Source organism: Pan troglodytes, chromosome 5, assembly GCF_028858775.2.
Source record: "Pan troglodytes isolate AG18354 chromosome 5, NHGRI_mPanTro3-v2.0_pri, whole genome shotgun sequence".
NCBI classification, from domain to species: domain Eukaryota; kingdom Metazoa; phylum Chordata; class Mammalia; order Primates; family Hominidae; genus Pan; species Pan troglodytes.
Window position 1 is genome coordinate 145,792,869 of NC_072403.2, and position 60,948 is coordinate 145,853,816.

At 38.6% G+C, this 60,948-nt stretch overlaps 1 protein-coding gene across 4 annotated transcripts; it reads left to right on the forward strand.

Annotated features, from left to right (window-relative positions):
• Positions 1 to 24,188: 24,188 nt before the first annotated feature.
• On the forward strand, positions 24,189 to 60,676 carry TBPL1 (TATA-box binding protein like 1). 4 transcript variants are annotated; one of them, XM_054685490.1, is made up of 8 exons: positions 24,189 to 25,937; positions 48,271 to 48,450; positions 53,300 to 53,478; positions 55,779 to 55,861; positions 56,028 to 56,091; positions 57,586 to 57,689; positions 57,787 to 57,881; positions 60,147 to 60,676. In XM_054685490.1, the coding sequence occupies exons 3-8, from the start codon at positions 53,344 to 53,346 to the stop codon at positions 60,224 to 60,226; spliced, it is 561 nt and encodes a 186-aa protein (XP_054541465.1). In that variant the 5' UTR covers positions 24,189 to 25,937; positions 48,271 to 48,450; positions 53,300 to 53,343; the 3' UTR covers positions 60,227 to 60,676.
• The last annotated feature ends 272 nt before the right edge of the window (positions 60,677 to 60,948 follow it).

Here is a 60,948-nt window from a genome sequence, read left to right on the forward strand (position 1 = left end):
CAACCTTGATCTTCTTCAGGAGTGTTTGTCAAGTTCCTCTAAATATCTTGTTGGGATCTAGACTGGAATTTGTACTGAATGTATAGATCAATTTGAGAAGAAATTACTTTTCTTTAAATATTGAGTTTTCCTATCTATTGAAATAGTATATCTCTGAATTTATCTAAATCTCCTTTAACGTAACATAATTATCTTAGTACATGTATTCCTAAGTACTTTGTTTGTTTTGTGGATTCTGTCAATATCATCCATTTTTGTAGTATATTCTCTCAACTATTTGTTGCTAGTTGAAGTAGACATAGTGAATTGACCCTCAGTTTTATTACCAGCCTTTTCCAGAGTCACCACCTGATTGCCATTGTCATTCCCAGAAGAGGATGGACAGCTAAAATCTACATCTTGCAGATTCTCAAGTTAGTTTTATCTTTATGAATAGTTTCCACCAATTATATACATTTATGGGAGATTCGGAAGGCAAAAGTAAGACAGAAATTGGCTGGGCACAATGGCTCACGCTTGTAATCCCAGCACTTTGGGAGGCAGAGGTGGGCAGATCACTGGAGGCCAGGAGTTCTAGACCAGCCTGGCCAACATAGTGAAACCTGTCTCTACTAAAAATAGAAAAAAATTAGCTAGGCATGGTGGTGCACACCGGTAACCCCAGCTACTCAGGAGACTGAGGCATGAGAATCGCTTGAACCCAGGAAGTGGAGGTTGCAGTGAGCCGAGGTTGCAGTGAGCCAAAATTGCCACTGCACTCCAGCCTAGACAACAGAGTGAGACTCTGTTTAAAAAAAAAAAAAAAAAAAAGTAAGGCAGACATCACCTTTCTGTTGCTTCGGTGGTTTTTGGCAAATAGGCAAGGTCACTGAGGTATGAAATTTGTCTGCAGCTCTGTTCTAGGATCCAGTCATATTTCACAGGTGCTGAGTTTGAAAGGCAACTGAAGAAGTGGTTTTCTGATTTCAGAGTCCTGAACTGCAGCTTTAGAGATTGCTAGGGTCTGAACGTTTGTGTCCTCCCTACATTAGTAAGTTGAAACCTAATCGGCAATGCGGTGGTATTAGGAGATGCGGTCTTTGGGAGATGATTAGTTCATGAGGGTGGAGCCCTCAAGAGTTGGATTAATGTCATTATAAAAGGGCTACCAGAGAGCTTCCCTGCCTTTTCCACCACATGAGGATGCAGGGCCCTCACCAGGCACCGGATCTGCTGGAGCCTTGATCTTGGACTTCCCAGCCTGTGAGACAGACATTTCTGTTGTTTATAAGCAGTTTGTAGTATTTTGTTATGGCAGCCTGAGCAGACTAAAACAGTGCTATATTCCTAAATGACAGTGGCAGTCTTCTGATTCTCTAAGTTACTTACTGTTGTCTTCTTTGAAGGGTAATTTCTGTTTTTCTGAGATTCACGCTGAAAAGCCCAGATCTTCTAATGATTTCATAAGCATCTAATCTCCTCTATTAAATCTGTTTCTATTTAAATAACTTAGAGTGGTTTCTATTTCCTGGTTGTTAACTAATATATAGGAATACAACTGATTTTTATATTTATATATTCATTTTTTAAAATGTAACAACCTTGCTGGACTCCTTTTTTTTTTAAGTGCTAGAATTACAGGCATGAGTTACCACAACCAGCCCTCTTTTTAAAAATTTTAATTGTTTACCTATAATTCTTTTGAATTTTCTATGTACATGACCACAGCATCTGCTAGCATTGACTATTTTTTAAAATTTTTGTGTCTTTAATCTATTTTTCTTGCCATGCTGAACTGGCTAGTACTCCAGCAGAGAGCTGGTTGAAATAAAATAGAAGTTTATTTGCAAGTGTCTATTTTAATCTCATTCTTAAAAGGAAAGTTTTTGGCATTTCACCATTAGGTGTGATATTTGCAGTAAAGTTGTTATTATTATTTGAGAATAATCTTTATCAGTTTATGAAAGTTTGGTTTTATTTCTGATTTTGTAAGAGTTATGTTTTAAATTATAGATGCATATTAAAATTCATTAAATGCTTTCTGTGTATCCATTGAAATATTCATCTAATTTTCTTCTTTAATCTATTCATTTAGTAGATTACAATTATTTATTTCTCATATGAAAGCAACCTTACATTCCTGGGATAAACTCACTCGATCATGGTGTATTAACTTGTTTATATATTGGCTAATATGTTAGGAGCTTTTCTGAGGTATAATTAGCATAATAAACTGCACATTTATTATTTAAATGTGCAATTTGATAAATTTTGATGTGTGTATACACTCATGAAACCATCATCACAAGCAAGATAATGGACATATTCATCACTCCAAAAAGTTTCCTTATGCCCCTTTATAATCTCTTTCTCCCACCCTTCTTTTTTATCCCTAAGGATACACTGATCTGCTTTCTGTCACTATATATGGGTTTGAATTTCCTGGAATTTCACATAAATGAAATGATACAATATGTGCTCAGTTTTGCGTGACTTCTTTCCCTCAGCATAATTATAATTATTTACAGATTCGTCTATGTTTTATTGCCTGTATCAATAGTACATTCCTTCTTATTTTTGAATAGTATTCCATTTCATGGTGATACCACCATTTGTTTAACCATTCACCTGTTGATGGATATTTGGATTGTTTCTTCATTTTGGCTGTTACAAATAAAGCTTCTTGAATATTTGTGTACAGTCTTTGAATAAACATGTTTTCTTGTGTTTTCTTTTTTATGGGATATCCAGATAAACATATGTATTCATTTCTAGAAGTAGAATGACTGAATCATATGGTTGGTATAGATTTCACTATTTAACATACTGCCAAACAGATTTCTTTTTATTTTATTTTATTTTATTTATTTATTTTTTGAGACAGAGTTTCAGTCTTGTTGCCCAGGCTGGAGTGCAATGGCCCGATATTGGCTCACGGCAACCTCGCCTCCCGGGTTCAAGCGATTCTCCTGCCTCAACCTCCCGAGTAGCTGGGATTACAGGCGTGAGCCATCACGCCCGGCTAATTTTGTATTTTTAGTAGAGACGGGGTTTCTCCATGTTGGTCAGGCTGGTCTCGAACTCCTGACCTCAGGTGATCCGCCCACCTCGGCCTCCCAAAGTGCTGGGATTACAGGCGTGAGCCACCTCACCTGGCCTGCCAAACAGATTTCTAAACTGATTTTCCTATTACGTATTCCCAACATCATTGTATAAAAGATCCAGTTCTTTCTCATCTTTGTTAACACTTGATATGATCAGTTTTTTAAAAACTTTATCTATTTGAATAGCTATGTAGCAATATCTCATTGTTGTTGTATTTGCATTTCTCTAATGACTAATGACAGTTATCTTTTCATGTGCTTATTTGCTTTCTGTATATCTTCTTTGGCAAAATGTCTATTAAAATCTTTTGCTCCTTATATTATTGAATTTTTCTTTATATTTGAGTTTTTAGAATTCTTTATAAGACATATGATTTGCAAATATTTTCTCCCAGTCTGTGACTTATCTTTTCATTCTCTTCACAATGTCTTCTGAAGAATAGAACATTTTAATTTTGAATAAGCTCAGTGTATTAGTCTATTCTTTAATGGACAGACTTTTGATGTCATATATAAGAAATAGTTGTCTAACCAGAGGCCATAAAGGGTTTTCCCTATCCTTCCTTCTAGAAATTTCATAGTTTTAGGTGTAGGATCCATTTTGAATTAATTTTACATATGATACAAGGTACGGATTGGATTGAAGTTTTGTTTGTGTTTTTGCATGTGGCTACCAAATGATTCCGGTGCTATTGTTGAGAAGATTATCATTGTTCCACTGTTTTATTCAAGAATTTTGCATTATGATTAAAACTGGCTGGTGGCCGGGCTCGGTGGCTCATGCTTGTAATCCCCGCACTCTGGCCCAGATACTACGCTTTTCCCATGGTCTTCACAACCTACAGACCAGGAGATTCCCTCCAGGTCTACCCCACCAGGGCCCTGGGTTTCAAGCACAAAACTTGGCAGCCATTTGGGCAGACACCAAGCTAGCTGCAGGAGTTTTTTTTCATACCCCAGTGGCGCCTAGAATGCCAGTGAGACAGAACCGTTCACTCCCCTGGAAAGGGGGCTGAAGCCAGGGAGCCAAGTGGTCTAGCTCAGCAGAACCCACCTCCACGGAGCCCAGCAAGCTAAGATCCACTGGCTTGAAATTCTTGCTGCCAGCACAGCAGTCTGAATTCGACCTGGGATGCTAGAGCTTGATGTGGGGAGGGGTGTCTGCCATTACTGAGGCTGCAAGAGGCGGTTTTCCCCTCACAGTGTAAACAAAACTGCTGGGAAGTTCAAACTGGGCAGAGCCCATCACAGCTCAGCAAAGCCGCTGTAACCAGACTGCCTCTCTAGATTCCTCCTCTCTGGGCAGGGCATCTCTGAAGGAAAGGCAGCAGCCCCAGTCAGGGGCTTATAGATCAACCTCCCATCTCCCTGAGACAGAGCACCTGGGGGAAGGGATGACTGTGGGCACAGCTTCGGCAGACTTAAACATTCCTGCCTGCCAGCTCTAAGGAGAGCAGCGGGTCTCCCAGCACAGCACTCGAGCTCTGCTAAGGGACAGACTGCCTCCTCAAGTGGGTCCCTGACCCCCGTGCCTCCTGACTGGAAGACACTTCCCAGCAGGGGTCGACAGACACCTCACATAGGAGAGCTCCGGCTGGCATCTGACTGGTGCCCCTCTGGGACGAAGTTTCCAGAGGAAGGAACAGGCAGCAATCTTTGCTGTTCTGCAGCCTCAGCTGGTGAAACAGGCAAACAGAGTCTGGAGTGGACCTCCAGCAAACTCCAGCAGACCTGCAGCAGAGGGGCCTGACTGTTAGAAGGAAAACTAACAAACAGAAAGGAATAGCATCAACATCAGCCAAAAGGACGTCCATACAGAAACTCCATCTGAAACTCACCATCATCAAAGACCAAAGGTAGATAAATCCACGAAGATGAGGAGAAACCAGTGCAAAAAGGCTGAAAATTCCTAAAACCAGAAAGCCTCTTCTCCTCCAAAGGAACACAACTCCTGGAGAGCAAGGGAACAAAACTGGACAGAGAATGAGTTTGACAAATTGACGGAAGTAGGCTTCAGAAGGTGGGTAATAACAAACTCCTCTGAGCTAAAGGAGCATATTCTAACCCAATGCAAGGAAGCTAAGAACCTTGAAAAAACATTAGAGGAATTGCTAACTAGAATAACCAGTTTAGAGAAGAACATAAATGACCTGATGAAGCTGAAAAACACAGCATGAGAACTTCACGAAGCATACACAAGTATCAATCAATAGCCAAATCAATCAAGTGGCAGAAAGGATGTCAGAGATTGAAGATCAACTTAATGAAATAAAACGAGAAGAAAAGATTAGAGAAAAAAGATGAAAACGAACAAACAAAGCCTCCAAGAAATATAGGATTACGTAAAAAGACCAAACCTATGTTTGATTGGTGTACCTGAAAGTGATGAGGAGAATGGAACCAAGTTGGAAAACACACTTCAGGCTATTATCCAAGAGAACTTCCCCAACCTAGCAGGACAGACCAACATTCAAATTCAGGAAATACAGAGAACACCACAAAGATACTCCTTGAGAAAAGCAATCCCAAGACACATAATCATCAGATTCACCAAAGTTGAAATGAAGGAAAAAATGTTAAGGGCAGCCAGAGAGAAAGGCAGGGTTACCCACAAAGGGAAGCCCATCAGACTAACAGCTGATCTCGCTGGAGAAGCTCTACAAGCCAGAAGAGAGTGGGAGCCAAAATTCAACATTCTTAAAGAAAATAATTTTCAATCCAGAATTTCATATCCAGGCAAACTAAGCTTCATAAGTGAAGGAGAAATAAAATCCTTCACAGACAAGCAAATGCTGAGAGACATTGTCACCACCAGGCCTGCCTTACAAGAGCTCCTGAAGGAAGCACTAAACATGGAAAGGAACAACCGGTACCAGCCACTGCAAAAACTTACCAAATTGTAAAGACCATCGACACTGTGAACAAACTGCATCAACTAACAGGCAAAATAACCAGCTAGCATCATAATGACAGGATCAAATTCACAGATAACAATATTAACCTTAAATGTAAATGGGCTAAATGCCCCTAATTAAAAGACACAGACAGGCAAATTGGATAAAGATTCAAGAGCCATCGCTGTGCTGTATTCAGGAGATCCATCTCATCTGCAAAGACACACATAGGCTCAAAATAAGCAGAGGGAGGAATATTTACCAAGCAAATGGAAAGCAAGAAAAAGCAGGGTTTGCAATCCTAGTCTCTGATAAAACAGACTTTAAACCAACAACGATCAAAAAAGACAAGGAAGGGCATTACATAATGGTAAAGGGATCAATGCAACAAGAAGAGCTAACTATCCTAAATATATATGCACCCAATACAGGAGCACCCAGATTCATAAAGCAAGTTCTTAGAGACCTACAAAGAGACTTAGACCCCCAAACAATAATAGTAGGAAACTTTAATACCCCATTGTCAATATTAGATCCACAAGAAAAAAAATTAACAAGGATATTCAGGACTTGATCTCAGCTCTGGACCTAGCAGACCTAATAGATATCTACAGAACTCTCCACCCCAAATAAACAGAATATACATTCTTCTCAGCACAACATGACACCTATTCTAAAATTGACCACATAATTAGAAGTAAAACACTCCTCAGCAAATGCAAAAGAACGGAAATCATAACAGTTTCTCAGTCCACAGTGCAATCAAATTAGAACTCAGGATTAAGAAACTCACTCAAAACTGCACAACTACGTGGAAACTGAACAACCTGCTCCTGAATGACTACTGGGTAAATAATGAAATTAAGGCAGAAACAAATAAGTTCTTTGAAACCAATGAGAACAAAGACATAATGTACGAGAATCTCTGGGACACAGCCAAAGCAGTGTTTAGAGGGAAATTTATAGCACTAAAATCCCCACAGGAGAAAGCAGTAAAGATCTAAAATCAACACCCTAACATCACAATTATAAGAACTAGAGAAAAAAGAGCAAACAAATTCAAAAGCTAGCAGAAGACAAGAAATAACTAAGGTAAGAGCAGAAGTGAAGGAGATAGAGACATGAAAGACCCTTTAAAAAATCAATGAATCCAGGAGCTGGTTTTTTGAAAAGATCAACAAAATAGACTACTAGGCAGACTAATAAAGAATAAAAGAGAGAGGAATCAAATAGACACAGTAAAAAATGGTAAAGGGGATATCACCACTGATCCCACAGATATACAAAGTACCATCTGAGAATACTATAAACACCTCTATGCAAATAAACTAGAAAATCTAGAAGAAATGGGTAAATCCCTGGACACATATATCCTCCCAAGACTAAATCAGGAGAAGTTGAATCCCTGAATAGACCAATAACAAGTTCTGAAATTGAGGCAGTAATTAATAGCCTACCAACCAAAAAAAGCCCAAGTCCAGATGGAGTCACAGCTGAATTCTACCAGAGGTATAAGGAGGTGCTGGTACCATTCCGTCTGAAACTATACCAAACAATAGAAAAAGAGGAACTCCTCCCTAACTCATTTTATGAGGCCGGCATCATCCTGATACCAAAACCTGGCAGAGACACAACAAGAAAAGAAAATTTCAGGCCAATATTCCTGATGAACATCGATGTGAAAATCTTCAATAAAATACTGGAAAACCGAATCCAGCAGCACATCAAAAAGCTTATCAACCACGATCAAGTCAGCTTCATCCCTCGGATGCAAGGCTGGTTCAACATATGCAAATCAATAAATGTAATTCACATAAACAGAACCAATGACAAAAACCACATGATTATCTCAATAGATGCAGAAAAGGCCTTCGATAAAATTCAACACCCCTTCATGATAAAAACTCTCAATAAACTAGGTACTGATGGAACATATCTCAAAATAATAAGAGCTATTTATGACAAACTGGAGGCCAATATCATACTAAATGGGCAAAACCTGGAAGCATTCCCTTTGAAAACCAGCACAAGACAAGGATGCCATCTCTCACCACTCCTATTCAACATAATATTGGAAGTTCTGGCCAGGGCAATCAGGAAAGAAAAAGAAATAAAGGGTATTCAAATAGGAGGAGAGGAAGTCAAATTGTCTCTGTTTGCAGATGACATGATTGTCTATTTAGAAATCCCCATCATCTCAACCCCAAATCTCCTTAACCTGATAAGCAACTTCAGCAAAGTCTCAGGATACAAAAATCAATGTGCACAAATCACAAGCATTCCTATACACCAATAATAGACAAACAGAAAGCCAAATCATGAGTGAACTCCTATTCACAATTGCTACAAAGAGAATAAAATACCTAGGAATACAACTTACAAGGAATGTGAAGGACCTCTTCAAGGAGAACTACAAACCACTGCTCAAGGAAATAAGAGAGGACACAAATGAATGGATAAACATGCCATCCTCATGGATAGGAAGAATGAATATCGTGAAAATGGCCATACTGCCCAAAGTAATTTATAGATTCAATGTTATCCCCACCAAGCTACCATTGACTTTCTTCACAGAATTAGAAAAAACTACTTTAAATTTGGAACCAAAAAAGAGCCCATATAGCCAAGACAATCCTAAGCAAAAAGAACAAAGCTGGAGGCATCACACTACCTGACTTCAAACTATACTACAAGGCTACAGTAACCAAAACAGCATGGTACTGGTACCAAAACAGATATATAGACCAATGAAACAGAACAGAGGCCTCAGAAATAACACCACACATCTGCAACCATCTGATCTTTGACAAACCTGACAAAAACAAGCAATGGGGAAAGGATTCCCTATTTAATAAATGGTGTTGGGAAGACTGGCAAGCCATATGCAGAAAACTGAAAGTGGACCCCTTCCTTACACCTTATACAAAAATTAACTCAAGATGGATTAAAGACTTAAACATAAAACTTAAGCCATAAAAACCCTAGAAGAAAACCTAAGCAATACCATTCAGGATGTAGGCATGAGCAAAGACTTCATGACTAAAATGCCAAAAGCAATGGCAACAAAAGCCAAAATTGACCTAATTGAACTAAATGGACCTAAAATGGAACTAAAATGGGACCTAATTGAACTAAACAGCCTCTGCACAGCAAAAGAAACCATCATCTGCATGAACAGGCAACCTACAGAATGGGAGAAAATCTATCCATCTGACAAGTGGCTAATATCAAGAATCTGCAAAGAACTTAAACAAATCTACAAGAAAAAAACAACCCCATCAAAAAGTGGGCAAAGGATATGAACAGACATGTCTCAAAAGAAGACATTTATGTGGCTAACACACACATGAAAAAAAACTCATCAGCACTGGTCATTAGAGAAATGCAAATCAAAACCACAATGAGATACCATCTCATGCCAGTTAGAATGGCCATCATTAAAAAGTCAGGAAACAACAGATGTTGGAGAGGATGTAGAGAAATAGGAACGCTTTTGCACTGTTGGTGAGAGTGTAAATTAGTTCAACCATTGTAGAAGACAGTGTGGCAACTCCTTAAGGATCTAGAACCAGAAATACCATTTGACCCAGCAATCCCATTACTGGGTATATACCCAAAGGGTTATAAATCATTCTGCTATAAAGACACGTGCACACGTATGTTTATTGCAGCACTGTTCACAATAGCAAAGACTTGGAACCCATCCAAATGCCCAACAATGTTAGACTGGATAAAGAAAATGTGGCACATATACACCATGGAATACTATGCAGCCACAAAAAAGGATGAGTTCATGTCCTTTGCACAGACATGGATGAAGCTGGAAACCATCATTCTCAGCAAACTAACACAGGAATAGAAAACCAAGCACTGCATGTTCTCACTCATAAGTGGGAGCTGAACAATGAGAACACATGGACACAGGGAGGGGATCATCACACACTGGGGCCTGTCAGGGAGTGTGGGGCTAGGGGAAGGATAGCATTAGGAGAAATACCTAATGTAGATGATGGGTTGATGGGTGCAGCAAACCACCAAGGCACGTGTATACCTACGTAACAAACCTGCATGCTCTGCACATGTATCTCAGAACTAAAAGTATAATAATAATTTTTTTTTAAAGGAAACAAAGGGCTTTAGTTCTTTCCCCACCTGTGAAATCTACAAGCCGAATTCTTGCTCTCTCTGAGTTCTGGCCAGGAGGCTTCTCACCTAGTTCAAATTGTTACAAAGTTCAGCTAGAGAATTCCTTTTCCCCCTGGAGTTTTACCCCCTGCTCCTCTGGCCACCCTCCTGATGGATCCCTGTGGTGCCAGGCAGGAATGGGCTGCTTGGGGACCCAGAGAGCTCCCAGGGCCTTTCTGCTGCTACCTCTACCCCTGTATTTCACTCCACTCAGCTCTATAACTTGCATCAGCTCCAGGTAAAGTTGGAAACTTCTCCCGCAAACAGACTGTCAGCTTCTCCAGTAGGGGTGTGTGTTTAGGAGAAGAGGGTCTCCCTTTCCCACTTCTGCAGTTGAGGCACTCACAGTATTTGGGGTATCTCCTGGGTCCTGCAGGAGCAGTCTGCTTCTTTCAGATGGTCTGTGGGTCCTCTCAGGATTGCTGGTTTGTTCTTGCAGTCAGTCTGGAGCTAAAATTCATAATGCAAGCCTCCGCATGCTGCCCTGACCAGAGCTGCAATCTAGTCCTGCCTTGTGTCCACCATGATCCCAAAATGCCCTAGATGGGTCTCTCTTGTAAGCTGCATATAGTTAGATTTTGTTTTTGTTTTGTTTTGTTTTTCTTTTTCTTTTTTTGAAATGGAATCTCACTCTGTCACCCAAGCTGGAGTGCTGTGGCTCCACTGCAACCTGGGTTCACTGCAACGTCCACCTCCCAGGTTCAAGTGATTCTGCTGCCTCAGCCTCCCAAGTAGCTGGGATTACAGATATGCGCCATCAAGCTCTGCTAATTTTTGTATTTCTAGTAGAGATGTGGTTTCACCATGTTGGCCAAGCTGGTCTTGAACTCCTGACCTCAAGTGATCCACCCACCTCAGCCTCCCAAAGTGCTAGGATTACAGGCCTGAGCCACTGTGCCTGTCCTGTTTTGTTTTTCTTAATCAGTTTTGATAAGCTTGACTTTTAACTGGAGTATTTAGTTCATATACATTTAATGTAATTGTCTACATATTTGGGTTTTAATTTACCATCTTATGGTGTGCTATTTGTTCTACCTATTCAGTATATACTTTTCTCTTTTTTCTTGCTTCCTTCAACAAATTGTTTCTTATCATCCAATTTTTTCCCTTTACTGCTGGGAGATTGTGTAATTTGTTTCTATTCTTTTAGTAATTATCCTAGAATTACAACATGCATACTTAACCTTTACCCTTCATACAAGCTGCTTAGGATATTTGATTCCATTTGACCCTCTTCAACATACGTGATACTTGTAATTGCATTTTTTTTCTATTTTTTAGATGCTATATTGTTGTTCTTTTACTCTCTCAGTGTATATTAACTTATTTATTCACCACTTTCTTTGCTCTTTATACCTTTTTATAGTTTACATTTTTTTTATCTGCCTAACGCACTTTTTTTATAACTTTCTTTAGTATGATTCTGCTTAGGAAAAACTACTAGTCTTCATTAGCCTGAAAATGTCTTTATTTCAGCCTCACTATTAAAATATTTTTCACTAGACATTAAGACTAGATAGTAATTTTCTCTCAGTAAGTGGAAGATCCCCCTCCATTGTCTTCTGATGTCTCTTGCCGCTGCTGAGCAGTCATGTCAGTTTCATATTTACTCCTTTGAAAGCAATTCATCACTTTTCTCTGATTGTTTTCACTATTTTCTTTTCTTTTTCTATTTTTTTTAGCTTTGCTCTTCAGCTGTTTCATTATGACAATTTTAGATATAGGTTTCTTCTTGTTTATTTTGCTTGAGACTCACTGGGTTGTCTTAACCTGTACATTAGTGTCTTTCATGTACATTAGTGTCTTTCATCACTTCCGTAAAATTCTCAGCCATTATCTCTTCAGATATTACCTTTGCCCCATTTCTCTCTCCTCTCCTTCCTAGATTCTGATGAGATGTATATTAATCCATTCTCCTCTGTTGTTTATTTCTCTTAATTCTTATTCTGTGTTTTCTTTTTGTCTCTCTGTTTCACTTTTAAATTATTGTTTTTCTGACCTAGCTCCTAGTTCACCAATTCTCTTTTCAACTGTATTTAGTCTGCCGTTAAAGTCATCAACTGGCTTTCAAGGTGGCCTAAAATGCATATTTACCTCCTTGCCCTTTCAAAATGCAATTAAATTGAAGAAATGTAAAAATAAAAATTATGTAAAAACATAAACATAAAAATTAATTCAGGCCAGGCATGGTGGCTTACACCTGGAGTCCCAGCACTTTGGGGGGGCTGAGGTGGGTGGATCACCTGAGGTCAGGAGTTTGAGACCAGCCTAGCCAACATGGTGAAACCTCATCTCTACTAAAAAAAAAAAAAAAAAAAAAAAAAAATTAGCCAGGTGTGGTTGCGCATGCCTGTAATCCCAGTTACTTGGGAGACTGAGGCAGGAGAATCGCTTGAACCCAGGAGGTGGAGGTTGCAGTGAGCCAAGATTGTGCTATTGCACTCCAGCCTGGTGACAGAGTGAGACTCCGTCTCAAAGAAAAAAAAATTAATTCGTAGCAGCACTAAAAACCAGTATGGAGTGCCACCAGAAGACTAAAACACTGGAGAATTTCTGAACCATATAAATTTATTTTATTCTTTGGTCCTTTTTTAAATATCTGCAATGTAATTTTTCCCGAAGATATTTCAAATTTATCTTTTATTTCATTAAATAATAAGTATAGTTTTATTACCTGTTTTATAACCTGCTAAATCCAAATATTAAGTATTTGTGGTTCTATGGCCTTTGTTATTTCTGTCTGTTCTTGCTTATGTTGTCTTCTTTCCTCATGTGTCTGTTTAAACTTGACTACACATGTTCTGGTAATAGTACTTTAAAATGTATTTGTGGGAACTATCCTAGCCTAACAGGAATCCACCTTCCTATAGAGAGATATCTTTGTTTCTGCTAGGCACCTAAGGACACCATCAGTCTGAGACTACCTTAATCTAAGTTCAAAGCTTGAAATTCCCGGGACCGTCACCATGATGGAAACAACCAAAAGAGGATTTGTTTATTTCAGGTATATTCTTGCCCTAAGGACACAGCCCTTTCATTTCCTACCTCACTGTCAGGAGGATCTCCTTCCTGTTCAGCTTCCTGCTTTGTGCAATCCCTGGGCAATAGCCATAGCTTTCACTCAGTGGGGACATCAAAACGAAAGTTCAAGTTGTCATTACCCCTACAAAGCATAAACACCTTCTACTGCTTATTTATCTCTCTTGGTTCTTTTTCGTTCCTAATTTTGGTCTTACAGTATCTTATTCTCTGTTCAGTATTTGCTTTTAAAAAGGATTTTAGATTTTTTCCCCAGCATTTTTAATAGTTTTCTTCAGAATGTTTGGTCAATTACCAAAATCCAGAGGTTCATTTCTTTCTTCCTGTGTTATATTTGCTATACGTTTTTTTTTATTTTTAAGAAGTTATCCATTTCTTCAAAATGTTCAATTTATTGGTACAAAGTTGTTTATGGTGTTCTCCCTTTTATTGTTTTAGGCTTCACTATATCTGAAGTTAGGACTCCCTTTTTCATTCTTAGTTGTTTTTATTTGGGCTTTATCTCATTCTTCTTGGCCAGACTCACCCAATCGTTATTTTACGTTTTTTTTTTTTTTAATCAATAGAATCATCTCTGTTTTCTGTTTTTCTATTTCATAAGTTTCTGTCTTTATCTTCGTCGTTAATTTTTTCTTTCTTGCAGTTTCTTCTGCCTTTCTTTCTAGACTCTCAAGTGGATAACTTTCAGGCTTTCTTCCTTAAAGCAAATAACAAGCTTATATCTCTACTTTTATCTGCCTTATTCAGAAAGGCTTATTATTGGCATATTCATTGCAATATAAATTTGTCAATTTCTCATTGTGAAATCAACCCAATAGTCACATAGATAGATTTTTTGTTTTTGTGTTTATATAAACATAGAAATTAATCCTCCTGATCTTCTTAAAGCTTGAAACTTAAATTTGTTTTATCTGAGTTCCTTCCTCTAGAAAGGACCCTCAGGCCTCTCAAAAAGTATCAAAGAACTGAAACTCAGCAATTGTTTGCATCCAGACAATGACACAACAGTCCCCTCAATCATCATGTTTGATTCCTTAGGCTTCCTAAGTTCCTGTTTTTCTATGCATTGTTACATTTCTTCCCTGCTATATTAATCCCTAATTTTAGTCTGTCAGGGAGATGGATTTGAGATGGAGCTCCCATCTTCTTGGCTGCACCACCCAATTAAAGCCTTCTTCCTTGGCAATACTTGCCCTCTCAGTGATTGGCTTTCCATGCAGTAAGCAGCAGGACCTAGATGAACCCTTTGGCATTTTGGCAACAATTGTGTATCTATTAATTTTTGCTTATCTCCTGGGTAGATGTGATTTTTGTGTAAGCAAAATATCAGCAAAACATTTGTCTGATATTAACATGGCTACTAGATTTTCTGGTTAGTATTTTTCTGGAATTCTTTTTAGTTTCTAGCTTTCCATTCTTTAAATATAATCTTGTGGAGACAATAGAGGGGTTTTTTTGTTTACTTTTTTAGTCCACCAGAACAATCTCTGTTTTTATTTTAGCTCAATATATTTGTACAAAAAAATTCTTGAATTATTTTCATCCATTACTATGTTGTTCCATTGTTATTATATTTCTGTATTTTTAAGGGTAAATTTAATCTATTTACACATATTATGGTTACTACATTTAGAACTTGCTTGCTTCTACTCTGTTTCTTTGTGCTTTCTATTTGTTCTACTTTTTCTGTTTCTTTTTTTCTCTCTTGATTTTCTTTATACAGTATTTGTTTAATCACTTGTTTTCTTATTTCATTTTTGCCTTTTATTAGATGAAAACTTATATACTCTAGTTTTATGCTCTAGTTTGATTCTCTTGTGATAGTAATAGTCTTAGTACTCTACTTAACACCAAGATCTGAAATTTAATCATATCTTAACTCCTCTTTCAAACAATACAAGTTTTAAGGACATTCCTCTTGCATTGACCTCCGCTTTCTTCCCCCAACTTAATAAAGTATGCATGATAAAGTTTCCAGAGTGGAAATAAAGTGGGTAACTTTCTCACCACTACATAGTGGAATGCATTTTATTTTGTTTTATTTTATTTTTTGAGACAGGGTCTCACTCTGTCCCCCAGGTTGGGCAGTGCAGTGGCACAATCACAGCTCACTGCAGCCTGAACCTCCTGGGTGCTCAAGTGATTCTCCCACCTCACCCTCCTGGGTAGATGTGATTTACAGGCAAGTGCCACCACACCCAGCTAATTTTTTTTGTAATTTTTTTGTAGAGATGGGGTTTCACTATGTTGCTTAGGCTGGTCTCGAACTTCTGGGCTTAAGCGATCTTCCCACCTCAGTCTGCCAAAGTGCTGTGGTTACAGGTATGAGCCACTGGACCCAGCTGAAATGCACTTCCTTTTCTTTCCCTTTCTTTTTTTTTTTGAGATGGAGTTTCGCCTTTGTTGCCCAGGCTGGAGTGCAGTGGCACAATCTCAGCTCACTGCAACCTCCGCCTCCAGGGTTCAAGTGATTCTCCTGCCTCAGCCTCCAGAATAGCTAGGATTACAGGCATATGCCACCACACCTGTCTAACTTTTTGTATTTTTAGTAGAGATAGGGTTTTGCCATGTTGTCCAGGCTGGTCTCGAACTCCTGACCTCAGGTGATCCACCCACCTCAGCCTCCTAAAGTCCTGGGATTACAGGCGTGAGCCACTGCGCCTGGCCTGAAATGCATTTTCAAAATAACTTTTGATTTTATATACTTCAAAATAGTGTTAATATTTATTAGTTTTATATTAGTTGCAAAATGAATTAGTTTTGAAATAACCAACTGAACTTTTGTTTCAAGAAGGTTACTTAAATGATAAATGATGATAGATTTGCTAAGTGCCCTGATTTAATTACTATACAATGTAATTTGATACATACAATGTATCAAAACATGACTATGTACTCCATATGTACAATTATTGTCAATTTTAAAAGTACATATTTATCTCCATACTTTCAAAACTCCATATTTTACTTTCAAAACTAGAAATACATATTTATCTCCATACTCTTTCAAAATTTAATTAAATTAACAAGAAATAGAAACATAAAAATTAATTCATAGCAGCACTAAAAACCAGAAGACTGGCACAATGGATAATTTCTAGATTATTTAAAGTAGATATCATATCAAGTGTTAATTTTGAGGAGGAAAGTAGAATGGCAGGAGTAAGAAGACTAAAGGAATCTGTGTGTGTGTGTGTGTGTGTGTGTGTGTGTGTGTGTGTGTACTGAATTTCTACAAAGAAAATGTATTTATGTATAATCACTTATAAATAAACTGTATGGATACTGGATCCGGATTTGGCAATAAAACCTAACAGAGCTGAGGATTTTTAAAACCTATACATTTGGCACATCTCATTAAAAACACCTCCAAAAGTGGCCTAAGATCAGAGATAGTGGGAACCCATGTGGAATTTATTTTTGTTATAAAATAAAGATCTTATCATATATATTTTTTAAAATAACCAATTGACATAATAACATTTATTAGTAGTTTATCCTTTTCCAACAGAGTTGAAATGCCACCTTTATTATTTACTAGATTCCTTAAATACATGGATCTGTATTTTCTATTACTTTCCACTCATATTTTTGTCCATCCCTGTCCCAATACTACACTATATTAATTATTATTGCTTTTCAGTGTGTTTTTGTATCTAGAGGGCCTTTTTTTTTTTTTTTTTTAAGACAGGGTCTCATGCAGGCTGGAGTGCAGTGGCACCATCACGGCTCACTGCAGCCTCAACCTCTTGGGTTCAATCGATCTTCCCACCTCAGCCTCCCCAGTAGCTAGGATTACAGGTGCATACCACCATGCCTGGCTAATTTTTGTATTTTTTGTAGAGACGGGGTTTTGCCATGTTTCCTAGGCTTGTCTCAAACTTCTAGGTTCAAGTGATCCACCCACCTCGGCCTCCCAAAGTGCTACGATTACAGGTATGAGCCACCACATCTGGCTGGCAGCTTTAAAAAAAAAAAATTTTTTTTTTCTTTTTTTTTTTTTTTGCGACAAGGTCTTACTCTGTCACCCAGGCTGCAGTGCAGTGGCATGAACAGAGTTCACTGCAGCCTTGAATTCCTGGGGTCAAGGAATCTTCCTGCCTCAGTCTCCAAGTAGCTAGGACTACTCATATTTTATAGAGGCGAGGTCTTTCTATGTTGCCCAGGCTGATCTCAAACTTCTGGCCTCAAGTGATTCTACCATCTTGACCTCCCAAAGTGCTGGGATTACAGGCATGAGCCACTGTGCCTGGTCCCTGGCAGTCTTAATGTATTTTTTTTCCCAAAATTTTCTGTTGTGCTCTTGCATTTTCTTTTCCAGATGAAATTTAGAATCTGATTAATTTTATAAAAATTATCATTGGCTGTGGACTGGGAAAACATTAAATTTGTAGCACATTTGAGGAGAATTGATATCTTCATACTACTGAGCTTTTCATTAAGTCAGGAGGTGTCCAATCTTTTGGCTTTCCTGGGCCACATTGGAAGAATTGTTTTGGGCCACATGTGAAATACACTACCACTAATGATAGCTAATGAGAAAAAAAAAAAAAAAATTCACAAAAAACTCTCATAGTGTTTTAAGAAAGTTTACAAATTATTGTTGGGCCACATTCAAAGCTGTCCTGGGCCACATGTGAACTGCAGGCCTCAAGTTGGACAAGCTTGGTGCAAGTAGTATTACACTTGCTTTTCTTTTCTCTCCACCTTTTGTCTCTGCTGCTCTCTGCATGTCAGCTTTGTTATCTGCTAGTGCATATCATCTTCCTATTCACAGAAGATATGTCAGCCTATTGCTTTCAGTTCACATCCTCCCAGTTTTACTACCAGAAAAGGAAATTGCTCTTTTTCCTAGATGCACTTCAGTTAATCCTGGGTAGGATACTCTTTGGTCTGGATTGGTCATATACCTTCTTCCCACCAATCACAGTGGTGAGGAAGGTGGGGTAATGAGTCCAGTCAGGGGAGATAAACCATACAGTAATTTGAATAGAGACAATAATATAAAGAATTTTAAACTATAGCAGGGGATTGGAGTATTGAGCAAATATCTAGGAAGAAGGCAAGAAAACTCTAAATACATAAATAGTATGTATAAGGTGCAGGTACTACTCCTAGGGCTGAGATGGGGCACCCAAAGAGCTTCCCTTCATGTCCTCCTAGCCCCTCAACCTCCCCTCAACCCCCGCTCCCCCTCATCATGGCTGAGCTCCAGCCCTTATTGGAGAGGGCATGGCCAGGGCTCACTGAATGCCTTGGAATCTATGATGCTTCACAGACTGGAAATCCACCCTCTAGGTGCTGGGGAAGCAGTTCACTGGAGGCACCTGACAGGGCAGAGGTGGGGGTGTTGTTGCAGGAACTGGGCACTGGAGGAGCTGCATGTGTTGCAAGAGTCAGATGCCAGAGAAGCTGCTCACATTGCAGCAGCCACATGCACTTCAGAAACCCGCCTGACTACTCAGCTTCCATATGCACCTTTCTGCAACAAACAATGCTATCTTTCTATGTAATAAGATACAGCTATCTTCTTACCAGTGAAGTTTATGCTTTCCCCAAAATGAGGAAAGGCAGTCCTGGGAGTAATTGTATCCATCACTGGCTATATTATTAATCCTCATAATCAATTCCACCAAATATTGTTACCTAAAGACAAATTGTGAAGTTAACTTCTGTGGAAAGTTGCATTGTGGCCTCAAAAAGATCTAAGTCCTAAACCCCAATACCTGGGACTGGAACTTTATTTGGAAACAGTCTTGGAAGATGTTATTAAATCTTGAGATTGGCCAGGCACAGTGGCTCATGTCTGTAATCCCAGAACTTTGGAAGGCTGAGGCAATGCGTGGCTCACTTGAGCTCACTAGTTCGAGACCAGCCTGGGCAATATAGTGAGACTCCCATCTCTTCAAAAAATACAAAAATTAGCCAGGCATGGTGGTGTGCACCTGTGGTCTCAGCTACTCTGGAGGCTGAGATGGGAAGATAGCTTGAGCTCTGGAGGCAGATGTTGTCGTGAGCCAAGATCGTGCCACTGCACTCCAGCCTGGGCAATAGAGCCAGACTTTGTCTTAAAAAAAAAAAAATCTTGAGATTATCCTGGATTTAGGGTGGGTTGTGAATTCAAATATTGGTATCCTTATTAAAGAAAGAAGAGAGGAATATGAGACACAGAGACACTCAGAGGAGAAAACAATGTGAAAATAAGGCAGAGATGAGAGTGATGCATGAAAATCCCAAGGATGCCAAAGATTGCCAGGCAGCCACCAGGAACTAGGAAAAAGGCCTGGAACGTATTCTCCCTCGGAGCTTCTGAAAGAAACCAACCCTGCTAACACCTTGATTTCAGATGTCTAGCCTCTAGAACTGTAAGAAAATAGATTTCTGTTTTAAGCTACCGAGTTTTTGGTAACTCTATTGTAGCAGCCCTAGGAAAATAACACAAGTGCCAAGAGTTTGAATAAAAAATTAAAATGGGGAAGGAGTGAAAAGAAAATGGTTAGTAAATACAAATCAACACATATATATATAATAAGCCAACAGAAAATATGTAAAGTTACTGCATTTCTATAATTCCTCGTTTCTATAATTGTTCACAAGACTATAAGTCCTCATTTCTATAATTGTTCACAAGGCTATAATTGATATCTACAGCTTTCCCCCCACCTCTACCCATTCTGTATTTCCTCTGCCCTCAGCCAGAAACTCAGCTGGTCAGGATTCTTGATGGAGTAATCTAAACCTTCATTTCCAAAAGGTCTAAGTCCTCAAACACCCTACCTTTTATTTTCAGTTGCTGTGTTTTTTATTTATCTTAATATTGGACACGGAAGTACTGAGAGGATCCCTAGAGGATCCCCTGGGTTCTAGACTGTACTCCTTGCTCCCATTGTCTAGAAGCTAGCCAATTTCCTCTTAGTTATCAGGATCCATCGCTCCAGCCAGTGGACTACCTCCTGTTTTTGCCTTTTGCTTCAGTGGTGTAAGGAAATGGCCAAGTGGTAGTCTCATAGTCTATTATGGCAAAACCATTGTTGCATCTCCTGATGGAAGCACTCTTCCCTTGGAGGCTGAGGTCTCTAACCCAGCAGAAGACAGAGTTTCCAGGTAAGGAAGAAAAAATTCTGAGAGTAGGTGATACTATAAGAAGAGCTACTCTTACTGTCATAACTAGATTCAAATGTATCTTGGCTATGAGAAAGACAGCAACATATAATGGTCTCTGACTCAAAACATATCATTTAAGACAGAAACTCATTTTCCAGGGTATTGTCTTCCAGCTAAGATCATAATTGAGTCTTCAGTAAGCCATTTCACCATTCAGTTATGCCAGCTGCTTCCAAATGATGGTATATATGGTAAGCCTCGTTAATTCTATTGGCATGATCCATTGCTGCACTTCCTTTGCTGTAAAATGAGTTCCCTAATCAAATGCAATGTTGAGTAGAAAGCACTGATGGTAGATAGGGCATTTTGTGAGTTCATAGATAGTAGTGCTGGCAGAAGCATTATAAGCAGTAAAGGCAAATCCATTTCCAAAATATGTGATTATTCCAATTAAGATGAATCTTTGCTCCCTCTATGATGGAAGAAGTCCAATGTAATCAACCTGCCACCAGATGGCTGGTTCATTACCCCTGGGAATGGTGCCATATCAGGTACTGAATGTTGTTCTCTGCTCTTGAAAGATTAACCAGTTGGCAGTAGTGCTGGCAAGGTAAACTTTGGAAAGGGGAATTCCATGTTGTTGAGCACATGCATAGTCTCCATCCCTACCACTGTGGCCACTTTGTTCATAAGCCCACTGAGCAAGCACTGGCTGGTTGGGCAAAGATGCTGACTGATATCCACAGAGTGCCCACCTGATTATTAGGAGTCTCCTCAGCAATGGATACATTTAATGTAGCAGATATACTTCATAGTTTGTAAACATTCAGGTAAGTCCTTCCAGATATCTCTTTCCCACACTTCCTTGTTGCCTATTTTTCAATGTCATTCTTTCCAAGTCACAGACTATCTATACAAATCATTAGCCACTGCCCATTCTGGTCATCTCTCGCTCCAGACATGCTGGGTAAACAAATGTACTGTTTGAATTATGCCCACCTGGAGGAGCTGCCTTCACCACTGCCCTTCCGGCGCCTGACTAGGGCTGGGATAGCCACCTGTGCTGCAGAAGATGGATTCTAGAGAGGCTTTCCATGCTGCAGGAGCCTGTCAGGGAAGCACACTGGAACCAGAAAGTAAACCTTTCCTATTTCAATGCGTCTCTAGCATTCTCTATGGACAGAACTTACCATTGTGGTAGGTAGACCTACCTACCACATAGAGAATGCTGAGAGAAGTAGTAGAAGCCTATTTTAAGGGGTCAGATCCATCTATATAGAACAAGCATGAAAAGTGAATTTGGAACTGAGAGGCAACAAATAAATTACAGCACAGGTACTATAGAGCTGGCTAGCTTAGGTCGAAAAACTACCTCTCTGTCAATCACCGTGGCTATTGCAGCTCCCATTTGGTCTATCATTAGACTGGGGATAGGCAGAGAAGAAAAGTAGTTCTCCCAAAATAAGAGGGTGAAGCACTTTTCCCAAAAGAAGAGAGGAGTTCTGGGCTAACAAAACAAAAATGTTCCCTACACTTCACCCTTTGACTGCTCAGTGCATGCATGAACACACACACACACACACACACACACACACACCCTGGTTTCTCCATACCCAGTCCCTCCCTAGTGAGAGGAGAAAACTCAGTCACATCCCGATATTGAATCCAGCCTCAAATTCAGGATCTTTGAGTACTGTCAATCTTGATGAGGTCCAGATGTAGCTAAATAATGAATAATGAATTTATCCCTAGAGTACAAATGTATGTTAAAGGTGTAGGGGGTGGGGGGCACTAGATAACAAAAACTAATGAGAAAACAGAAAAAGGAAAAGCAACATACAATGGTTGTGAGCATATACCATATCCTGCTGGAAAAGAGTAAGAAGAGTAAGACAGACTTCGCTTCTACGGCAAAGAATCAAGATCTCTGTCAGCCAAGCAACGTGTCAAGATTTTCCTTGTCTCAAAGATCCTGCCTTAGAGATGTAGTGAAAGGAATCCTGGCAGCCATTAGGTAGCCATCTTTCTATCAGGAATGGAGACTGGGACGTTGCCTTTAAGACAGCACAACAGTAGGTACCTTTTGCCAGGCTGAGGAGGAATTTCTAGCGATACCTTAAAACTTGACTTGGCTGCCAGTCAGTGTCATTTGGGGAAATCCATTAGCTTGTTATCAGAAATCTCACTAAGACTTCAGGTTCAAATATGGACACTACCCTTCCTGTTTTGATCTCTTGAAAACTAGCCTGGCAGCTCCATGAAATCTCCCTGGATATCTTAGTTCAATGGCTTTTGTCATAGGCTCTCCAAGGGTGAGGAAGAGAACAGGCTGGGATTATGAAGCTAGGTTATCGTATTGGATGCCAGCCCTTAAGTTGTATACCACTCAACTGGTATAATAGGAGGACTTACCTTTTTCCATTGATAAGGAAGCATAGCAGAAGATATTTGGGAAGAGTTCTGAGGAATGAAGCATCCATGACTCCACTGCTAATTCCTACTTAGTGTATTAACTTATGGACGGCAGAAATTTTTGTTATTTCACTTGGCAGAGTAGATATTATCTGATCCTTAGGAATATAGGATAACTAAACCACTAGAAAAAGAGCTCCTCAACAATGCTTTGTAATTTACATCTCACTATTGCTGGTTTCTTTCAGAAAGGCCATGCTGAGCTAGTTTGTCTCTCTCATGGCACTGAAGCAAGAAGTAGCCAACATATTCCAATAGCCCGTTTGTTTGTTTGTTTTGTTTTGTTTTTGCCAATTTCCCTAAAGTTAGAGCCTTACTGGGCATAACAAATAATCTACCAGTGTTTTTCAAAGTCTCTAGGGTGAAGAATCAATTTTTGGATTATTTTTAATTACCAGCCCATTGCAGACAAATATTTTCATAAATACAAAACTGCATGCTTAGATAGCCCTGTGATGTCAAATTATTAAACGTTTCCAAATCCTCCTCTCACTTTCTATATCTCTTTCATTGTTGACTAGTAGAGCTTGCAGACTGGCTTTGGTCTGTACATCACATTTTTAGTAGCACTGATAAAACCAATAAAACTTGCTACTTTCCAAGCCTGGGATGGATGACTCCTCACTGTCCCCACTTCCTTTACTAGGCCAGTTCTACATTTTAGGGTTGTGATGGTTAATACTGAGTGTCAACTTGATTGGATTGAAGGATGCAAAGTATTGATTCCGGGTGTGTCTGTGAGGGTGTTGCCAAAGGAGATTAACATTTGAGTCAGTGGGATGGGAAAGGTAGACCCACCTTTAATTTGAGTGGGCACCATCTAATCAGCTGGCAGTATGGCCAGGATATAAAAAGCAGGCAGAAAAACCTGAAAAGGCTAGACTGTCTTACAGTCTACATCTCCCAGCCTACATCTTTCTCTCATGCTGGATGCTTCCTTGAACATCGAACTCCAAGTTCTTCAGCTTTGGGTCTCAGACTGGCTTCCTTGCTCCTCAGCTTGCAGACAGCCTATTGTGGGACCTTGTGATCATGTGAGTTAACTACTACTTAATAAACTCCCATATATATATTTTATTAAGTAGTAGTTATATACATATATAACAGGATATATATCTATCCTAATAGGATGGACATATATATCCTATTAGTTCTGTCCTTCTAGAAAACCCTAATACAAGGGTCAGCAATCACAATTCCTATTTCTAGGTTATCAATTTCTGTACTGATCAATAGTCTTGGATGAGAACATATACTGCATATTCTAACTTTACAATGCATTGTCTCCTGGCTGGCACCTGAATAATGGGTCACATTATAAGAGCAGTGAAGCCCATGGCCTTTGGTTAGAGGAATGGTGTATGGGATAATGTGATAGGTCTATTATTATTATTATTATTATTTTGTATAAATTTGGAAGTACAAGTACAGTTTTGATGCATTGATATGTTGCATAGTGGTTGAAATCTGGGCTTTTAGTGTTAACCATCACCGGAATAGTAATAATAGGTCTATAATTAATAGGGAGTAGTGCTTGCAGCAAAACCAAATCCCATTCCAGAATGTGGAACTAATGTAGGGAAGCAAACTATTGGCTGATCCATGACAAAAGGGAGTCTAAAGTAATTGACATTCCTGCTTCTAGGTATTTGGCTGGTCCCCTTGAAGGAGAATGCCTCGTAAGGACCTTAGAACTTGTCGCCATTGCTGTAACGTTGACTTTTCAGGAGTGGCCGTAGCCACTGGAATAGAGAGTCTCCCCTGCCGTTTCCTTGGCAAATCATGTTATTTTCCAGGCTAAAACTCCACTTTCCCTAACACTTGGAAGAAAGTCCAAACTCCTTCTATGGTCTACAAGGCACTGAAAGTTCAAGACCTTAATTTCCCTCCAATTTCAATGACTGTCATTCTTCCTTTGCACTGTTTCCTGATGCCCTAGCCACACTAATACCCCAGCACAGCAAGTACTCAGCATATCTTGTTCCCTCTGACTGGAACACTCTACATACATTTTTCCCACTCCCATCCCTTTTAGAAATTGGCTGAGATGTTACCTCCTAAAAGTCCTCTCCCCACCACCACACAGACATTACTTTCTAACCCAGCTTCTTGTTCATTTTCTTTATTAAACCTGACCCAACTATAATCACTATCCCTTGAAAAATAAATTAGTACAGAAATGAAAACAAACTCCATCATTCTACAGAGCTTTCAAATGCTCGAAAATGTTTCTGAACACTCAGAGGGGAAAGCAAAAAATCAAGATGCATCCTTGGAGATCTCGTAAATAATAAAATACCTAAATGGTTGCCTACTGTCAAAACCCCAAGAATTCAGCCCACGTCTTCTCTTTTAAAAAGGCAGTGGCATTTTCATTTTTTCATCTGATTCCCACCAATCAGAGGCCAGGTACCCATGAACCCGGCTCGGCGTGGTCTTTTAATAATTAAATCAGGGCTGCCATTGACCTCAACTAACGCCAGAGGCTTCTGACTGCAGCCGAGCTCTGGTGGAAAGGCCGATGCCGGCCTGAGAGTGGGAAACGTGGGGCCGGGAGCCGGGGGCTTCCGCGCGGCGTGGCGTGGCGTGGCGCCCTCAGGGCCGTTACGCGATTTTTGCTCCCGCGGGCAGCGCCTCTCAGGCCACCCCCGAGGGACCCCGAGGACGCACTCGGACCCCAGGGCGACGGTTCAAACGGGCCATTGTGCGCCCCCGGGGTCCCCCGGCCCCTGCAGGGCTACTTGGGCGCAGAGCCGCGGAGGGTCTCAGTTCCTAGACGTCCTCCTATCCCGGGCTGCCTGAGTCCTCGCCAGCATCCGCCCTCTCCCACTCCCATCCTTCCTGGATCCGCCTCTCGGTTCCCGAGGGACAGTCCCGACCGCAAACCCACGTAGAGTAAGGAATGTGGGACAGGCGACAGAAGTGGCATACGGTCCTGCGTTATCCCTCCGTCTCGCCACACCTTGTGTCTCCATCTCTCCCCACTTCCTTCCCTCCGTCTGTCATCTGTCATCCCCGGTCGCTCTAAGACCAGGATTCCAATTCGCCTAGTGAGGAATCTCACTAGGGGAATTTATCGCGACATCATAAATTAACGGGTTCATTTTGACTGAAAACGCGAAGGACTTTTTTCAGGCAGAAAACAAGTCTCGTCTGGACGGTAAGGACTAGCTTTAGGAATTATATAATGGGGGGTGGGGAGGACCTTTTGTATAAATTTAATGAGCTGATGAGAAAGTTCTACGGTTTTGACAAAAAAGTCCACCTAAATATTCGACTGTATGCCAGAAATTACTACACGTTTAGATATCAACTAAAAATATACAAGGGATACACGGTGTTTTCAGAACCCTTTCAAGCGGTTCTTAAACAAAAAAGTCTAGTCCGATGCCCATTAGCGCCGCCCCCATCCCACCTCTTACCTCCCACCGAGTCCAGCGGGTGGGCAGGAGGGGCCTGATTTGGGGACCAGGAAGGAGGAAGGAAGGGTGGGGGCGGGGGACGGGGAAAGTGACGGGAGCAGTGAGAGCCGGAAATGAGTGGCTAGCGAGGCACCCAGGAGCGCCCTGTCCGGCGGCGCTCTAGCCCACGCGCACTGTCTCTATGCTCCCCAGCGTCTAGTCTATTTATTGTCGCGGGGAAGCTGCGGCCGCCTCGCACCCGGAACAACAAAGCAAGGAAGACGGAGTCCGAGCCTCGGGGGCTCCTAGCAACGGGCCGGGGCGGGAGTTCCATGGAGACTGGGGAGCGCGCCCGTCTCATCCTCATCCTTGTCCTCCAGCTTCTCCTTCGCATCCGACGCAACCGGCAGCAGCGCTGCCGCCGCGTCCTCAGCCACCGCTCCCTCTTCCCACGGTAACCCCCTAGGCGACCCTGGGCACAGGGAGCGCGGGCGGCTGAGCGGCCTGAGCACCGGGTGCGGGGCGTCTGGGCGCGGGGTGGGCATGTGCGGAGCCCGGGCCAGACTTGGGGTGGGATGTGTGGGGGCGGGCGACTGGAGGGCAGCCGCTGAGGTGGGGGAAACCGGTCCGGTGGCCGAGGGAGGGCTCAGTTCTGAAGAGGACCGGGCGATATTTGGGGATCTCGTTAGGGATAACGGGTTGGGGGTGGGGCGTCCGTACCTGGGAGCGTTATCGAGCCTGGTGTAGGATAAGAAAAGAAGGGTTATCTTTCGTTTAAGCCACCACTGGGAAAGACGGGGAAAAGAGATTCCTCATCTGTCTCGGAGCCATCACCCAGGGGAAGAGGGACCGTGCAAAGATGCTAGGGGTCCGTTGCTTCTCAGAAAACTTACAGCGGCTTCTCTAATAGCTCCCAAAAAGCGGCTTCGTCGGTTTCTGATTCTGGCAATGCCGGCAGCCTCGCTTTATTTTATTATTATTTTTGACCAAAATTAGGATTGATGGAGAAGGATCTAGAACTGAAGAAGAGAAAATGAATTGTGGGTAGGGCTAAGCAGGGATGAGAGTCGGGATAAGTGATAAAAATAGCCAATAAAAGCCCTAAAAGTAAATCTAATAGGGCATGAGGGCTTAAAAAGAAAATCTCTCCTGCCGAGATGTGCATCTGCAGGCTCTGTCAATGTGCTCATTGCAATAAGACTCAAACTGCAGTCAATCCACATCTGTGAGCTCTCTGACTGCATCTGTCACCTGCAGTTCCAAAGCGACACTGGCAGTAAGTGCATGAGCTTCTGTATTTAGGGTTTAGAACAGTGCCTTAAAACTGTGACTCAAGAAAAGGGAGCAGGTTTGCGTGTGTGTGTGTAAGCAATGTGGATTCTCTGGGAAAATATAAAAAGAGACATAAGAAGGTTCAGCCATCCTGGCATAATTTCGCAGTCTCTTTGAGAAAATGGCAGTTCCTTCCTATTGAGAAGTGACTGTTAGCACTATCTGGTTGAAAGGATTATTCACAGTTTGGTATGCCCAGTGAAATATCAGTTTATGTTACCTCTTTAGTCTTACATCACAAGCTGCTTAATGGTTTTATACTTTACAAAATCATTTTAGGTGAGTAAATGAGGTTTTCCTGTAGCACAATGAAAAGGCCACATACACATACAAAGTTCTTTATGTAAAGTTGAAGATTAAAGATGAAAATAAAATTGATAAATCATAGGAGCAATTAGGTCAACCACAGCTTCTGTTTGTTCCCCACCCCTTTTGTTAAACCTGACTTCTCCTAAGCAAAAAGGTGTCATCCTTTCCCCAGCCTCCTCTTTACGTACCCTCTGCCCTCAAAATCAGTATCAGAAACTCTAGTGACCTACTACTATGTGCCCTTGATTGGGCTGGCTTGTTCCTGAATGAGGGCTAGCCAGAATATAGCTTCAACTCAGGCGTTTTCATCTTAAGCTTTTAATATGGAATTGAGGTCCAGTGTCTGTTAAAGGAATTTCATTCATGTGTAAAGAAGTGGACAGGATGCAAAGTGTGAACATTGGGAAACTTAAGTTGCATTTTAAGACATTAAGAAGAAAAAGATAGATTAATGAATCAAAGACTGTTGCTTAATCTTTGTAGCAGTTCTGTGAAGGATATACTGGGATAGCCATACTTGAGGCTGTGGATGTTGAGTCCTGGGGTTATCTTTGTGCATATGAGACTTGACGAAGTGTCCCTCAACCTCAGGGCTGCCATCAGACTCACTTGACCCAGACCTAGTTTGCCGTTGTCTGTCTCTTCATTGTTTGAGTGAGGGTCAAGCCCTAGCTTCCACCTTTATTAACAATGCAGTGTCTGCTTTCCCTGCTCTCCTCCGCCCCAATACTCCCAACTTTGGTGGTAGTTTAGTTACTGTCTTTTCTTAATCATGTCCCAATCAAAAATTATTTTTATGCTGTATCATTTCCGTTTCTTACAGCATTTTCAACATGTGTCCTTCGCCTGCATGTGCATTTCATTAATGTGATTTTATCTGTTGCATTTTCCTTCTGTACCCTCCTCTTTATTTGGAAAATTGGAGTGGTCATGTTAGATGTTCTGTATTCATTCTGAGTAACTGTTGGTTGTGAATACAACAGGTTAAGAGCCTCTGCTGAAACTCAAGAGCTTCTATTAAAATAAGGTATATTAAAATTTTTGAACTTAGCAGAATGAAAGACGTTAGAAGTCCAAATGGTAATACTGTAATTGTAGACGGTCACTTTTTAAAAAAGTATTGTAGAGCCTGTTCTGTGTTTTAAATTGAACCTTAGATTTTCATGATTCTTATTCTAAAAAAATTATTCTTAAAATCAATCTTGACTGAAATTATATTCTGCCAAATTTGAGGGAACTACTTATAGTAATTTCCCCAAGTTATTCTTAACATAGAAAATTGTCACGTCAGCATTTGTGTGGATGAACACATATAAAATGCAGAATTTGCTATGAAGTAGAACAAATATTTATGAAACATAGCTGAATGTTTTTGGAGAGAGTTATTTCTTCTCATGGACATGGCACATTATTTAAAAAATCAGAAAATACTGTATAATCTAGTTGAGTGAACATGAGGACTGTTTTTAGATGAAGGATACCAGTAATAACCTAGGTGATTGATTTCCTTCTGTTTCATCATAGACCATGTGATGAAATTATTGCTATAAAATATGAACGTTGCAGTTGATTTTTAGAAGAATTTATAGTAGAATGTTTCCACATTGTCTCTGAGTTAAAATCTCTGGTGTTTTCAAATTTTAGCTGTATTGTGACATTCGAACTAATAAAGATTCCCTGAAACTTACATCCATTTTGTTGTGCCTTCTGTATGCCTGGTGCTGTGTCAGGTGTGCAAAGCTGGATGAGAGAGGTATTTCCCTTCAGGTGCTTTTTGTGCACTTGTAGGTAGCAGAGAAATGACGTGTGTAATAAAACATGACAGACACAAATATGAATTTTAAATTCTTTATTACATACTGCCTGGTACTGTCACTATTGGTGAATGGACTTCATCATGCCTGCTAAACTAGAAGTTTCTTGAGGATCAGGAGTATGAGAAGCCATCATATTGTATGTCCCTGCCCTGTGTGTGTATTTTGAAGATTACGTTGTTAATAGAAGGAGATACATGTTTGTTTATTTCACTTCAAGAGCTTAGCTAGTGGATGAAGGAAACCTTTTTGAAATCTGATTCTTGATGCCTAAAATTTCAACTTTGTATTCTGGCTGTGGGCATGCAAATTACAAGCAGTGACACTTTCTCAAGCATGATTACAGCTTCTAACCAATTCAAACAATAAAGATAATGGTGGACTGCCTTCACTTGAGTAGACACGATATTTGCTCTTGTCACATGACTACCACTTCGGGAAATTTCAAAAGGATGAGAGACTGTATACGTATCTGAGGTTTTTCCAGGCTACATAGACAAATTTGATTTTTGTATTATTAACCAGTCAATCTTTTCTTTAGAAGATAGATGGAGTTTGTGTATTTGTGTACTTGTGAAAAAGCAAGATTCCGGAAGTATGTCTTTAGTGGAAAGGAATCAGGTCACATCAGAAATTCTACTCGTCTGTGACTAAAGGGTGATAAAATAGAGAATTTGGTTTAAATGGCTGGTTTTGTGGGTTGAAGCATGCTGCTATGGATCCCATTAAATGTTTAAAAAAAAAAACTCAATAGGGTGATTTCTGGGGTAGTGGAGATGTGCCTTTGTGTGGGAGTCAATAATGAAAATGTTTAAAATTTCACCAAAAAGTACAGCACAGAAGTTTGGCTGTTGGTTACTTTCACCATCCATTAATAAAAAATACTGAAAACCAGATGGTGTGTTAAGGACAGAGTTTTCTTAGGACATATGTGGATGATTTCAGCATTGAATTGTGCTTAGCACAAGATAGACATGTGTGTGTAGACATTGGCCCATGGTATGTTTTTGTTTTTTAACTCACTAGGTGAGAACTTAAGTCTTACTTAAAAGCAGTAAAAAAATTTGTTTCCATTAATAAAATGGTTCCAAAGAATCAGGTGTTAACGTTCCCGCTCCTGATAAATTACAAGTATTTTCACTGTGAGACAGAAGAGTTTTGATCAGAATCAGTTACGTTTTCTTGAGATTGGGATTGGTACAACACTTAAAGAGTACGGACTCTGGATGCAGGCAGCCTGTGTTCAGCATCATGGCTGTGCTTTTAATTAATGGCATGGCCTTAAATATTAAATAGCTTTCTCACTGCCCTGAGCCCCAGTTTCCTCATCTGTACTAGGGAGTTAATACTACTACTACGTTACAGGGTTGCTGTGAAAATTAGCATAAAGCACTTAGAACTTTAGTTAAAAGCTTTAAAAAGTATTAGCAGGTGCTAGTAGCAGTGGCACTGGATATTATTTTAAAGGTGAACTGTTGGACCACTTGGATGCTTTGTTTTTTTGGTTGGGAGGCTTTCTACTAGAGCATTGAAATTCTTTCTTTCTTTCTGTTCACTGACTATTGGACTCATCTCTGCTGTTAGGCTTTAGGAGGGGGAAGTACTTTTTTTAAGTTTTGAATTGTCACACAGGCATCTGGTTATCACTGATGGCAGATGGACTAAGTAAAGAGAGACATCTCTGTTTCTTGGAAAAGGAAGGCCAACAAAGCCTGGGCTGGCACCATGTTGCAGCTATTGAAATACTATTTCCCTGTGGACTTGACTTGTTTAGCTGTATGATACTTCTGAATAAAAGGAATAAACCCCAATGGTTTCATTTAACAGAATTAGGCTTTCGTTAGAAGGCACTATTTTTTACTTGTATAACCTTAGTTGATGGTAAACTTGAAGCTTGTTAGTATCAGTGTAAAGCCATGTGTTGTGAGCTTTCTGTGCCACTATAAATGTTCTAATAGTAGCTTTTTTTTGTAATTTTAGAAGTAGCTAAAATTGCTGCTCTGCCCCAGTAATTCAAGTGGCTCAAGAATGACTTCGTAGGATAGCAAAATTATTTGTTTATGGTAAAGCTAAAAACAAATACTGAAGCTACCTAATCAGGAAAATAATTTGATAATTATAGTTTTGTTTAGGCTGCTGCTGAAATAATAGCTAACTTTAAAAAGTTAAGTCTAAATGTTTTAGTTTAGTTGTGTGGACATTGGAAACTGCTGACTAAAAATAAATTTTTCTGCCTAAACAAAGTGAATTGCAGACTGTTCTTTCCTATTCTGGCTAATAACCAGGTCTTCGTTTTTAGTTGAAATCCATTTTTATAAAATATATACTATAGAGGTTTATATAAAATATATTATTAAAAGCATATTTTGCTTTAAATGTGCAGGGTAAAGTGTTATAATTCCTTCTTCCATGTTGTGCTGGTTTTGTTTATTTGTTTCAGCTGGTTTTTATAAGCTTCCACACACTAAGGAGGTTGGCAAATATGCTTGTATTTAGAGGTGTGACTTTTGTTTTCCTGTTTAAGAGAGGAAATGATCATGACTGTTGCACCAAATAGATAGAGATATATATATTTCCTTTAGTTTTAGATACCCTGAGGACTGTGCTGGGAAATTTTTTTTTTTTGCTTGAGACAGAGTCTCACTCTGTCACCCAGACTGGAGTGCGGTGGTGGCATCTCAGCTCGTTGCAACTTCGGCTTCCCAGGTTCAAGTGATTCTTGTGCCTCAGACACCCAAGTAGTTGGGATTACAGGCATGCGCCACCACGCCTCGCTAATTTTTATATTTTTAGTAGATGCAGGGTTTCCCCATGTTGGCCAGGCTAGCCTCGAACTTCTGGCCTCAAGTGATCTGCCTGTCTCAGCCTCCCGGAGTGCTGGGATTATGGGCAATGGGCACGAGCCACCATGCCTGGCCTGTGTTAGGAAATCTTTAGAAAAACAGGTTGCCATGGTATCAGTACTATAGTCCACAATAAAACTTGCCTGTTTTGAGACAAAGTTCTAACACATTGTTAATTTTTCTCTAGTGTTCTTTCTTTCTTTCTTTTTGTTTTGTTTTGGAGATGGAGTCTCACTCTGTCGCCCAGGCTGGAGTGCAGTGGCGCGATCTCGGCTCACTGCAACCTCCATCTTCTGGGTTCAAGCAATTCTCCTGCCTCAGCCTCCCGAGTAACTGGGATTACAGGCACCCACCACCACACCTGGCCTTTTTTTTGTATTTTTAGTAGAGATGGGGTTTTACCACATTGACCAGGCTGGTCTTGAACTTCTGACCTCAGGTGGTCCCTCTGCCTCAGCCTCCCAAAGTGTTGGAATTACAGGCGTGAGCCATTGCACCTGGCCACCTAGTGTTCTTTCTATCACACTCTTTTTCAGGGACAGATGTTGCTGTCTTTCAGATATGAACATAATAAAGTCAATGTGTAACCCAAAAGTGCAAATATGAAGATGGAGATTTGATTTATGACTGTGGACAACATTTATAGGGCCTGTTACTGTTTGAAACTCAGTTAATGAACTTGAAGCTTTTGTGGAACAAGAACCACCCCATCCTTTTTAATTTGTCAGATGCTTCTGGTGAGCCGCAAGCGTTTTTCCTCTCACCTACTTATGGCTGCAGTGTGTTCCTTGGGCATTTCCAGTGACTTGTGTACATGTACAACCTAGGAAAGTTGTAATGAGCATACCTTAATTGCTTGTGGGTTGACCACATTCCAGGATCTTTGCTCGTTACAAATTAGGGTGGTTGCAGGGATCACAGACAACCATATTGAAGGCACAATGACTAATTCATTAGACCTTCCTCAACAGAAATTAGTGTGCTAATCTTAAAGGTACTCTGTTCTTTACTCTTCTTTTGTACTGAGGGGGGAGGCCCTCAGTAAGGGATGCTGAGTGGCTCAACAGATTAAAAAGCTATATTGCTAATGGAAATCTGTAGGTCTCAGTATAGCAGAGAAAGCCTTTGGCTGACCAGCCTTTTTTTTTTTTTTTTTTTTAATTTTAAGAAATTCAACACTACTCCTTGGCTGTGGCCAGTAATCTTGAAACTTCCACTTCAGTGCGCAGTACAAAACAACTTGGATAATTATTTAATTTGTCTGTACATTTAGAATGCATGCCTCTTGATTTACTCTTTCTAGGCTTTTGGTTTTGGCCTATTAAAATTAGAAGAGTTTCAAATGCCTGAAACAATACTCTGAATTTGTTTGTCTTGGTTATATATTTTTGCTGTCTCTTTGGGTATAGAGGAAAAATGGCTTTATCATCACACCCTGTTTAACTTTAACTGAATGGTTGATATCTTGGAAGTGACTGACAGGGTGGCCATTCTCTGATGACCGGCTATAGTGGAATTAGCTGTAGGCTATAGAACATGGGTGAGTTAGAACCCTTGGGGATGAAGAAAAGGAGACAGTAACTTTCAGAGGATGAGAAAAGGGAATATAAAAAATGCTGAAGGCCAGTAGGTGTGTTTTAATTAAAATAATTCTTTTCTTACATCAGAAATATATTTTTGTATTTGTAAAAGCTCCTGGAACACAGTTGCTCTTCAGGATTTGGGGGTCTGACCTAAAACCATTAGTAACTTGTTAGGTGTAGGAGCACTAAGTAGTATAATATACCAGAAAGTGAAGTAAGGGAAGAGTTGGATACTGTTGGAGAACTTGAGTCGGTTGAGGCTACTCAGATTCTTATTGCTATCGTGAAAGATATCTACTCTTTACACTTACCTGCCCCCAACCCCACAAACCATTTTCTCAGTTGTTCTTAAGGTATTCATTTAATTCATCAACTTTTTATTGAGTTTAGGACCAAATGCCAGCAATTCAGCCAAGTTCTAAAGACACACATTTAAATTAAACAGTTATCTTCAAGGAGCTTGGTGTCTGCAGTTCAGTAGACACTTATAACACCAACAGTACCATTCATTTGCTGTGCCCTCTGCCGGGTTGCTCTTCTCCCAGTGTTTCATATGGCTGGCTGCTTCTTATCCTTTAAGATCTCTTTTTAAGATTCTTTCTTTCTTTTTTTTTTTTTTTTTTTTTTTGAGACGGAGTCGTGCTCTGTCACCCATGCTAGAGTGCAGTGGTGCAATCTCGGCTCATTGCAACCTCCGCCTTCCGAGTTCAAGCATTCTTCTGCCTCAGCCTCCTGAGTAGCTGGGATTACAGGTGCACATCACCATGCCCGACTAGTTTTTGTATTTAGTAGAGATGGGGTTTCACCATGTTGGTCGGGCTGGTCTTGAATCCCTGACCTCGTGATCCATGCGCCTTGGCCTCCCAAAGTGCTGAGATTACAGGTGTGACCCACCGCACTTGGCCAAGAATTATTTCTTACCTCTTAAGAAAGTTGAAAGACCTTCCCTGGATCATTCCTCCTGAAGTTTCTCTTTCATTATCTCGTTTCCTTTATAACATAGATCACATTCTCTTGATTATTTTGTCAGCCTATTTGTTGTCTTTTTCTTCCACTGAAATACAACTGCCATGAGAGTTCCTTGCCTGACCATTTTGTTCTGAGCTGTATTCCCAGTGTCTACCCGCAGAGCTTGGTTCACATGAGTTGCATACTAAATATGCAATTATGCGTAAAAGTTTCCTAGTTGAAGGAGTGGGGAAAGGACGATTTAGGCAGCTATAAAACCGCGAAACAGTCTGTTACTGGAAGAGGAATGGTGTAAAGCTGAGAATGTTAAGGTGTGTTGGAAGTGGAAGATTAGGTTATATAAGGAAGATCGGGGGTGGGAAGTCCACTGCATTCCAAGGCAAGCAGATGAGATTCTGTTTTTCATTCTAAGAGAGCCAAGAGATGCTTCTTCAGATAGGGAGACAATTAGGAAGATAATCCTGGTAGCTATTTGGTAGATGGATTAGAGCATGGAGAATGCAAGCAGAGAGTTCTATTAGAAGCCTGTAGCCATAATGACATGTGAGCTGGCCTAAAATAAAACGTTGCTTTGGATGCAGAAAAGAAGCTAGATTAAAAGTTAACTGAGCAGAGGAGAAGAATGAGAGATGAAGGATGATTCTGAAATTTCTGGTTCAAGTGAGCGAGTGTTAATTGTGACTCACTCCATTCACAGAATTACAAGGAGATAGAGCAAGATTTCTTGAGGTGCTTAATGAGTTTTGTTTGTATGTGTTGATTTTAATAGATATGCCTAATAGATGATTGGGAATATGGATTCAGATATCTGATAGGTCAGGATTGATGTAGGAGCCAGCCATAAGCTCATAGATAGCAACTGAGGCCTGGAAAGTTTAAAGAGGAAAAGGATTTCAGGCAGTGGTTTATAACCTTTAGGGATCTTAAACCTATTGGTAATATGAAAAAAACAATGGCCTTCTCAGGTACAGATTAGTGTGTATACAATTTCAGGGGGTTCCTAACCTGTGGAACCTATTGTTGAGCTTTTCAGGGTCTGGCATGGATTTCAGTTAAGAACTTCTGATTTAAGGAACAGACAGAGAAGTATATGAGATGGGGAGAGAATTCAAGAAAGCTTCTTCAGAATCCAGGGATAGGATATGGCAAGGGAACAGTTGGAGAATCAGAAGTTCCCAGTGCTTTATGCTCTAGAGTAGGAGGGAGTTTAAAGTGTGCCATTGAATTCAGCAATGAGCCATTCATTTGTAACATTTTGTACTGTGTAGAGGCAGAAGACAGATTATGCTGGTTTAAAAGCATGAAGTGGAGTTTGGGAAACAAGGGATGGTAAACAGAATGTAGAAGTCTTGATGTTCTCTGATAAACAGTACTGATAGAAGAATAGAGCCCTTTTTAAGGATTTATGGAGAGGGAAATTCCATTATTTTAATTACCCTATGATGGTGTTTCAACCCAGTGGTTCTCAACTGACTACCCATTAGTAACATCTTGGAAATATTTTCAAAATTAGGGCCCTATCAAGGTCAATTAAATCTGTATTTGTGGGATTTGAGCATCTTCATAGTTATTATCTTGTTTCTGTTGTTTTGTCTTTTGGTCTTTTTATTTGTTTAAGACATAGTCTCACTCTATAGCCCAGACTGGAGTGCAGTGGTGTGATCATAACTCACTGCAGCCTTGACCTCCCAGGCTCAATCCTCTTGCCTCAGCCTCCTGAGTAGCTGGGCCTATAGGCACACACCACCACATCTGGCTAATTTTTGTATTTTTTTGTCGAGACAGAGTCTCACCATGTTGCTCAGTCTGGTCTCTAACTCCTGGGCTCAAGCAACCTGCCCACCTTGGCCTCCCAAAGTGCTGGGATTACAGGCATGAGTCCACCAGGCCTGTCCTTGTCTTTTTCTTAATAAGAACCGGCCGGGCGCGGTGGCTCACGCCTGTAATCCCAGCACTTTGGGAGGCTGAGGCGGGCGGATCACAAGGTCAGGAGATCGAGACCATCCTGGCTAACATGGTGAAACGCCGTCTCTACTAAAAATACAAAAAAAAAAAAAAATTAGCCAGGCGTGGTGGCGGGCGCCTGTAGTCGCAGCTACTTGGGAGGCTGAGGCAGGAGAATGGTGCGAACCCGGGAGGCAGAGGTTGCAATGAGCCGAGATCGCGCCACTGCACTCCAGCCTGGGCGACAGAGCAAGACTCCGTCTCAAAAAAAAGAACCAATGTTCCAATCAGAAAACTTCCTTATCACTCTTGTGTGTTCTGTGTAAGAACCCATTCTTTTACTTGTATATTATCATTAAATTACTCACCCTACTGTTGTGGTAGTGTTCTTGACTTTCTCACAGACCGTAATTTCAGGTTTTAAAAATGTATGGCTTTCTTCTGATCTCTAGCCAAGTTCTCTGTGTTTATCTTTTTTTGAGTGACGCACCCTTCAACCAGTTACTCGGATCTGACAAGCTCTGAGTTAAATAAGAAATTCCTAATGGTGCTTACATGTGGAAAGAGTGTTCATTATGTAATCATGTTTGTTTTAAGTATATTTTGTACTGTTTTTTAAACCAGAAATGTTTGAACTCTGTTTGTTTTTTTTGTTTTGTTTTTTTTTGGGGGGGGGTTTCGGTTTTTTTTTTTTGAGACGGAGTCTCACTCTGTCTCCCAGGCTGGAGTGCAGTGGCACCGCTCACTGCAAGCTCCGTCTCCCGGGTTCACGCCATTCTCCTGCCTCAGCCTCCGAGTAGCTGGGACTACAGGTGCCCGCCACCACTCCAGGCTAATTTTTGTATTTTTAGTAGAGATGGGGTTTTACCGTGTTAGCCAGGATGGTCTCGATCTCCTGACCTCGTGATCCACCCGCCTCAGCTTCCCAAAGTGCTGGGATTACAGGTGTGAGCCACCATGCCCGGCTGAACTCTGTTTTATTTTCCCAAGTAACTAATTTCATAATCTGACCTTCCTTTTCTTAAAACGGCATTTGTGCATGACATAGACCTTAAACAGGTTGTCTATGCTAGAGCATTTTATATGAGGGGTAACTCTATAAAAACAGTCGAAACTATGAAAATAGGAAGTTTCACCCGTTGTATTTTCCCCATGCAGTACTTTCTCTTGATTAAATTCTTGATGAGTTATCAGTGCTTCAAGTTTGAGCCCTGCATTCACACCCTTGAAATAAATCAGAATATAGAGAGGCTTGATCTTGATGCATGCCAATTCTGACACCAACTTATGAGAAGATTTATTCAGTCTTTTAGCTACCCTAGTGAATTAACATTTACACTTGTAAATGAAACTAATAATCTTTTAAAAATTATGCTGTTTTGTTAGCATTAATTTAATGGCTAAATTAGTCTTACAAATTATAGTCACTTACAGTAGCTTAGGACAAATATCAAACTTCTCAGTAAAGAGATGAAACTTTTTAGCTTTTAAAATTATAGTCCGTAATATGGGAAGTAGGGGCACATATAAGACCTGCTCAAGAAAACAAATACCTTACAATTTAAATGAAATGAACATCATAAACTTGTATCACAATTTAATATCCAAACCCATTATGCTTCTAATTTTCCTGCTTTTTTGCAGGTACCTAATGAAGTAAAATTTAGCATAATATCTATTTCGTAACATGTAGTAGATTTGGTCAGTCTTTTCCTGTTTCATTCGCCACCTTCCCTGTCCCCACTCCCCTCAGCACCACCAAAAAAGAACCCCATGATCAACAACTATTTGCTTTGATTTGATGGTTTTGTTATTGTTGGAGTTTTGTGGGTTTTTTTTTTTTAATTCACTGTTAAATTTAGTGCTTTTTTCAGTACTCATTTCACTTAACAGATACATCAAAGTTGTATTCTTTATTTTTACCACTTGTTTTTAAACTTGAAGGAATATGATTTGCTTTTGTGTTCCAAAGCTTGAGGACTGCAGTGAGTAACTAGAAATCCTTTCCATTTTTGAACATTTCTCCATCCATAGAAGATGAAGAAAGGAGATATAATAATAGTAACAATAAGAACAGCTACATTTGAATGCTTGTCATGTGCAAGTACTGTGCCAAGCGCTTTATATGAAATTTAATTTTCACAACACTATGATGGGTTCTGTTTATCTGCCTTATTTTACAGAGGAGGATATTGAGGCACAAAGGTGTTAACTTACCCACAGTCATATGGCTAATAAGTGGTAGAGTCTAGATTTAACCCAAGCATTCTGCTGAGCTCTTCAACTTGAGAGAGAGAGAGAGACAGAAAGAAACAGAGAGTGTGTGTGCCTGTGTGCATGTGTGTGTGTGTCGTGTGGGTGTGTAAGTAAACATTGCTTTTTAATAACCTCAAGCTTACAGTTAAACTCTGCAGACATTTTATTGAATGTGTATGGCGCATTGGGAACTACGCCAAGGCTGGGGTACAGAAATAAAGAAGATTTGATCATGCTTCTGAGGAGCTTATTGTCTACCAAGGAGACTATAAATAGGAAACATTTTACCATAGTTTGTAGTGTGGAAAACTGTGATATAAGTATGTATAGTAACATTACCATTGACCAAATGGGACTCAGAATAGAGACACTCTGGCTTAATATTGAGGATCAGATTTCTGAGTTCCTTTGATTTTTAAATTTCACCCATGATGGTTTTAATTACCTTCTGCACTAGGATTTCCAAATTTTCATTTCCAGTCTTAACCTAGACCTGTCCTGAGCAATGGACTTTTAGCTGATTAACTGCTCCGTATCTCCTCTTGGATGTCTCACAAGTTCCTTCAGTTCAAAATGTCCAAAACCGAATTGTTAACCCCTCCTACCTTTCTCATCTGCCCTGCAAACCTGCCCTTTCTCCAGTGTTTCCTATCTTAGTAAATAGTATCTTAGGCCACAAACCTGCAGTCATTCTCCATCTCCCTTTTTTCCATCCCCATATCAATCAGAAAATTCTGTTCACTCTATCTCCTAAAACTGCCTGTCTTGTGTCTACTACTTTGCATTTTCAAACAGTACTACCACTGTGGTCCGTCCTGTCATCTTGCCTGGACTGCTGTGCTACCCATTCTTCTCTTTCAGTCCATCCTCCCATTGCCGAGTGGTGGTGATACATTTTTATAATGCAAATACGTGATGTCAGTTCTTGCTTCTTTTTTAGCTAACCACTACTTTTGAGATAAACATGAAAATTCTGAACGTGGCATAGGAGGCATGATTTGACCCCTCCCTGCATTTCTAGCCTAGTCTTATGCCACTTTCCTTTTCACTTTTCTCACCATAGCCATGCTGATTCTTTCTTCAGGCCTGAGCAGTTCCTACTCTTAACTCAGCTGAGAACATCTGCTGTTTCCTGAACCGAGTCTGTTCACTACCAGGTCCCTATCCCCTAGTATGGGTCTTAATGCTTAGATTTCCAGTTCATTGTTATAGAATTGATTGAATGAAGGTGATGCTCAGCTGTAGAACAAGTGGGAGTGGATCACATGTAGAAGTGGGCATAAATCATTTTCAGCAGAATGAATTAGATTAAGCGGGCAAAAGGTTAATATTCTTTATATATTAGAGCTTCCATAAATCAATAAGAAATCTTAGAAGGAAAATGAACAGAAGATAGGAGGCAGCTAACTTTAAAGAAATACAAATGGTTAGTAATATAGTCATGCATCGCTTAATGACAAGGATGTGTCCTGAGAAGTGAGTTTGTCATCACGTGAACATCATAGAGTATGCTTATATAAACCCAGACGGTAGAATCTACTACACGCCTGGGCTATGTAGTATAGCCTATTGCTTGTAGGCAGTGAACCTATACAGCATGTTTCTTTACTGAGTACTGTAGGCAGTTGTAACATAATCGTAAGTATTTGGGTATCTAAACATAGGAAAGGTGTAGTAGAACTACGGTATTATAATATTATGGACCCCTGGACCAAAACATTGTTAGGCAGCACATGACTGTGTTTGAAAAGTTCACCCTCATTAGTATTCAAGGAAAATCAATTAATTCAGTATTGCTGCTTTTCATATCTCAGGTTGTCCAAGATTTTTATAAAATCCTTTGCTGACTAGGTAAGACAGCATGTGCGATCCCAATCTTGTTTCATATGCACAGACAAATATATGGATTTAGAGCCTAGGACCATGTGCTTATATGAGCACAGGAAAAAAGCAGTTATCACTGTTAGGATTATGGGTGACTATTTTCTTTTTTTTTTTTTTTTTTTTTTGAGACAGAGTCTCGCTTTGTCACCAGGCTGGAATGTGGTGATGCAGTCTCGGCTCACTGCAGCCTGCATCTGCCTCAGCCTCCCCCAAGTAGCTGGGACCACAGGCGCGTGCCACCATGCCCAGCTAATTTTTGTATTTTTAGTAGGGACGGGGTTTCACCATGTTAGCCAGGATGATCTCGATCTCTTAACCTCGTGATCCACCTGGCCAGGTGACTATTTGAGTATTTCTTATATAATCAGAAAATGACATGCTATCTTCCTTAAATCTTGTATACTTAGACAGTTTATCTGAAATATTAAGAAATCTATCCAAAATAAAACTTGGTTTTATATAGTAAGGAATCATATGCCAAATTTCTCATCTTTGCATTTGAATTTCCAAATGTAAGGTTGTAGTCAGTAAAATACACTTTTTTCCTTTATCCACAATACTATATTAGTTAATATTATTGTTAGCATTCACTAATACATTGCTTTAATAGAGCATATCAAAATTTGTGAGTTTTTTTATTCTTCAAAACAATCATGAGAGGTAAATGGTATTGTGTTTTACAAATGAGAACAGGAGCAGTTCAGAACTAGTCCACTGTCGTGTAGCTTCCATTACAATTGATGTCTACTGTCTTAGCATCCAAGTTTTTTGTTTTGTTTTGTTTCTTTTGAGATGGAGTCCGCTCTCGCCCACGCTGGAGTGCAGTGGCACAATCTCTGCTCACTGCAACCTCTGCCCTTGGGTTCCAGCAGTTCTCTTGCCTCAGCCTCCGCAGTAGCTGGGACTACAGGCGCCCACTGCCATGCCTGGCTAATTTTTGTATTTTTGGTAGGGGCGAGGTTTCACCAGGCTGGTCTCCAACTCCTGACCTCAAATGATCCACCCATCTTGGCCTCCCAGAGTGCTGAGATTACAGGCGTGAGGCACCACTCCTGGTCAGCATCCAAGCTTTCTTACTTTATAGATATATTTTAGTATTCGTCGAAACAGTGAGAATCTTAACTAGGTTACTGTTTAAACATTATTGAGACAGGTTTTCAATTATATCTTCTTATATTGCAAAATATTTCATTTTTTCAGCCAGAATTTTTGCATGAGAATGTAAACCATTGAACTTATCTTTTCTTAAGCAGTCATTCAGAAAATCAGTATCATTTAAATCTTTCCCCATCACCTTTTAGACACCATTACAAATAATGTCATTGACTGAAGCATAAAATACACCGTTTTTTGTTTTTTTTTTTAGTAAATAGATGCTGGCAACCTCAGAGTTGTTGACTAATTTCCATTAAAAAATAGTACCTTGTAGCTTTCTTAATATAGATTTTTTTAACCATAATTCACTTTGATACAAAATTATTCACATGAATGCTACCTGCTTAACAGTCTTCAGACTGAATATCTAGATTGAGTCTCATAGATAGTAGGTAGTCATATGTAATGAAGATAGTTTAACTTTCTGTTTAACTGAATGTAATGATGCTTTTTGTACATCAAATACTTTTGCTTTCACTTAAGCATTTGTTAAATGTTTTACGAGTGGTAAAATATAGTCTTTTTCTTTGGAAGATACAAGGTTTTTTATGGCCAGGCAAACTGTTGGTAAAATTTTCTTCATGTGGCTAGACTATAAAAATGCCAACCCTGTGGACTGACTCCTAAAGTATAAGCTCTTGGGCCAGACATAAAAATATCCTCATGATAGAATGTCACCCTGCCAAACAAGTGCAAGGTTTTCAACTGTTAGACCTTAGTGCATCTAACTCTCTCCCATTACTGCCCCTTTGAACACAAATGCATGCTGAAGGGAAAGTGGTGAGTTCAGAATTGATGATAATTTATCTAAACTAACAGAATAATTCTAGAATTAAAATGGAAATTTACTGTATAATTCCTACATTTGTCTAGAATGTATCTTCATCTAATATGTTAGGCTCCTGGGATTTTAGAATTAGATGGGAATCTTAAAAACCATCAGTCTAGTCTCATCTTTCACCTAATAGAAGACTTGTTTTGTGCCACTCCTAACTGTTGGTTAATTATCTAGCTCTACCTTCCCTTTTTGGACACGAATCTTCTGGGGAGCCCACCACTTTGTAGTGTTAAGTATGTGGTTTTTTGTGTGGCTTCATGAGATCTTTCATGTGACCTCAATTGACTCTGTCAATTTTCTTTTTTATTCAGTTGAGAACAACTACTCTTTTTCCATTCTTATGCTAAATGTCCTAAGATTTTCTTCACACAGCTCACTGTTTTTATATCTCACACCATCGTACTTTCCTTTGGATATTTGGAAATAATATCTTTAGTATCTTTAAATAATAATTTGATAAATTCTGGATATTGTAGATATTTCAATAGCAAAGGCTATTACTCTCTTTGGTCTGGACATTCTTATCTAACCTAAGTTTATGTGTATATGTGTTTGTTTAAGTAATACAGTACATTTTGAACCCCATGTTGTCTTAATATAACCTATTATTAAATAAAGTCCTAATCTTAAACAGCTGTTAGAAATTATTATGGAAACTTTTAGGCAGAAATGTGGAGAGAGTAGCGTAATGAACACTCATATATCTGTCACCAAGGTTTGTTTTTGTTTTGTTTTTGCTTTTTTTTTTTTTGAGACAGGGTCTCACTCTGTCACCCAGGCTGGAATGCCGTGGTGCCATCATAGCTCATTGCAGCCTCAACCTCCCAGGTTCAGTGCACCTCAGCCTCCCAAGTAGCTGGAACCACAGGCATGCACCACCATACCTGGCTAATTTTAAAATTTGTTGTAGAAATTGAGTCTATCTGTGTTGCCCAGGCTGGTTTTTTATTTTTTAATTGACACATGATTGTACATATTGTACATATTTATGAGGTACAGATTTGTTGTATAGTGATCAAATCAGGGTAGGGCATCTGTCACCTCATGAATTTATCATTTCTTTGTGGTAAGAACAGTCAAAAGCCTCTCTTCTAGCTATTTTATGATATACTTTACTGTTCACCATGGTCACCCTACTGTGCAATAGAACACCATAACTTATTCCTCCAATCCAATTGTAATTTTAAATCAGTTGACCAACCTCCGTTCATTCGCATCCTCTTCTCCTCAGTCTCTGTTAATCACTCTTCTTTCTGCTTCGATGATAACACTTTTTTTTTTTTTTAAGATTCCACATACAAGTGAGATCATGAGGAATTTGTCTTTCTGTGTCTGGCTTGGTTTATTTAACATGATGTCCTCCAGGTTCACTAACGTCACAAATGACAAGATTTCTTACAGCTGAATAATATTCACATTTTCTTTATCCATTCTTCCACTGTTGGACACTTAGATTGATTCCATATCTTGGCTATTATAAATAGTGGTGCAGTAAATAGCGAAGTACAGAAATCTCTTCAACATCCTGATTTCGTTTTCTTTGGATATGTATTCAGCAGTGGGATTGCTGGATCATGTGGTAGTTCTATTTTTAATTTTTTGAGGAACTTCTATACTGTTTTCTATAATGGCTATGTGAGTTTACTATCCTACCAACAGTGTGTAAAGTATTCCCTTTCTTTCACATCCTCACGAGTACATAGGTGTTTTTGTTGTTGTTGTTGTTGTTGTTTGTTTTTTTATAATAGCCATTCTACCTGGAGTGAGGTGGTATCTCATTGTGGTTTTGATTTGCATTTTCCTTATGATACGTGATGTTGAACATTTTTTCATATACCTGTTGGCCATTGGTATGTCTTCTTTTGAGAAGTGTCTGTTAAGGTGTTTTGCTTATTTTTTAATCAGATTATTTGTTTCTTTTGCTGAGTTGGTTGAATTTCATATATATATTCTGGATATTAATCTCTTATCAGATATACAATTTGCACATATTTTCTCCTGTTCTGTGGGTTGGCTTTTCACCCTGTTAATAGTTTCCTGGGCTGTGCAAAAGCTTTTCAGTTGGATGTAATCTCTGTCATCTTGATCTAATAATCGTTAAAAGGTGAAGCAGTAATACAGCATTTTTTGGTCCTAAAATACTGTGATAACTACTATACAAGTCTGTGCTTTATCTTAGAATAGATTATCCAAATTTGTTTGGTGGCAAGATTCCAGACATCAAGAGTCATCTGAAATTGTATCTCAATGTATTTGTTACTGAGTTCAAACAGTGAAAGATTTTAAAGTTAAATTGCAGACAAGACATTCCCCCAAGTATTTGAGTCTACATCTCTAAAAAAAAAGTCTGTCTACATAACCACTCTATTTTCTCTTCTAACAAAATTAACAGTAATTTCATAATTTCATGTCACTCAGATCTATTCAGATCCACTCAAATCACTCAAATTTCTCTCAAATATCTTTTATACTGATTTGTTAAAACCGGGATCTAATCAAGGACCATGTTATACAGACATTTTGTCATTTTAATTAAAAATAAGGGCCTTACATTTATCAGTGATAAATTTTATTTTGTTGGTAGTGCCTCTTTGGGCTTGTCCAGTAATCAGCAAACTTTTTCTTAAAGGGCCAGAGAGTAAATATTTTAGGCTTGTGGTTCATTTGGTTCTTGTCACAACTACTCAGTTGTGCTGCGTAGTCATTATGGAAACACACGGGCATGGCTGTGTTCCAATAAAACTTTTGCAAAACAGGCACTGGCCCATTGGCTGTAGTGTGCTGACCCTTGCCTAACCTATTATGATCTTGGTGTTTGTTTGTTTGTTTTTTTCCCCTCATCTGTAACTGTTCTCAAGTTTTGCATCAATTCATTAAATAATACAATTAATATTCAACTATTGGTGAATCCATCTGTCAGTAATAGCCACCATTTAATGAACACATACTGTATGCTATATACTTGGCATGGATAATAATATTTAATCCTTAAAAGCACCCTGTGAGGTACAGGTGGTATTATCACCAATTTATAGATGAGAAAATGAGGATTTAGAGAGCGGTTAGGTAAGTGGCCCAGTGTCACATATCTAAATGGGAACACTAGGTCAGAGCCCCCTTTTATAAGGCTTATTTTATACTATCAAACAGATAGGAAAGAACATCGTTCTAAAAGGCAAATGTTAGCTTTTCTTCATCTTGATTCTAGGCATGTGTTGAGAGACTGTCAAGTAATGTGTTGGGATTGGGACACAAAATGTCTATTTCCTAATCTACTATTTGGGGAGCTTTATAAAGGATATGAGGTTACTTTGAATGGCGTGTCTTTCTTTTAGAAAAGAGCTATCTCTAGGAGACCATGTGGGTTCCTATTGTGTTTGCAAATCGGTCTATTATCAGTCCTCCCCTGCTTCTGCCATTTCTTAGATCATAGATGGTAATTTTGTGGTTAGAACCTTAAGGCCCATTCCTCTGTATCCTCAGCTTCAACTTGAGTATACTTTAAGTAGCTAGATTCTTCTTTTCTGTATTCTCAGGTTTATTTATTCTCTTGGCTTTCAATTAGATTTTAGATTTATTTTTGCTTCGTTTTTATGACAGGGTTTATTGTGGCCTTTCAGTTTAAATATCTTTCCTGGTGTGGAAAATTTTAAATGCAGTAGTCTTTGATGCAATTTGTTGTAAAAGCCAGAAGGTGGCGATGTTTTCCAGTTAAGGTTTCAATTCATTGTAGTTGCTGGAGTAATGTTTTTGAATACCACTAGAAAGAGGACCAAAAATACAGATGATGTGTTCTTGTACACAAAATCTTTGAGTGGGGAAGAATGTGCTTTAACTTCTATGATGCATTTTAATAGAAAGCTAGAAATATGCCACTTCCTGAAGGGCTACAGTTTTGAAGTTTGCTTTTTTTATGAGAAGATATTTGACAAATCACACTAAACCATTTCCTTGAGAAACAGGACAAAACACCTGATCAAGCTATGTCTTAATATTAGGCCTTGGGCAGTGGGCAAATAATTGGTATTTGTATTTAAATCAGAATGGGAACAACTATTTTTCTTATATTAAACCTAACATATATATATATATTTGTTTTTTTATTTTAAAACATCCAGACTTTACCAAAAAAAAAAAAAAGTCACCCTGCTGTGCCAATTCTCTGAATAGAACAGTTGTTAACATTTTGGCAGATATAACTATGTAAATGCATATGTAGATACATAAGCCAAAATGAACTCATAATTAGACATATAATTTTTTCTACTCTGGCAAACATTATGGACCTCTGTCTACATCTCTGCATCTGTCTAGCTTTGTAATTTATAAACTCCATTTAGTAGTCTATTATATAAGACTGTACTGTATTTAACTAGTTCCTTTTCATTGGATGTGCAGGTTGTTTCTGTTATAAATAAAATTGCCATATATCATCTTATTATACTTTGGTCAGTTCAGTTATTTCTTTTTTGAGATGGAGTCTTGCTCTGTCACCCAGGTTGGAGTGCAGTGGCGCGATCTCAGCTCACTGCAACCTCCGCCTCCTGGGTTCAAGCAGTTCTCCTTCCTCAGCCTCCTGAGTAGCTGGGATTACAGGCGTGCACCACCACGCCCGGCTGATTTTTGTATTTTTAGACGGGGTTTCACCGTGTTGGTCAGGCTGGTCTCAAACTCCTGACCTCGTGATCCACTCACCTCGCCCTCCCAAAGTGCTGGGATTATAGGCGTAAGCCACCGTGCCCAGACGAGTTCAGTTATTTCTTATTGTTACTGGTTGACTGTAGTTCCACATATATTTACATTTTAAATTATCTGAATACACACAGCCAGAGTATCTCCTATAGAAAGTTTTTGTACCAGACTGTAAGAGAACACTGATTTACTCACACTTTCAACATCGTTTGATATTTGCCAATATAAGTGTCATCTTATTCTTTTAAGTTAGCATTTCCTCAATTACTAGTAAATGCAAAGAACTGCTAAATAAATGATTAGTCTAAGAAAAAATGAATTTTAATATCATTAGAATTAAGAGATAATGAAAACACATATCCAACTTCAGTCACACCTAAGACACTGGGTTATAATTGTCTTAAATGTTTATACAAGAAAAGACAGTTAAAAACTAAAGTATTAAGTATTCAACTTAAATACTTTCATTTAAGAAATTAGAAAAAGAATATATTAAATCTGTGGAAGGAAGGAAACAATGGACATAGGCAAAAAATTCACTAAAGAGGATCATCTACTGATAGTTTGTTCTGAGAAGAAACCAAAGTGGAAAAAAAGCAAGATTGACGAGAGCAATAAAAAGCAGGAATAAATGATACTACAGTGAAAAAAGGGTAAGTAGGCTACAACAGAGACTTCAAAAGATTATTAAGACAACCATGAAGAATTGTATGCCCAGTAAATTTTAAAATTTAGAAGAAATGGAAAATTTAATTTAGCAAAATAGACTTAAAGAAAACAGAGACATGAATTATTTTAAAACTCTTAAAGAAATTGAATTTAAAAGTTTAAATTCAATCTAATTTAAAAATTAGAAATTGTCTTAAAAATTTATCAAACAAGAAACAGTTCCAGATAATCTTCAGGTAACGTCTTCTAACCTGTCTTCCAGAGAATTAAAAAAGAAAAAAGAAATAAGCCACCTTAAATTGTCTAATGAGTCTAGTATAATCTTGATGCTCAAACCAGATAAGGACAATACAAGAAAGGAAGAGTATAGGCTAATTCTACCCAATAAGTAAATGAAGTATTAGCAAACCAGATTCATCAATAATCTTTCAAAAATCAAGAATTAATTGGATTTAGGAATATAACACTGTGTATAACAAGTTTAAGAGAAATATATGAGAATGATAAGACTGCAATTGAAAGTAGAGGCTTTCTCTGGAGGGAAAGGTGAGGAGGATGTGATTTGGAAGAACAGCATGGGGAGGCATCAGTTGTATTGTAATGTTTATTTTTTAAGCTGAGTGATAGGTACATAGATGTTCATTGTGTTCTTTTTGCCTTTTTGTATATCTTAAATATATGGTAGTGCCATGATTAGCAGGCTTAATAGCCTTGTGAGTTTAAATGTCACTTTCAAATGCTGTATTTTTGGTGGAGTTGCTTAAACACATTCCTCTTGGAATCTATACAACCAGTTAAAAAAATCATGTATAAACCACCATGAAATATAATGAAATGTACTGTATATGCATTTTCATGAATGTTGTGTCAAAGGGCTTGTAGGAAAAAAAGATTGTTAACTCTTTTGCATTCAGTGAAAATAGGTGGCTTTGGAAATAGTTTCAGCCTTGCTAACAGTTTTTTTTTTCATGCTTAGAATTAAAAGAAATAATTTGGAATTCTAGGTAGATGAGAAATTTAATATAGTTAAGAGTTTGAAATGTTGGATTTCATAGCGTTCATACACCAAATAATTGAACATTTACAATGTTTCAGATACGATGTTGAGTCGTGGGAATATATAGACCTATAAAAGAGTCTTTCACCTCAAGAAGCTTAGAATTTAGTAGGGGAAATAGGTGATTCTGGTGTTTAACTGTAGGTACCATCATAGTCATAAACAACTTGGAATATTTGTTCCCTTCTGGGAATTAGTTTCCATCTTTCCTTTAGCTGTTTTATTGTTTTTCTTGTTTTAATTTAAACAAAGTGGTGAGTCTGTGTTTTCAAGAATAACCTAAGCCTTTGAACTACTAATATTTAGTTAGACCTGTTTAACCCATCGATAAATTATGTCACTACACTTAAAAATACAAGGGACATGTTAGGCAATCAGATGCTTTGTAGAAACTGAGCCATTTGTCAGCCTGGCGCGGTGGCCCACACCTGTAATCCCAGCACTTTGGGAGGCCGAGGCAGTGGCTCACAAAGTCAAGAGTTCAAGAGCAACCTGGCCAAGATGGTGAAACCCTGTCTCTACTAAAAATACAAAAATTAGCTGAGCATGGTGGTGGGTGCCTGAGGCTGAAGCAGAGAATTGCTTGAACCCAGGAGGCGGAGGTTGCCGTGAGCCAAGATCGCGTCACAGCCCTCCAGCCTGGGCAACAAAGCGAGACTTGGTCTCAAAAAAAAAAAAAAAAAGAAAAAAAAGAAATTGCGATTTGTCTGTTTCGTTGGACTGTCATTCTAATTATCCTATTGAAAAGGGATATAATATGTTTAGCTTTAGAAAGTAAATCTTTGTTAATATCCAGTTCTGTGCTCTCGTTCTACAAGACAGATGAACTGATTGCAAGTGGACCTTTTTTCATGCTTCGAAAAATGTGGTCTTTTATGTAGGTTGCCTCTTTTAAAAAAGTACTGACTTTTTATATTGCATCTTTAATTGGAAACTTCTTATTAAAGCAATCTTTTCTGAGCCTGCTTTTCAGGTTACTCATATTATAAAATATGAATACTTAGTAACTTATGATGAACTATTCGCATGACCTTATTTTTAAAATTTAAGTTGCTGAAATGATGAAAAATCACCAATTTTGAATTTCAAGGCTTCTTTTTTGCATTCACACAGATTTTCTTTACCCTTTTTTTTCTTGACTTAGTTTTACTTATATTGTCCTTAGTGTTGTCCCCTCAGGCAGAACTCAAAGTAGTAAATTCAGAGTAGAGTAGAACTCAAAGTAGTAAATCTGAATCAATTTGTTTTCTCCTGTTTGATATAAAAACAAGTAAAATAGTAAATTTGATAGTTGATTCGCATGAAGTTTCTTCTTCAGTAGTTGCCTTGTGGTAGCTTATCCTCAAGGGATGTGCAACAGTTAGGATTAGGTTTGGCTGTATATCACAGAAATCCAACATGAGGGAAACTGATTTTTCTCTCATACTCATGAGGTCTAGAATTAAGAAGAACAGGGATAATAAGGAGATTCACAGCCTCAGGGGCCCAGGCTGCTTCTATCTTGTTGTTCTACCATCCTCATCCTCATTGTCTCGTGGTGCAAAATTGGCTACTTGAGCTCTAGCTCTCATCCAACCTCTAGACAGCAAGAATGAAAAAGGGCAGAAAGGCAAAGGAGCCCTTGCTGGCTTAGTTGGTTGCTCTAAGTAGACTTCCCAGAGGATACATAACCATTTTATTTTATGTCTCATTGACCAGAACATATTCAGGTGGCCAGTTGGCTATACCAGTTGTTGCCAGGGAGGCTGACATCTATAGTATTTTATTTCTGCCACATTGTACCCAGCTAAACATCTGAGCTCTGATCATTATGAAGGCAAGGTGGAATGGATGTTGGGGTAAGCAGCCAGGAGCCTAGCAGAAAACCTGCTGCTGTCCAGATGGCTCAGTAACTGGGCTCTAATGTAATCATGGGAAGTAGTGCTAAGAAATCCTCTGCCTGTTGATTTGAACTTATTTCATCAATAATTACTGTCATTTACTGTTACAATATCCTAGATATATATGCTAAGTACTTTTCATACATTATATAATTTTCACAACACTGCTGTGTGGTAGGCATGGTCTATTCCATGTTACATATGAGAACACTGAGACACAGGTTACATAACTTGCCCAAGTTCTGATAGCTATTAAGTGGTGAGTCAGACATTGCACGTGCTTAAGACCAGTGGTAATAAACTGGCCCTGTGCCTCTGCTTTTTAATCTGTCTGCCTATATATCTATCCATCAGTTCCTGTTGTCACCCCTGCCTCACTCCTCATACGTAAAAATTATTTGAGGTAGCTCAGACATGCACAAATAACAGAAAAACAAAAAGATACACAGATTGAGGGGAATATGGGAATATAAGAGTGAAAAAATATAATGAAGTTGAGGTACAATTGATACACAGAATTGAATGCCATATGGTCTTATAGAGGTGTCAGAAGTCTTGGTCTGGTTTGCCACTGTGTTCTATCAGAAACTGAAAGGCAGAGAAACAAGACCTTCTTTATTTAGACTCTTGGCCCCTTCACTGTTTTAGTTATATAATAATTTGAATCCTTATTATAAAGAATACTAGTTTTTTACATTGTGGCTGCAAGGAATTTTAAAGACAACTATAGTATGTTTTTATCATTTTCTGATCTTTTTGTGAGTTAAGTCAAATTGCCATTGTTTATTTTTTGAAGTGTGAAAATGCAAAGAGAATTTTTTAGCTGGGTCATGAGTCACGTACTTAGTAAAAACTGGGGCTTGTTTGTTTGTATAAATCATAGGAGTCTCGGCAAATACATATTGGAAGATTCTGATCTTGATAAAAATGGTATTATGCAAATTACTTGGTAGAGCTCCTCCTGTACACCCAAGTTTGCAAACTCCTTGAGGACAAAAGACTTTGCCTTAATTATTTCTTTCCCTCCATTATCTTCAGTGTATAGGTGTTCAGAAAGAAAATAATGAATGAATGGTTAGTAATGAGAAAAGTCTGTTAGTAAATGTTATTCATATTTTTGCTGCTTTAAACTTAAGTCAGTTACTCTGCTTGAAATAGAAGTGTGTCATATTTTTTATAGTACCAGCAAGTTGCATGAGAAGGGTTATATGCCACTAATGGTTAGACATTGAGACCAGAGTCCAACCCTTGAACGCGGTGCATTTGGGGATTTGTCATTACTGTGGTACACCTGGAACGTAGTGTTTGTAGAGGTGAATAGCAGGAGATAAGTCTGGCAAGCTCCTGTCAAGTAAAAGTTACTTTTTAGTTTAAGGAATGAAAGTTAGGCCTAGATTTTGAAATATATTAGATGTCATGTTAGCTTTTTTAAAAATGACATTTTTAGTGGGGAAAAGAAAGGACATGATTTGGTTTGTTTGTTTTGACAGAGTCTCTGTCTCACAGGCTGGAATGCAGTGGTACGATCTCGGCTCACTGCAACCTCCGCCTCCCAGGTTCAAGTGATTCTCCCACCTCAGCCTCCCTAGTAGCTGGGATTACAGACATGCACCATCATGCCCGGCTAATTTTTGTATTTTTAGTAGAGACCAGGTTTCACTATGTTGGCCAGTCTGGTTTCGAACTCCTGACCTCAGATGATCCAACCACCTTGGCCTCCCAAAGTGCTGGGATTACAGACATGAGCCACTGTGCCCGGCCAGGGACATGATTTGATTCTAGTAACATTTGAAAAATAAATAATATAGATTCATTTTTTACATTTCAATTGCAAAATTGTGAAAAGTGAATTAACAACATTTAAGTTTAATGACTTTATTTTGTTTTATTTCTCAGGATGTGATCTTCGTGGTGGAAAGCTAAATTTTAAAACCACCCCAATGGATGCAGACAGTGATGTTGCATTGGACATTCTAATTACAAATGTAGTCTGTGTTTTTAGAACAAGATGTCATTTAAACTTAAGGAAGATTGCTTTGGAAGGAGCAAATGTAATTTATAAACGTGATGTTGGAGTAAGTATCTGAGTTTTCGTATTTGTACTACATAGCCTAATTTTATAGTTCTATGACTAATACTAAAATGTATTCATTCTACAGATAGTTTATGAGCACCTTACCATGTGCTGGTTGTCCTGGATACAGAAGTGAGCCCTGTAAAAGCAATCCCTCCTCTCATGGAGGTACAAGCTTTTGTACATAGAGTGCTGGTACCTGAATCAGCAAAGAACTCATTGGTTACAGAGACATTTTATTGTTCTCTCAATTTATTTTAACTGAAGAAAGGGACCTTTATATTCGCACATGTACCTATTCAAATATGATTATATTTGAATTATATTTGAATGATGCCTTAATATATATTATAATTTTTATAATATTTTAATTGTCATATTCTTTAACAAAGGTAGATGGTTTTCTTTCATAACAAACTGCTGAAAATAATATGATTTATATCTTAACCTGGACATCTTAAATTTTAGTTTTTGTTAAACCTGTAATATTTTAAAGCCTGAATATTAATAAGTAATAATAAAACCTTAGTGTTTTGAGATTAACATTATAAAAGACATTGGATGTCATTATAAACCAAAGATTGATGAGATGAATATGTATTTTACACATTTGTTATGAAAATTAAGAATGTATCTCAAGGCTCTATTTAGCTTTAAAAATTAGATGCCAGGATACCTATGTAAATTGCCATTAGTTAATTTTTTTTTTTTTTTTTTGGTGAGATGGAGTCTCACTCTTCCGCCAGGCTGGAGTGCAATGCAGTGGCATGATCACAGCTCACTGCAACCTCTGCCTCCCAGGTTCAAGCAATTCTCCTGTCTCAGCCTCCCAAGTAGCTGGGATTACAGGTGCACACCACCACGCTCAGCCAATTTTTGTATTTTTAGTAGAGACGGGGTTTCACCGTGTTGGCCAGGATGGTCTCAATCTCTTGACCTCGTGATCCACCCACCTCAGCCTTCCAAAGTACTGGGATTATAAGCGTGAGCCACCGTGCCTGGCCGTCATTAATTCTTAGTACTAGAAACTAAGTAAAGATGAATTAAATTCAATTAAAAATTTCAGTGACTCACAAAGATTTTCAAGTTTGTCAGCAATCCCATCTTTCCTTTAGAAAAGTAATAAATATGTCTGCTCAAAAGTTTAGAGAGGAATATGCCTAACACTGCTTTGGTACTTCAGCATGACATATGGAAAGGAAGTAGTTTTTTTAAGGCAGGTTAATTGAAAATTCTGAGTTGATAGACAAGCTGGTGATGGTGAGAGACAATTAAATGTAGGATAAACTCAGTCAAGTGTTTCTCAGTCACTTGTATATGAAATTTTATAATGTATTTTAGTTCAAATTTTATCTTGATCTTTGGTGAATTTTGAGTCTGCCCAGATTTAATAGCTTTCTAGTTTGATAATATGGCATATGACAGAGAATGAAGAACACAAAATGTAACAAAAATTTTAAGCAGAAACATCTGATTCATTTATGTTAGTCAGTGAGCATTTATGTCTTTCTTACATAGAATGAGCATCTAACAAATATTTCCATTAATGAAAAGTTGGAATGAAAATTTAAATTTGCATATTTTCTTGGAGCTTAGTCCTTGACCTATTTATACACACTCTGTAGTTATTTCATTGTAACCCATAGCTTTAAATGAATTTCCAATTACATCTCCCGCTCCAACATTTCTCCTTTATTCAAGATGCCGATGTTGAACTTGAGTATGTAATAAGCATCTCAACTCTAGGATGCAATATAAAGTAGTGATGGGTACCATGAAGCAGCAGAAAGTAGAATTAGGAATTAGAAAGCAATGAAGGGATGGGTGTTTCAGGGAAATGATTAGGGAGGGCCTCTCTTCAGGAGGTGACATCTGGTAAGAGACCTGAATGAAGTGAGAATATTGAGGGGATAATATTCCAAATGAAAGCAACAGCTACTGCAAAGCTTCTGAAGCATGAACAGATTTGGTGTGTGTGAGGAACCATGCAAGTTCCAGTTATGTGACTGGGGTGGAATGAGAGTTGAATTGTTTATATACTTGGAGTACATTGATTTCAAGTATATAGAGTGAGAGATTTCTATACACCTTGTATTTTTAATTAATCAAATGTCTTTTTGGATTAATATGTTCTTTGTGTTCGGTATTGTACTTGATTTCAGAATGGTAGATTTGGAGAGCAGTTATTGCAGTCTTGGATAAGCTTGGAGAGTAGTATTTGGACATTAATATGACTATATAGAACAGAACCTTATGTGAAAAATAATGCTTATGAGGTAATCAGATTTTTTTTCCCCCCAGAAAGTATTAATGAAGCTTAGAAAACCTAGAATTACAGCTACAATTTGGTCCTCAGGAAAAATTATTTGCACTGGAGCAACAAGGTAAATGCTACTTGGGTTTTTTGTTTTTATTTTTTACTTTTTCCCTCATGGAAAGGACATTTTCCTAGACTTAACAGCAAAATCATATGTAAAGTTTGTTATGTTCCTCAGTATAAAATTTATTTCCTGTGTAACTGATAATCTTTTTCTTTCCTTAAAACCGTAGTGAAGAAGAAGCTAAATTTGGTGCCAGACGCTTAGCCCGTAGTCTGCAGAAACTAGGTTTTCAGGTAACGTTTTCAAATAGTATCTAAACTACAAATATTCAAGGATTTATTTTTATAGAATTAAAAATTGTAATAGACTCAAGAAATCACTATGCGTACTATTCTTATGATTAAACTTTTTCTAGGTTTTTTAATACTGCCCTTCAGTGTGAAAATTAGTAGCAAAATTTGGCTATGTGGGTATTTGTAAAGGATCCTAGCTTTTTCCCTAATTCCTTTCCCATAAAGAGACTTGTTTCCTCACAAGTTAATTTCCTTTTCAACTCTTTTTTAAGTGTTTTCACCTCTGACGTACACAAACAAAATGGTTTTTGGTCATCTCAAGAATGCCAGGTCAGAATGGTGAATAGAGAATGGCAGAGGCCGTTGACATGGACACACCAGCTGGCAGGCTCTCACACTTGTAACGTGACTGTCACTGGCATGTCAGCCTCATCACTATAACTTGATAGAGGTATACCTTTGAATAAAACCATTACATATTATGGACTTGCTAGGTCACTTGCAAATGATGAATAAATGAAAGATAAAAGATGAGAATGGTCCCTGAAGATGAGGGCAAGGCTGTTTGGGATTGAGACAAGTTTGTAGAAGTGGGGATAGGAAGTTACCTTTCCCGCTGATGACTCAGTCTCTCTGAAGTAGAGGGTGATAGGAAGAGACTGAACGGCTGGTGGGGAGTGGGGGTTGGTGCTTGAGGAGGGTGGCAGTAGAGAGAGGCTTGAGTTGTACTGTGATTTGAGAGTGCTGCCACTTTGCGGTTTCCTGGCTTTGCGCAACTGCTGTGTGCAAGGCTGAGTTGAAGGATAGTTCGCTCACCCAAAATTGTGGTTTTAGGAGGAATGTTTGAAAAGATAATGAGATGAAACGAAGATGTTGGTTGGAGTGGCCAAAGTTATTAATGTTAACAGCATTATTTTCGGCCTTGGAACTTCTTTTCTTAGTGTAACATTAGAAGTGTTGAGAGAAATCCCAATTAGTTAGAAACAAATTTATCACTCTATCCCCAGAAAGAAAATAAACATCTAGCTAATCTCACAGAAATGTCATTTTGCCTTATTGTGTATGAGAAAAACATCTGACTTTTGGAGCCCAGTGTACACTCTGTATTTACTGACTTTAAAGTGACATCTTTTCCATTTTTACTCTAGCAGGATGACCTGGACTTAAACTTTTTCCCTCACTATTCTCTCTCCTTTCTCAGTAGTTTTAAATATTTCACTTAAAGTATTAAAAAATTAAACATATGATTAGAAAGACCCATACTGTTTTGATCATGCAAATGCCTCAGGTTTTAATTTTTTTAATGGAGTTTTTGAGCTTTTTAAAAAACTGAATTAAAGCTTTCCATGCTACACAACTTACAGTACTAAACATACACTTGAAACGTTTTTGTTTTATCTTGTTTGCCCTTGTTTTTAAGGATTGCCATGATGAGCAGATTTTTTGTTTGTTTGTTTCAAAATAAATTTATTGAGTTTTACTTCTCTCCTAAAGGTAATATTTACAGATTTTAAGGTTGTTAACGTTCTGGCAGTGTGTAACATGCCATTTGAAATCCGTTTGCCAGAATTCACAAAGAACAATAGACCTCATGCCAGGTAAGTCTTTGAAGCAATTTATCTTGAAAGATTACCAAATTTGAAATTACTAGTCAGGGTATAAATATTTATATTAATTGTGGCTTATTTTGTGTAGTTACGAACCTGAACTTCATCCTGCTGTGTGCTATCGGATAAAATCTCTAAGAGCTACGTTACAGATTTTTTCAACAGGAAGTATCACAGTAACAGGTATTCTATGATATTGAAACCACACTTATCAATTATGGATTGAATGATACAAGATGCTCATACCAAGATAGAAATAATGTGTGATTTGTTCCTTTCAGTCACTTCTGCCCTTTAGAGGAACCAGTCTCCTGACTTTTAACACTAGATGCATTTTACCTACTTTTGTACTATTTATAAATGTTACACTTACTATTTTGTGTCTTTTTTCACTCAGCATTATCTTAGTGAGTTTCATCTATATTATATTCTATGTAGTTGTATGTAGATCATTCGTTCTTATTGGGCATTTGAGTAGTTTCCAGTTGGAGCTTTAAAAATATTCTGGTGGGCCAGGTGCATTGGTTCATGCCTGTAAGCCCAGCACTTGGAAGGCTGAGGCGGGCTTATCACAAGGTCAAGAGATCAAGACCATCCTGGCCAACATGGTGAAACCCCGTCTCTACTAAAAATACAAAATATTAGCTGGGCGTGGTGGTGAACGCCTGTAGTCCCAGCTATTCGCGAGGCTAAGGCAAGAGAATCATTTGAATCCGGGAGGCGGAGGTTGCAGTGAGCTGAGATCGCACCACTGCACTCCAGACTGGCAACAGAGTGAGACTCTGTCTAAAAAAAAAATATATATATCTATATATATATATAGATAGATAGATATTTTTTCTGGTATATGTATCCATAGTATGATTTTTTTTTTGTAAATTCATGATATCTTACATTTAAAATTCTCATGAGAAACTCATAAATTTCACAGAGGTTTTACATAAGCAAAATATTAAATATAATTGGTACCTGTTTGTTATGTTTGTCTTGCTATATCTTTTAATCTTTATTTGGAGAAAGGGTGGTTTCAGAAAACTAGGCATTCATGTCAAAGGGTAGCATTAGCATGCTGTGTGACATTTTAATGGTACTATGATTATAAATTGTACAGAGGCATTGCTTGGGAGTCAGGCCCAACCTTAGGCAAAAAAGAATTAAAGAAAATGTCTTTAATGTCCTTGAGCTTTGTTTTTTCTTTCTTCAATCCACAGAGGAAAATAATTTAGTCTCTCAACAAATAAACTTTAGTTTTGACTCATCCCATGGGTTTTTCCATCTTCCTTGGGGACTTTCAAAACGTATTCCCAAGATCCCACCTGCATCTTAAATATGGGATGATAGGAGACGAGTCTGTTTGTTCCCTTCTTTCAGCTCTCTGTTTCTACACTTTGGAGCCTGGATGTCTGAGAAGCCACAGAGCCTATTGAACAATCTCTACTAAGTATATAATAAAACAATGCATATGTAAAACTCTGTATTTACTGAGTTACTAGATATTAAACAAAACAATAACAAACTGAAGACAATTCACCTGGTTAAGCAGTATGCATTATTTACTTAGATCAGGAATAGCCTATGAAATGTTACTGAATTGGTTCCCGTGAGCAAAGCATAGCAAGGTGGGGGTAAAGTGAGTCAGGAAGGACCTGACCAAGATAGGATGTGTGGTTAGGACTTTCAGAGAGTTTACAGTGGGTGGATTTGTTAGTTTCCTGGGTCTTTCAAAAGAGGTTAAGTGTGTATTGGTGAAGCCATTTTTATTCAAAATTTTATGAGAATAGTTTTCATTGTCCTTTTTTATGTTTCTTTTTAGCGATTTAAATGAAAGATTACATTTTTATAAAGTTGTTCAAGAATTAGCATAATGCATGGTCACCTCGTAGCCTTGTGCTTTTTTTGTTTTCTATTGACTTGTATAAGCTCTGAGGGTGAAATGACCAGATTGGTAATAAATATGTGGATACCCAGTGGTGGTAAATCTGTGGGGATTTTTAAACCAGCATTCTGGTTTCCCAACATTTTGGTAGCAGCTTTGTTTCACTCTGCTGTGTTCCTCCATATTCCTGAGCCTCTGTTGTAGCCTAACCAGAAGCCAGATGATAGTGATTTAAAGGATAGCTGTTATTTAGTCCCATTTGTTACTCCTTCCTTTCATGTACATATTATATTACAGTGCTTTTTATATTAGTCCATGATAGTTTGTATGCCCTAAAACAAAGTGAATAACCTCATTTTGTGTTTCATATGTCCTTTAATTGCCCAGAACAAAATCTGTATTATTTTTACTTATTATGGCTATGTGTATAATTATATGTCTAGTTTTCTTTTTTTTAACAGTTAACTTGATATTCTATACCACTTGAATATTTTTAATTCTGGAAAATCAGTTTTTCCTAGTGCTCCCTTTTCCAACTCTTCTCACTCCTTCCTCCATTGTGTTTATTACAGGGCCCAATGTAAAGGCTGTTGCTACTGCTGTGGAACAGATTTACCCATTTGTGTTTGAAAGCAGGAAAGAAATTTTATAATTCACCACTTAATTGGTTAGAATCTCTAACTGAGCACCTTTTAAACCTGCTGCACATTGGACTCAAAAGGAAAACTGGACCAACAGTAATTGAGGAAATAGACTCTTTTATTCATTCATGGCTACAGTGTAAGCTCCAGTCCCTTTGGATTTTATTCCAAACCTTGCTGTAATATAAAAGGAAGTTTACAAGACATGATATTGCTGCTTTTACAAAAGGACATTCTATTTATTTTCGCAGTAATTCTCATGTCCCCATAAGCAGAGCTGTCACAGTGTGCACTACCTTAGATTGTTTTATTGTCGTCATTGTTATTTTTTTCCATTTTGAGCTAATGTGTTTTATTTGTGAATAGTCTTTTACATTTTTGTATGCTGAATATGGGCACCAAAGAACCTGTAAAAGTTATCTTTTTCAATTGAATGTGCACAAATAAAAGTTTGGAAAAGATCTCTCTTCATTCTATAACTTTTATTCCCCATTTTCTATTTTAACAAAAATTGTATTCATACTTCTTTTTTTTAAAATCTATGCAAGCTTAAGACTTCGGCTAAAGTGTGTTGGCTTCTTTTTGAAGTGTATTTTGTGTGTGTGTGTGTGTGTATGTGTGTGTATATATATATATATATATATATATATATATATATATGCACCACATGTGTATAGTATCTTTTAATGCTCTGTTACCAAATAACAAATAGGAATTTTTTTTCTTGCAGATT

Coding starts and splice junctions, on each gene's coding strand:
- TBPL1 (XM_054685490.1), top strand. CDS start 53,344: ATGGATGCAGACAGTGATGTTGCATTGGACATTCTAATTACAAATGTA. Junction 55,862..56,027: donor ATTTGCACTGGAGCAACAAG/GTAAATGCTACT, acceptor TTAAAACCGTAG/TGAAGAAGAAGCTAAATTTG. Junction 56,092..57,585: donor TGCAGAAACTAGGTTTTCAG/GTAACGTTTTCA, acceptor TCTCTCCTAAAG/GTAATATTTACAGATTTTAA.